We start from the raw sequence: 60,948 nt of genomic DNA on the forward strand, positions 1-60,948 counted from the left end.
TTTATATAATATAATAATTCTTCTTCAAAAAGTAACAATGATACGTCTACAGCAGGTTTAATAACATTTTGTTACAATACATTTAAATGTTTTATTTACTTTATGAAATTACGTTCTTGTTTGATGGTTGTTTCGTTCGGACCTAGGCGGAATGGTAGAGAGGAACTCTGCAGGAATGGTGTGTTTGATTCTGGAAGCTTCTGTTCGTCTGCACTCGACGAGGATATGTTTGATTGTTAATTGAACTTCACGCATGCTGTACACTTGGTCTAATTTTCTTTGATCTCATCATGTAGCCAGGTATAAAGTGATGTGTCTGCGACGGAACACTCTAAAGTGCAAGGATACTAAAGATATTCGTAGCAGTATAGCGCAGTAAAAATTTTTTCAAGGATAGAGGGTCAATACTCAATACATTGCATGTTTGATGTGTCAAACGTTGCTAAATATTACTTCACACTTGTGTTATCATTTGTGTTATCACTGCAATGCGATGTTTTCAACAATTTAACAGTTTTGCATTGCGAATTATCACAAAATCGTTATTATAGCTGATGATTTATCCATTTTATTTTATATATTAAATAATACAGTTAATAAATTATTTTTTACGGCCCTAGAGCCAATATAGAGAGTAATGGTTGTGCTATTATCGTAAAACCACTTAGTTCTATAATTCTATCTTTTTTTAATTACCTATCTAGTATTAGTTTATATAGTGGTGGGTGTTTAAAAGTTGACTAAATTAACTGAGGTTAAAATAGTCAACTTGAAATCTACACAATTTAAATGTAACACTGAACAATTTAGAGTACAATAATTGTACCTATAACGAAATCGAGATTTCAGACGGAGTGCGATTAAGTACCATAAACCTTGTATTTGGTATACAGGTGCGCGTTACCCCAGCACTTATTAGGTACCCTTAATCCGGGTCTGTTCGGTATTAATATAATAATATTACATTTCGGTGTAATCAATGCGAGTACGAGTAAATACGACCTAATAGCATCGTTTGTCACTCTACTCACATTGCAATCGCTTCGACAAAAATCCCGGACCCTTATAAACAATAATACGACTCGCCGCCGCCGGTTCGTCTACATACGATAAAAGATGAAAAAAAAAAATCGTTGATATAATAATTATAACAATATGTGCGTACCTAACATGTGATCTGCGCGTAACGGACACGCATAATATGACAATTATTAATGCCAATTTAACGCGTTGTTAGCGACATTGTTTAATTTTTTTTTTAAAGCTCGTGTAAAATAATAACGATTTGTCAATTCAATAAGCAAACAAGAGTGGAGAGAAACACGTGTCAAGATCACATGTGTGGTGGTGGTTCATCGTTTGACTTGTTCCTATACCGTATAATAATAATAATAACATATTGCACAAAAAACAATTTGCATTTATACGAAGTCATTACACACATATTTTTTATGCATCGGTGGTTAAATTCTGTGAAGCCGTGCAGTTCATACGCAAATTTAATAAGTCCATTTTTGTACGAAAATGATAAAAAACAAAACTGTTATTGAACAAAATAAGTTTTCAATGTCAATGTCTGCCATTATGACATAATAATATAATATAGGTAGGTACTTGTGCAGAGTAGTGATGTGTGTTTGTTTAATTCATAAAATATTAAACTTCCCATTTCAACGCAACTTACCGAAATTTGATTAATTTATAATTTACTGATCACTGCAGTTGTCGTGTGACTATAATATTATGTTACATTAGTGATTAGTAATTACTCAATACTCATATTAGTGTAATAAAAATAAAATAATTGCTTCTAATTATTTTGTCGTTATAAATGCATACATTTTGTAAATATCTTGAAAGTATAAACATGTTGGTACGTTGTGATTATTGCAAACGTGATAAAAATATATAAGACGTTTTTATCTAAATATTGCATTTGATACTATGTACGAGTATGTGAGTATGTCATAATATGGTATATTGTAAGCAAACTTTCTAAAATTCTAAAGATATTTAACCATAAAAAAAAAGTTCTTAACATAGTTAAGTACATTTGGTTCTTCATTAAATTGGTTGTACATATACAACTTAACTGTGTTCTGAAATGACACTTGAAAAACAATAAACAGAACTAGGTGAACCTAATTAATGTTTTATACATTTTTAAAATTAGTTAATTAATGAGAATCCTGGTATGATATAATACAAATAATATGATAAAATATATAGATAATTAAGTATAAATCTAATTAATCTAAACAATAATGTGTGCATGCACTGTTCTTTAAAATATTTTATTATTGGCAATAACTTTATTTTTTTTTATAATCATTCAATTTATTTGGATACTCATTAAATAATAGGCACCTATGTAGGTATAATATTATTTTTATTTTTATTGCGTACCATAATAGTAACTAAAAATATTTCATTTTGAGATATTATTGTTTTCACAACATAATTACATAAGTATTTTTTTTTAACACATAATATAGTGTATACATATAATTACACTTGGCCACTAATACTTATTAATCATGCTCGATATATTTAGCAATTTATTTATAAGTTCTAAACCCTGTAGAGTGTAGACCATCACGATATGGTGATGATTAATGTGTATTTTAATTTCGAAGGATTTTTTACAACTTTTAAAAGCAATAATTCAATTGGTGGAGGATAATTGGGTGGAAACTAATTAAAGTTTTTGCCATTAAAAAAAAACTAAATGCTTTTATGCTAACAAAATTAGCACCCAAAAGTAAAGTGAAAATGAAACTTATAAATTATAATAAGTTATCTTGTTATTTATTATGTACTTCACCTTTATTGTGCAATATAGTATAACGTTATAGACTGGTATAGTAACATTTAGTATTGTAACATAAAATATATAATATACTAACACGGCAATGCTTTGTTATTGCTAGGTTTTTGTGATTGTTCAACTCCTTTTGGATGTAACACGCTGTGGAAGCAATGTCTTTTTAAGTGTAAATGATATTATATTTTAATTTATAACCATGCCGGCCCGCCCGGCGTTGTCCGTGAGATTCGCTTGTGATTGTGCGAGAGCAGTATATAAGTATATAATTTGGTAGACAATCTACCTGCGTCCTATGGTAAGTGTACAATTTAACTCTTAAGTATCAAAAAATGCAAGAAATTGGTCCACCAAAACCGTGGTCTCGTCTCGATATATTCTGTACTAAAATACACAGATTTATCGCATTAATAATAATTATTATTAGGGGACGGAGTGACCGAGCGGATTAAGGCATCGGTTGCGACGCACACCGGCGCCGGTTCGAACCCGGCCGCGGGTGGCAATTTTCTTCGGGCAAGTCACGGTGTCCGTAGAGAAGTGCCACCATCCCCCTCCCGGGCATGACAGATACCAACGGGTGCCCACTAAAAAATCAAAAAACACACGTGTTTACCCACCTACAATTCCTCCCCTATAAACAAAAAATAAAACAGCTAATGGCCATATAGTTGCCGGGCTTCATGACCAATAAGAAAAAAAAATTATTATTAAAACCAATAGCAACTATTCATAAACAAAAATAATAATAATAATCTCTATTATATGCCTGTTTGAGAACTTCCCCGGGTTGGACCTCTTATTTACCTTTTTTTGCGACAAAATGTGGCCTATACCTTCTTCCCCAAAGTCTAATCTATCTCTGTACCAAATGTCATCGCAATCGGATGAACGGTTTAGGAATGCAAAAAGGACATAGATAGGTAGAAGCAATTTTTGTATCTGTATAATATAATATAAACGAGACCGTCCTGAGTCACTGATTCATAATAACGCAGAGCCGAACTGAATTGATTTGACGTTTTGAGGGTAGATTAATATTATAATTTCACCGTGCACAAAGAAAGGATTTTGCAAAATTAGGTCCATTTCAATGGCCCCCCCACTTTCGAAATTTGAACTTCTGACCACGCCAAACGTTTGTGCATCGTTTGTGCAGAAATGTGCACCAAGTCCAATCGTTTGGGCACAAAAACTGAAAGCTCTATCCCTAAAACAAAATTGGGGGGGGGGGCATTGAAACGAGACACCCTCTTTTTGGAAAATTGAAATTTTTAAGGTGCCAAACGTTTGTGCATCGTTTGTGCAGAGAAATGTGCACCAGGTCCCGACGTTTGTGCACAAAAACTCCCAGCGCTATCCAAAAAACAAAGTGAGGAGTATTGACACGAGGGTCCCCCTTTTTTGAAATTTTAAATATTTGTCATATTAATAAATGTTGTTTACGTACCTAATAAGTTTAATAGAATTTTACTATTGCCATGTAAACGTCTAGAAATAGTAGGGCAGTAGGTTCATAATATATTATATTTAAATATTGTATTATAATAATATGAATAATATAATAATATTATGTTATAAATATTCCTAGGTTATTTAAAAATTAAACACAGCGTTTCTAAAATACAAATACAAAAATCTTAATTTAAAATATCTAAAAACATAACTACCGCTTATAAATTATAACCACAGGTTAGCAATACTCACTTAAAAATAAAAAGTTATAAATTAATATAATAATTGCTTAAGTCGTATACAACCGAACGCAACTTAACCTAATAACTATTAGTTGTTACATCTTATAATACGTATTTTGGGTATAACATTTAATTTTACACTTTTAATTTAATTCTTAATTGAAAATGTATCCCTCATACAGTTTTTTACTGTTACTAAAATAAACATTATTATTTATATGTAATATTATACCCACTCAGCACTCAATATTTTTATAATTGGCAAAAAAACATACATTTGCACCAATAAACACATTATCTTTCTTGAATTACTGTTAGAAGCAGTCATAATAAAATATACAGCAAGTTTATAATTTAAGTTAATTTTTTTAAAAAATATTAAAAATATTATCGATTTCTTGTGTTAAATTAACAAAATTGTTTTAATACTATATTAATTAAACAAACAAATCTGAATTCTTTCAGTACACACTACCAGTGGTTGGCAACCGGCGGCCCGCTTTAAATTCTACGACAACGACATTTAATCGAATATTATATCAAAAAAATCATATTGTATAAAATATATAATTGAACGTTTCTATCAGTCATATTTTATAATGGTAGATATACCTTGACAGTTACCGATAAGATACCTAGAGTAGATACGACGAGTGTATTTGGATTATAATATTAATTTTCTATTCTGTTCAGTAAAGTAAAACGTTGCGTTTTTCAACTACTCGCCAATCCATTTAATATTGATTATGAAGATGTTGATGTTGAGCTTCAAATGGAAATAATAGATTTGCAGTCACAAGATATCTTAAAAGACTCATTCAAAGCATCTCCTTTACTTTTTTTCGTTGAACTTCCGGCATCATTTTCAAAAATTAAAAATATAGCTGTAAAATACTTCAGTATGTTTGGATCCAAACGTGTGTGAACAGGCCTTTTCTCATATGAAAAAAATTAAAAATCCATACCGTTCACTTTTAATTAATGACCATCTCCACCATGTACTTCGAGCCAGCACAAGAAATTTTAATGTGGAAATTTAAAAAATAATAAACAATATCCAACAACAAAAATCAAATTAAGCCTAAAGCAGTTGTAATTTCCATACTTTTATATTATAATTATTATATTATTAAAAACTGTAATTTTTATGCTCTATTATTTTAAAGTTTTAAACAGTTATTTTTTTCTTTTTACTTTCTTCAAAAGGTTGTCGACCACTGCACTATACTATATTAAGGCATTACTATCAAGCACATCATTAGAACTTTTTTTCAGGGTGTTCTGAGTGGTTCAGATACATTTTGTACATGAACAATGCCACAACAGACTGTTTTTTTCATAAGCTACAGTGATTACTTAGATAAATAATTTAATTTATTTTAACACAAAATATGTAGAGTAGCACTGCACGTACATGGTTTTAAATTTATATTCTAAGTAATAATTTAAAATTAACTCTGTGAATACCTAATTTATCCAAAAGGTATTATTTGTTGACTATAATAAACAAAAACTGTATGATTCCACATTACAAAGTACAATCTAAAATGCCCAGATTCTTAAACAAAAAAAAAATATTTAAAATATTTAGTTCATTAAAGATAAGAATTATTTAAGGGTACCCGATTGTCAATGTTTAAAAAAACTGGCTAGAGGTAAAATCATAAAAAAAAAATTGAAGGAGGGTGTTGGCGCCCGCAGGCAAATGCATTTTAGAAAACAAAAAAAAAAAATTGGAAAAAATTTTACAGAAGAAAAATACATTTCAAAGTTCAAACTAAAATCCCCAGAATATTAAACAGAAAAAACTGTTTAAAATATTTATTTCATTAAACAAGGAATATTCAAGAGATATAAATATGTCAATGTTTAAAAAATTTGGATAGAGGTTAAATCATAAAAAAAAATTGAAGGAGGGTGTTGGCGCCCGCAGGCAAATGCATTTTAGGAAACCAAAAAAAATGTTGAATAAATTTAACTGTATGATTCCACATTACAAAGTACAATCTAAAATGCCCAGATTCTTAAACAAAAAAAAGTATTTAAAATATTTAGTTCATTAAAGATAAGAATTATTCAAGGGTACCCGATTGTCAATGTTTAAAAAAACTGGCTAGAGGTATAATCATAAAAAAAAAATTGAAGGAGGGTGTTTGCGCCCACAGGCAAATGCATTTTAGAAAACAAAAAAAAAAAATTGGAAAAAATTTTACAGAAGAAAAATACATTTCAAAGTTCAAACTAAAATCCCCAGAATATTAAACAGAAAAAACTGTTTAAAATATTTATTTCATTAAACAAGGAATATTCAAGAGGTATAAAAATGTCAATGTTTAAAAAATTTGGCTAGAGGTTAAATCATAAAAAAAAATTGAAGGAGGGTGTTGGCACCCGCAGGCAAATGCATTTTAGGAAACCAAAAAAAAATGTTGAATAAATTTAACTGTATGATTCCACATTACAAAGTACAATCTAAAATGCCCAGATTCTTAAACAAAAAAAAGTATTTAAAATATTTAGTTCATTAAAGATAAGAATTATTCAAGGGTACCCGATTGTCAATGTTTAAAAAAACTGGCTAGAGGTAAAATCATAAAAAAAAAATTGAAGGAGGGTGTTGGCGCCCGCAGGCAAATGCATTTTAGAAAACAAAAAAAAAAAATTGGAAAAAATTTTACAGAAGAAAAATACATTTCAAAGTTAAAACTAAAATCCCCAGAATATTAAACAGAAAAAACTGTTTAAAATATTTATTTCATTAAACAAGGAATATTCAAGAGGTATAAATATGTCAATGTTTAAAAAATTTGGATAGAGATTAAATCATAAAAAAAAATTGAAGGAGGGTGTTGGCGCCCGCAGGAAAATGCATTTTAGGAAACCAAAAAAAAATGTTGAATAAATTTAACTGTATGATTCTACATTACAAAGTACAATCTAAAATGCCCAGATTCTTAAACAAAAAAAAAATATTTAAAATATTTAGTTCATTAAAGATAAGAATTATTCAAGGGTACCCGATTGTCAATGTTTAAAAAAACTGGCTAGAGGTAAAATCATAAAAAAAAAATTGAAGGAGGGTGTTGGCGCCCGCAGGCAAATGCATTTTAGAAAACAAAAAAAAAAAAAAATTGGAAAAAATTTTTCAGAAGAAAAATACATTTCAAAGTTCAAACTAAAATCCCCAGAATATTAAACAGAAAAAACTGTTTAAAATATTTATTTCATTAAACAAGGAATATTCAAGAGGTATAAATATGTCAATGTTTAAAAATTTGGCTAGAGGTTAAATCATAAAAAAAAATTGAAGGAGGGTGTTGGCACCCGCAGGCAAATGCATTTTAGGAAACCAAAAAAAAATGTTGAATAAATTTAACTGTATGATTCCACATTACAAAGTACAATCTAAAATGCCCAGATTCTTAAACAAAAAAAAGTATTTAAAATATTTAGTTCATTAAAGATAAGAATTATTCAAGGGTACCCGATTGTCAATGTTTAAAAAAACTGGCTAGAGGTATAATCATAAAAAAAAAATTGAAGGAGGGTGTTTGCGCCCACAGGCAAATGCATTTTAAAAAACAAAAAAAAAAAATTGGAAAAAATTTTACAGAAGAAAAATACATTTCAAAGTTCAAACTAAAATCCCCAGAATTTTAAACAGAAAAAACTGTTTAAAATATTTATTTCATTAAACAAGGAATATTCAAGAGGTATAAATATGTCAATGTTTAAAAAATTTGGCTAGAGGTTAAATCATAAAAAAAAATTGAAGGAGGGTGTTGGCACCCGCAGGCAAATGCATTTTAGGAAACCAAAAAAAAATGTTGAATAAATTTAACTGTATGATTCCACATTACAAAGTACAATCTAAAATGCCCAGATTCTTAAACAAAAAAAAGTATTTAAAATATTTAGTTCATTAAAGATAAGAATTATTCAAGGGTACCCGATTGTCAATGTTTAAAAAAACTGGCTAGAGGTAAAATCATAAAAAAAAAATTGAAGGAGGGTGTTGGCGCCCGCAGGCAAATGCATTTTAGAAAACAAAAAAAAAAAATTGGAAAAAATTTTACAGAAGAAAAATACATTTCAAAGTTAAAACTAAAATCCCCAGAATATTAAACAGAAAAAACTGTTTAAAATATTTATTTCATTAAACAAGGAATATTCAAGAGGTATAAATATGTCAATGTTTAAAAAATTTGGATAGAGATTAAATCATAAAAAAAAATTGAAGGAGGGTGTTGGCGCCCGCAGGAAAATGCATTTTAGGAAACCAAAAAAAAATGTTGAATAAATTTAACTGTATGATTCTACATTACAAAGTACAATCTAAAATGCCCAGATTCTTAAACAAAAAAAAGTATTTAAAATATTTAGTTCATTAAAGATAAGAATTATTCAAGGGTACCCGATTGTCAATGTTTAAAAAAACTGGCTAGAGGTAAAATCATAAAAAAAAAATTGAAGGAGGGTGTTGGCGCCCGCAGGCAAATGCATTTTAGAAAACAAAAAAAAAAAATTGGAAAAAATTTTACAGAAGAAAAATACATTTCAAAGTTAAAACTAAAATCCCCAGAATATTAAACAGAAAAAACTGTTTAAAATATTTATTTCATTAAACAAGGAATATTCATGAGGTATAAATATGTCAATGTTTAAAAAATTTGGATAGAGGTAAAATCATAAAAAAAAAATTGAAGGAGGGTGTTGGCGCCCGCAGGCAAATGCATTTTAGAAAACAAAAAAAAAAAATTGGAAAAAATTTTACAGAAGAAAAATACATTTCAAAGTTAAAACTAAAATCCCCAGAATATTAAACAGAAAAAACTGTTTAAAATATTTATTTCATTAAACAAGGAATATTCAAGAGGTATAAATATGTCAATGTTTAAAAAATTTGGATAGAGATTAAATCATAAAAAAAAATTGAAGGAGGGTGTTGGCGCCCGCAGGAAAATGCATTTTAGGAAACCAAAAAAAAATGTTGAATAAATTTAACTGTATGATTCTACATTACAAAGTACAATCTAAAATGCCCAGATTCTTAAACAAAAAAAAGTATTTAAAATATTTAGTTCATTAAAGATAAGAATTATTCAAGGGTACCCGATTGTCAATGTTTAAAAAAACTGGCTAGAGGTAAAATCATAAAAAAAAAATTGAAGGAGGGTGTTGGCGCCCGCAGGCAAATGCATTTTAGAAAACAAAAAAAAAAAATTGGAAAAAATTTTACAGAAGAAAAATACATTTCAAAGTTAAAACTAAAATCCCCAGAATATTAAACAGAAAAAACTGTTTAAAATATTTATTTCATTAAACAAGGAATATTCATGAGGTATAAATATGTCAATGTTTAAAAAATTTGGATAGAGATTAAATCATAAAAAAAAATTGAAGGAGGGTGTTGGCGCCCGCAGGAAAATGCATTTTAGGAAACCAAAAAAAAATGTTGAATAAATTTAACTGTATGATTCTACATTACAAAGTACAATCTAAAATGCCCAGATTCTTAAACAAAAAAAAAATATTTAAAATATTTAGTTCATTAAAGATAAGAATTATTCAAGGGTACCCGATTGTCAATGTTTAAAAAAACTGGCTAGAGGTAAAATCATAAAAAAAAAATTGAAGGAGGGTGTTGGCGCCTGCAGGCAAATGCATTTTAGAAAACAAAAAAAAAAAAAATTGGAAAAAATTTTTCAGAAGAAAAATACATTTCAAAGTTCAAACTAAAATCCCCAGAATATTAAACAGAAAAAACTGTTTAAAATATTTATTTCATTAAACAAGGAATATTCAAGAGGTATAAATATGTCAATGTTTAAAAATTTGGCTAGAGGTTAAATCATAAAAAAAAATTGAAGGAGGGTGTTGGCACCCGCAGGCAAATGCATTTTAGGAAACCAAAAAAAAATGTTGAATAAATTTAACTGTATGATTCCACATTACAAAGTACAATCTAAAATGCCCAGATTCTTAAACAAAAAAAAGTATTTAAAATATTTAGTTCATTAAAGATAAGAATTATTCAAGGGTACCCGATTGTCAATGTTTAAAAAAACTGGCTAGAGGTAAAATCATAAAAAAAAAATTGAAGGAGGGTGTTGGCGCCCGCAGGCAAATGCATTTTAGGAAACCAAAAAAAAATGTTGAATAAATTTAACTGTATGATTCCACATTACAAAGTACAATCTAAAATGCCCAGATTCTTAAACAAAAAAAAAAATATTTAAAATATTTAGTTCATTAAAGATAAGAATTATTCAAGGGTACCCGATTGTCAATGTTTAAAAAAACTGGCTAGAGGTAAAATCATAAAAAAAAAATTGAAGGAGGGTGTTGGCGCCCGCAGGCAAATGCATTTTAGAAAACAAAAAAAAAAAATTGGACAAAACTTTACAGAAGAAAAATACATTTCAAAGTTCAAACTAAAATCCCCAGAATATTAAACAGAAAAAACTGTTTAAAATATTTATTTCATTAAAAAAGGAATATTCAAGAGGTATAAATATGTCGATGTTTAAAAAATTTTGATAGAGGTTAAATCATAAAAAAAAATTGAAGGAGGGTGTTGGCGCCTGCAGGCAAATGCATTTTAGGAAACCAAAAAAAAATGTTGAATAAATTTAACTGTATGATTACACATTACAAAGTACAATCTATATTGCCCAGATTCTTAAACAAAAACAAGTATTTAAAATATTTAGTTCATTAAAGATAAGAATTATTCAAGGGTACCCGATTGTCAATGTTTAAAAAAACTGGCTAGAGGTAAAATCATAAAAAAAAAATTGAAGGAGGGTGTTGGCGCCCGCAGGCAAATGCATTTTAGAAAACAAAAAAAAAAAATTGGAAAAAATTTTACAGAAGAAAAATACATTTCAAAGTTAAAACTAAAATCCCCAGAATATTAAACAGAAAAAACTGTTTAAAATATTTATTTCATTAAACAAGGAATATTCAAGAGGTATAAATATGTCAATGTTTAAAAAATTTGGATAGAGATTAAATCATAAAAAAAAATTGAAGGAGGGTGTTGGCACCCGCAGGCAAATGCATTTTAGGAAACCAAAAAAAAATGTTGAATAAATTTAACTGTATGATTCCACATTACAAAGTACAATCTAAAATGCCCAGATTCTTAAACAAAAAAAAAATATTTAAAATATTTAGTTCATTAAAGATAAGAATTATTCAAGGGTACCCGATTGTCAATGTTTAAAAAAACTGGCTAGAGGTAAAATCATAAAAAAAAAATTGAAGGAGGGTGTTGGCGCCCGCAGGCAAATGCATTTTAGAAAACAAAAAAAAAAAATTGGACAAAACTTTACAGAAGAAAAATACATTTCAAAGTTCAAACTAAAATCCCCAGAATATTAAACAGAAAAAACTGTTTAAAATATTTATTTCATTAAAAAAGGAATATTCAAGAGGTATAAATATGTCAATGTTTAAAAAATTTTGATAGAGGTTAAATCATAAAAAAAAATTGAAGGAGGGTGTTGGCGCCTGCAGGCAAATGCATTTTAGGAAACCAAAAAAAAATGTTGAATAAATTTAACTGTATGATTACACATTACAAAGTACAATCTATATTGCCCAGATTCTTAAACAAAAACAAGTATTTAAAATATTTAGTTCATTAAAGATAAGAATTATTCAAGGGTACCCGATTGTCAATGTTTAAAAAAACTGGCTAGAGGTAAAATCATAAAAAAAAAATTGAAGGAGGGTGTTGGCACCCGCAGGCAAATGCATTTTAGAAAACAAAAAAAAAAAATTGGAAAAAATTTTACAGAAGAAAAATACATTTCAAAGTTCAAACTAAAATCCCCAGAATATTAAACAGAAAAAACTGTTTAAAATATTTATTTCATTAAACAAGGAATATTCAAGAGGTATAAATATGTCAATGTTTAAAAAATTTGGATAGAGGTTAAATCATAAAAAAAAATTGAAGGAGGGTGTTGGCGCCCGCAGGCAAATGCATTTTAGGAAACCAAAAAAAATGTTGAATAAATTTAACTGTATGATTCCACATTACAAAGTACAATCTAAAATGCCCAGATTCTTAAACAAAAAAAAGTATTTAAAATATTTAGTTCATTAAAGATAAGAATTATTCAAGGGTACCCGATTGTCAATGTTTAAAAAAACTGGCTAATGGTATAATCATAAAAAAAAAATTGAAGGAGGGTGTTTGCGCCCGCAGGCAAATGCATTTTAGAAAACAAAAAAAAAAAAATTGGAAAAAATTTTACAGAAGAAAAATACATTTCAAAGTTCAAACTAAAATCCCCAGAATATTAAACAGAAAAAACTGTTTAAAATATTTATTTCATTAAACAAGGAATATTCAAGAGGTATAAATATGTCAATGTTTAAAAAATTTGGCTAGAGGTTAAATCATAAAAAAAAATTGAAGGAGGGTGTTGGCACCCGCAGGGAAATGCATTTTAGGAAACCAAAAAAAAATGTTGAATAAATTTAACTGTATGATTCCACATTACAAAGTACAATCTAAAATGCCCAGATTCTTAAACAAAAAAAAAATATTTAAAATATTTAGTTCATTAAAGATAAGAATTATTCAAGGGTACCCGATAGTCAATGTTTAAAAAAACTGGCTAGAGGTATAATCATAAAAAAAAAATTGAAGGAGGGTGTTTGCGCCCGCAGGCAAATGCATTTTAGAAAACAAAAAAAAAAAATTGGAAAAAATTTTACAGAAGAAAAATACATTTCAAAGTTAAAACTAAAATCCCCAGAATATTAAACAGAAAAAACTGTTTAAAATATTTATTTCATTAAACAAGGAATATTCAAGAGGTATAAATATGTCAATGTTTAAAAAATTTGGCTAGAGGTTAAATCATAAAAAAAAATTGAAGGAGGGTGTTGGCAACCGCAGGCAAATGCATTTTAGGAAACCAAAAAAAAATGTTGAATAAATTTAACTGTTTGATTCCACATTACAAAGTACAATCTAAAATGCCCAGATTCTTAAACAAAAAAAAGTATTTAAAATATTTAGTTCATTAAAGATAAGAATTATTCAAGGGTACCCGATTGTCAATGTTTAAAAAAACTGGCTAGAGGTAAAATCATAAAAAAAAAATTGAAGGAGGGTGTTGGCGCCCGCAGGCAAATGCATTTTAGAAAACAAAAAAAAAAAATTGGAAAAAACTTTACAGAAGAAAAATACATTTCAAAGTTCAAACTAAAATCCCCAGAATATTAAACAGAAAAAACTGTTTAAAATATTTATTTCATTAAAAAAGGAATATTCAAGAGGTATAAATATGTCAATGTTTAAAAAATTTTGATAGAGGTTAAATCATAAAAAAAAATTGAAGGAGGGTGTTTGCGCCCGCAGGCAAATGCATTTTAGGAAACCAAAAAAAAATGTTGAATAAATTTAACTGTATGATTACACATTACAAAGTACAATCTAAAATGCCCAGATTCTTAAACAAAAAAAAGTATTTAAAATATTTAGTTCATTAAAGATAAGAATTATTCAAGGGTACCCGATTGTCAATGTTTAAAAAAACTGGCTAGAGGTATAATCATAAAAAAAAAATTGAAGGAGGGTGTTTGCGCCCGCAGGCAAATGCATTTTAGAAAAAAAAAAAAAAAATTGGAAAAAATTTTACAGAAGAAAAATACATTTCAAAGTTCAAACTAAAATCCCCAGAATATTAAACAGAAAAAACTGTTTAAAATATTTATTTCATTAAAAAAGGAATATTCAAGAGGTATAAATATGTCAATGTTTAAAAAATTTTGATAGAGGTTAAATCATAAAAAAAAATTGAAGGAGGGTGTTGGCGCCTGCAGGCAAATGCATTTTAGGAAACCAAAAAAAAATGTTGAATAAATTTAACTGTATGATTCTACATTACAAAGTACAATCTAAAATGCCCAGATTCTTAAACAAAAAAAAGTATTTAAAATATTTAGTTCATTAAAGATAAGAATTATTCAAGGGTACCCGATTGTCAATGTTTAAAAAAACTGGCTAGAGGTAAAATCATAAAAAAAAAATTGAAAGAGGGTGTTGGCGCCCGCAGGCAAATGCATTTTAGAAAACAAAAAAAAAAAATTGGAAAAAACTTTACAGAAGAAAAATACATTTCAAAGTTCAAACTAAAATCCCCAGAATATTAAACAGAAAAAACTGTTTAAAATATTTATTTCATTAAAAAAGGAATATTCAAGAGGTATAAATATGTCAATGTTTAAAAAATTTTGATAGAGGTTAAATCATAAAAAAAAATTGAAGGAGGGTGTTGGCGCCTGCAGGCAAATGCATTTTAGGAAACCAAAAAAAAAAGTTGAATAAATTTAACTGTATGATTCCACATTACAAAGTACAATCTATATTGCCCAGATTCTTAAACAAAAACAAGTATTTAAAATATTTAGTTCATTAAAGATAAGAATTATTCAAGGGTACCCGATTGTCAATGTTTAAAAAAACTGGCTAGAGGTAAAATCATAAAAAAAAAATTGAAGGAGGGTGTTGGCGCCCGCAGGCAAATGCATTTTAGAAAACAAAAAAAATAAATTGGAAAAAATTTTACAGAAGAAAAATACATTTCAAAGTTAAAACTAAAATCCCCAGAATATTAAACAGAAAAAACTGTTTAAAATATTTATTTCATTAAACAAGGAATATTCAAGAGGTATAAATATGTCAATGTTTAAAAAATTTGGATAGAGATTAAATCATAAAAAAAAATTGAAGGAGGGTGTTGGCGCCCGCAGGCAAATGCATTTTAGAAAACAAAAAAAAAAAATTGGAAAAATTTTTACAGAAGAAAAATACATTTCAAAGTTAAAACTAAAATCCCCAGAATATTAAACAGAAAAAACTGTTTAAAATATTTATTTCATTAAAAAAGGAATATTCAAGAGGTATAAATATGTCAATGTTTAAAAAATTTTGATAGAGGTTAAATCATAAAAAAAAATTGAAGGAGGGTGTTGGCGCCTGCAGGCAAATGCATTTTAGGAAACCAAAAAAAAATGTTGAATAAATTTAACTGTATGATTCCACATTACAAAGTACAATCTAAAATGCCCAGATTCTTAAACAAAAACAAGTATTTAAAATATTTAGTTCATTAAAGATAAGAATTATTCAAGGGTACCCGATTGTCAATGTTTAAAAAAACTGGCTAGAGGTAAAATCATAAAAAAAAAATTGAAGGAGGGTGTTGGCGCCCGCAGGCAAATGCATTTTAGAAAACAAAAAAAAAAATTGGAAAAAATTTTACAGAAGAAAAATACATTTCAAAGTTCAAACTAAAATCCCCAGAATATTAAACAGAAAAAACTGTTTAAAATAATTATTTCATTAAACAAGGAATATTCAAGAGGTATAAATATGTCAATGTTTAAAAAATTTGGCTAGAGGTTAAATCATAAAAAAAAATTGAAGGAGGGTGTTGCCACCCGCAGGCAAATGCATTTTACGAAACCAAAAAAAAATGTTGAATAAATTTAACTGTATGATTCCACATTACAAAGTACAATCTAAAATGCCCAGATTCTTAAACAAAAACAAGTATTTAAAATATTTAGTTCATTAAAGATAAGAATTATTCAAGGGTACCCGATTCTCAATGTTTAAATAAACTGGCTAGAGGTAAAATCATAAAAAAAAAATTGAAGAAGGGTGTTGGCACCCGCAGGCAAATGCATTTTAGGAAACCAAAAAAAATGTTGAATAAATTTAATTGTATGATTCCACATTACAAAGTACAATCTAAAATGCCCAGATTCTTAAACAAAAACAAGTATTTAAAATATTTAGTTCATTAAAGATAAGAATTATTCAAGGGTACCCGATTGTCAATGTTTAAAAAAACTGGCTAGAGGTAAAATCATAAAAAAAAAATTGAAGGAGGGTGTTTACGCCCGCAGGCAAATGCATTTTAGAAAACAAAAAAAAAAAATTGGAAAAAATTTTACAGAATAAAAATACATTTCAAAGTTCAAACTAAAATCCCAAGAATATTAAACAGAAAAAACTGTTTAAAATATTTATTTCATTAAACAAGGAATATTCAAGAAGTATAAATATGTCAATGTTTAAAAAATTTGGATAGAGATTAAATCATAAAAAAAAATTGAAGGAGGGTGTTGGCGCCCGCAGGCAAATGCATTTTAGGAAACCAAAAAAAAAATGTTGAATAAATTTAACTGTATGATTCCACATTACAAAGTACAATCTAAAATGCCCAGATTCTTAAACAAAAACAAGTATTTAAAATATTTAGTTCATTAAAGATAAGAATTATTCAAGGGTACCCAATTGTCAATGTTTAAAAAAACTGGCTAGAGATAAAATCATAAAAAAAAAATTGAAGGAGGGTGTTGGCGCCCACAGGCAAATGCATTTTAGGAAACAAAAAAAAAAAATTGGAAAAAATTTTACAGAAGAAAAATACATTTCAAAGTTCAAACTAAAATCCCAAGAATATTAAACAGAAAAAACTGTTTAAAATAATTATTTCATTAAACAAGGAATATTCAAGAGGTATAAATATGTCAATGTTTAAAAAATTTGGCTAGAGGTTAAATCATAAAAAAAAATTGAAGGAGGGTGTTGCCACCCGCAGGCAAATGCATTTTACGAAACCAAAAAAAAATGTTGAATAAATTTAACTGTATGATTCCACATTACAAAGTACAATCTAAAATGCCCAGATTCTTAAACAAAAACAAGTATTTAAAATATTTAGTTCATTAAAGATAAGAATTATTCAAGGGTACCCGATTCTCAATGTTTAAATAAACTGGCTAGAGGTAAAATCATAAAAAAAAAATTGAAGAAGGGTGTTGGCACCCGCAGGCAAATGCATTTTAGGAAACCAAAAAAAATGTTGAATAAATTTAATTGTATGATTCCACATTACAAAGTACAATCTAAAATGCCCAGATTCTTAAACAAAAACAAGTATTTAAAATATTTAGTTCATTAAAGATAAGAATTATTCAAGGGTACCCGATTGTCAATGTTTAAAAAAACTGGCTAGAGGTAAAATCATAAAAAAAAAATTGAAGGAGGGTGTTTACGCCCGCAGGCAAATGCATTTTAGAAAACAAAAAAAAAAAATTGGAAAAAACTTTACAGAAGAAAAATACATTTCAAAGTTCAAACTAAAATCCCCAGAATATTAAACAGAAAAAACTGTTTAAAATATTTATTTCATTAAACAAGGAATATTCAAGAGGTATAAATATGTCAATGTTTAAAAAATTTGGATAGAGGTTAAATCATAAAAAAAAATTGAAGGAGGGTGTTGGCGCCCGCAGGCAAATGCATTTTAGGAAACCAAAAAAAAATGTTGAATAAATTTAACTGTATGATTCCACATTACAAAGTACAATCTAAAATGCCCAGATTCTTAAACAAAAACAAGTATTTAAAATATTTAGTTCATTAAAGATAAGAATTATTCAAGGGTACCCGATTGTCAATGTTTAAAAAAACTGGCTAGAGGTAAAATCATAAAAAAAAAATTGAAGGAGGGTGTTGGCGCCCGCAGGCAAATGCATTTTAGAAAACAAAAAAAAAAAATTGGAAAAAATTTTACAGAATAAAAATACATTTCAAAGTTCAAACTAAAATCCCAAGAATATTAAACAGAAAAAACTGTTTAAAATATTTATTTCATTAAACAAGGAATATTCAAGAAGTATAAATATGTCAATGTTTAAAAAATTGGGATAGAGATTAAATCATAAAAAAAAATTGAAGGAGGGTGTTAGCGCCCGCAGGCAAATGCATTTTAGGAAACCAAAAAAAAATGTTGAATAAATTTAACTGTATGATTCCACATTACAAAGTACAATCTAAAATGCCCAGATTCTTAAACAAAAACAAGTATTTAAAATATTTAGTTCATTAAAGATAAGAATTATTCAAGGGTACCCGATTCTCAATGTTTAAATAAACTGGCTAGAGGTAAAATCATAAAAAAAAAATTGAAGAAGGGTGTTGGCACCCGCAGGCAAATGCATTTTAGGAAACCAAAAAAAATGTTGAATAAATTTAATTGTATGATTCCACATTACAAAGTACAATCTAAAATGCCCAGATTCTTAAACAAAAACAAGTATTTAAAATATTTAGTTCATTAAAGATAAGAATTATTCAAGGGTACCCGATTGTCAATGTTTAAAAAAACTGGCTAGAGGTAAAATCATAAAAAAAAAATTGAAGGAGGGTGTTTACGCCCGCAGGCAAATGCATTTTAGAAAACAAAAAAAAAAAATTGGAAAAAACTTTACAGAAGAAAAATACATTTCAAAGTTCAAACTAAAATCCCCAGAATATTAAACAGAAAAAACTGTTTAAAATATTTATTTCATTAAACAAGGAATATTCAAGAGGTATAAATATGTCAATGTTTAAAAAATTTGGATAGAGGTTAAATCATAAAAAAAAATTGAAGGAGGGTGTTGGCGCCCGCAGGCAAATGCATTTTAGGAAACCAAAAAAAAATGTTGAATAAATTTAACTGTATGATTCCACATTACAAAGTACAATCTAAAATGCCCAGATTCTTAAACAAAAACAAGTATTTAAAATATTTAGTTCATTAAAGATAAGAATTATTCAAGGGTACCCGATTGTCAATGTTTAAAAAAACTGGCTAGAGGTAAAATCATAAAAAAAAAATTGAAGGAGGGTGTTGGCGCCCGCAGGCAAATGCATTTTAGAAAACAAAAAAAAAAAATTGGAAAAAATTTTACAGAATAAAAATACATTTCAAAGTTCAAACTAAAATCCCAAGAATATTAAACAGAAAAAACTGTTTAAAATATTTATTTCATTAAACAAGGAATATTCAAGAAGTATAAATATGTCAATGTTTAAAAAATTGGGATAGAGATTAAATCATAAAAAAAAATTGAAGGAGGGTGTTAGCGCCCGCAGGCAAATGCATTTTAGGAAACCAAAAAAAAATGTTGAATAAATTTAACTGTATGATTCCACATTACAAAGTACAATCTAAAATGCCCAGATTCTTAAACAAAAACAAGTATTTAAAATATTTAGTTCATTAAAGATAAGAATTATTCAAGGGTACCCGATTCTCAATGTTTAAATAAACTGGCTAGAGGTAAAATCATAAAAAAAAAATTGAAGAAGGGTGTTGGCACCCGCAGGCAAATGCATTTTAGGAAACCAAAAAAAATGTTGAATAAATTTAATTGTATGATTCCACATTACAAAGTACAATCTAAAATGCCCAGATTCTTAAACAAAAACAAGTATTTAAAATATTTAGTTCATTAAAGATAAGAACTATTCAAGGGTACCCGATTGTCAATGTTTAAAAAAACTGGCTAGAGGTAAAATCATAAAAAAAAAATTGAAGGAGGGTGTTTACGCCCGCAGGCAAATGCATTTTAGAAAACAAAAAAAAAAAATTGGAAAAAACTTTACAGAAGAAAAATACATTTCAAAGTTCAAACTAAAATCCCCAGAATATTAAACAGAAAAAACTGTTTAAAATATTTATTTCATTAAACAAGGAATATTCAAGAGGTATAAATATGTCAATGTTTAAAAAATTTGGATAGAGGTTAAATCATAAAAAAAAATTGAAGGAGGGTGTTGGCGCCCGCAGGCAAATGCATTTTAGGAAACCAAAAAAAAATGTTGAATAAATTTAACTGTATGATTCCACATTACAAAGTACAATCTAAAATGCCCAGATTCTTAAACAAAAACAAGTATTTAAAATATTTAGTTCATTAAAGATAAGAATTATTCAAGGGTACCCGATTGTCAATGTTTAAAAATACTGGCTAGAGGTAAAATCATAAAAAAAAAATTGAAGGAGGGTGTTGGCGCCCGCAGGCAAATGCATTTTAGAAAACAAAAAAAAAAAATTGGAAAAAATTTTACAGAATAAAAATACATTTCAAAGTTCAAACTAAAATCCCAAGAATATTAAACAGAAAAAACTGTTTAAAATATTTATTTCATTAAACAAGGAATATTCAAGAAGTATAAATATGTCAATGTTTAAAAAATTGGGATAGAGATTAAATCATAAAAAAAAATTGAAGGAGGGTGTTAGCGCCCGCAGGCAAATGCATTTTAGGAAACCAAAAAAAAATGTTGAATAAATTTAACTGTATGATTCCACATTACAAAGTACAATCTAAAATGCCCAGATTCTTAAACAAAAAAAAAATATTTAAAATATTTAGTTCATTAAAGATAAGAATTATTCAAGGGTACCCGATTGTCAATGTTTAAAAAAACTGGCTAGAGGTATAATCATAAAAAAAAATTGAAGGAGGGTGTTTGCGCCCGCAGGCAAATTCATTTTAGAAAACAAAAAAAAAAATTGGAAAAAATTTTACAGAAGAAAAATACATTTCAAAGTTCAAACTAAAATCCCCAGAATATTAAACAGAAAAAACTGTTTAAAATATTTATTTCATTAAACAAGGAATATTCAAGAGGTATAAATATGTCAATGTTTAAAAAATTTGGCTAGAGGTTAAATCATAAAAAAAAATTGAAGGAGGGTGTTGGCACCCGCAGGCAAATGCATTTTACGAAACCAAAAAAAAATGTTGAATAAATTTAACTGTATGATTCCACATTACAAAGTACAATCTAAAATGCCCAGATTCTTAAACAAAAACAAGTATTTAAAATATTTAGTTCATTAAAGATAAGAATTATTCAAGGGTACCCGATTGTCAATGTTTAAAAAAACTGGCTAGAGGTAAAATCATAATAAAAAAATTGAAGAAGGGTGTTGGCACCCGCAGGCAAATGCATTTTAGGAAACCAAAAAAAAATGTTGAATAAATTTAATTGTATGATTCCACATTACAAAGTACAATCTAAAATGCCCAGATTCTTAAACAAAAACAAGTATTTAAAATATTTAGTTCATTAAAGATAAGAATTATTCAAGGGTACCCGATTGTCAATGTTTAAAAAAACTGGCTAGAGGTAAAATCATAAAAAAAAAATTGAAGGAGGGTGTTGGCGCCCGCAGGCAAATGCATTTTAGAAAACAAAAAAAAAAAATTGGAAAAAATTTTACAGAATAAAAATACATTTCAAAGTTCAAACTAAAATCCCAAGAATATTAAACAGAAAAAACTGTTTAAAATATTTATTTCATTAAACAAGGAATATTCAAGAAGTATAAATATGTCAATGTTTAAAAAATTTGGATAGAGATTAAATCATAAAAAAAAATTGAAGGAGGGTGTTGGCGCCCGCAGGCAAATGCATTTTAGAAAACAAAAAAAAAATGTTGAATAAATTTAACTGTATGATTCCACATTACAAAGTACAATCTAAAATGCCCAGATTCTTAAACAAAAAAAAAATATTTAAAATATTTAGTTCATTAAAGATAAGAATTATTCAAGGGTACCCGATTGTCAATGTTTAAAAAAACTGGCTAGAGGTAAAATCATAAAAAAAAAATTGAAGGAGGGTGTTGGCGCCCGCAGGCAAATGCATTTTAGAAAACAAAAAAAAAAAATTGGAAAAAACTTTACGGAAGAAAAATACATTTCAAAGTTCAAACTAAAATCCCCAGAATATTAAACAGAAAAAACTGTTTAAAATATTTATTTCATTAAAAATGGAATATTCAAGAGGTATAAATATGTCAATGTTTAAAAAATTTTGATAGAGGTTAAATCATAAAAAAAAATTGAAGGAGGGTGTTGGCGCCTGCAGGCAAATGCATTTTAGGAAACCAAAAAAAAATGTTGAATAAATTTAACTGTATGATTCCACATTACAAAGTACAATCTATATTGCCCAGATTCTTAAACAAAAACAAGTATTTAAAATATTTAGTTCATTAAAGATAAGAATTATTCAAGGGTACCCGATTGTCGATGTTTAAAAAAACTGGCTAGAGGTAAAATCATAAAAAAAAAATTGAAGGAGGGTGTTGGCGCCCGCAGGCAAATGCATTTTAGAAAACAAAAAAAAAAATTGGAAAAAATTTTACAGAAGAAAAATACATTTCAAAGTTAAAACTAAAATCCCCAGAATATTAAACAGAAAAAACTGTTTAAAATATTTATTTCATTAAACAAGGAATATTCAAGAGGTATAAATATGTCAATGTTTAAAAAATTTGGATAGAGATTAAATCATAAAAAAAAATTGAAGGAGGGTGTTGGCGCCCGCAGGCAAATGCATTTTAGAAAACAAAAAAAAAATGTTGAATAAATTTAACTGTATGATTCCACATTACAAAGTACAATCTAAAATGCCCAGATTCTTAAACAAAAAAAAAATATTTAAAATATTTAGTTCATTAAAGATAAGAATTATTCAAGGGTACCCGATTGTCAATGTTTAAAAAAACTGGCTAGAGGTATAATCATAAAAAAAAATTGAAGGAGGGTGTTTGCGCCCGCAGGCAAATTCATTTTAGAAAACAAAAAAAAAAATTGGAAAAAATTTTACAGAAGAAAAATACATTTCAAAGTTCAAACTAAAATCCCCAGAATATTAAACAGAAAAAAACTGTTTAAAATATTTATTTCATTAAACAAGGAATATTCAAGAGGTATAAATATGTCAATGTTTAAAAAATTTGGCTAGAGGTTAAATCATAAAAAAAAATTGAAGGAGGGTGTTGGCACCCGCAGGCAAATGCATTTTACGAAACCAAAAAAAAATGTTGAATAAATTTAACTGTATGATTCCACATTACAAAGTACAATCTAAAATGCCCAGATTCTTAAACAAAAACAAGTATTTAAAATATTTAGTTCATTAAAGATAAGAATTATTCAAGGGTACCCGATTGTCAATGTTTAAAAAAACTGGCTAGAGGTAAAATCATAATAAAAAAATTGAAGAAGGGTGTTGGCACCCGCAGGCAAATGCATTTTAGGAAACCAAAAAAAAATGTTGAATAAATTTAATTGTATGATTCCACATTACAAAGTACAATCTAAAATGCCCAGATTCTTAAACAAAAACAAGTATTTAAAATATTTAGTTCATTAAAGATAAGAATTATTCAAGGGTACCCGATTGTCAATGTTTAAAAAAACTGGCTAGAGGTAAAATCATAAAAAAAAAATTGAAGGAGGGTGTTGGCGCCCGCAGGCAAATGCATTTTAGAAAACAAAAAAAAAAAATTGGAAAAAATTTTACAGAATAAAAATACATTTCAAAGTTCAAACTAAAATCCCAAGAATATTAAACAGAAAAAACTGTTTAAAATATTTATTTCATTAAACAAGGAATATTCAAGAAGTATAAATATGTCAATGTTTAAAAAATTTGGATAGAGATTAAATCATAAAAAAAAATTGAAGGAGGGTGTTGGCGCCCGCAGGCAAATGCATTTTAGGAAACCAAAAAAAAATGTTGAATAAATTTAACTGTATGATTCCACATTACAAAGTACAATCTAAAATGCCCAGATTCTTAAACAAAAACAAGTATTTAAAATATTTAGTTCATTAAAGATAAGAATTATTCAAGGGTACCCAATTGTCAATGTTTAAAAAAACTGGCTAGAGATAAAATCATAAAAAAAAAATTGAAGGAGGGTGTTGGCGCCCACAGGCAAATGCATTTTAGGAAACAAAAAAAAAAAATTGGAAAAAATTTTACAGAAGAAAAATACATTTCAAAGTTCAAACTAAAATCCCAAGAATATTAAACAGAAAAAACTGTTTAAAATATTTATTTCATTAAACAAGGAATATTCAAGAGGTATAAATATGTCAATGTTTAAAAAATTTGGATAGAGATTAAATCATAAAAAAAAATTGAAGGAGGGTGTTGGCGCCTGCAGGCAAATGCATTTTAGGAAACCAAAAAAAAATGTTGAATAAATTTAACTGTATGATTCCACATTACAAAGTACAATCTAAAATGCCCAGATTCTTAAACAAATACAAGTATTTAAAATATTTAGTTCATTAAAGATAAGAATTATTCAAGGGTACCCGATTGTCAATGTTTAAAAAAACTGGCTAGAGGTAAAATCATAAAAAAAAAATTGAAGGAGGGTGTTGGCGCCCGCAGGCAAATGCATTTTAGGAAACCAAAAAAAAATGTTGAATAAATTTAACTGTATGATTCCACATTACAAAGTACAATCTAAAATGCCCAGATTCTTAAACAAAAACAAGTATTTAAAATATTTAGTTCATTAAAGATAAGAATTATTCAAGGGTACCCAATTGTCAATGTTTAAAAAAACTGGCTAGAGATAAAATCATAAAAAAAAAATTGAAGGAGGGTGTTGGCGCCCACAGGCGAATGCATTTTAGAAAACAAAAAAAAAAAATTGGAAAAAATTTTACAGAAGAAAAATACATTTCAAAGTTCAAACTAAAATCCCAAGAATATTAAACAGAAAAAACTGTTTAAAATATTTATTTCATTAAACAAGGAATATTCAAGAGGTATAAATATGTCAATGTTTAAAAAATTTGGATAGAGGTTAAATCATAAAAAAAAATTGAAGGAGGGTGTTGGCGCCCGCAGGCAAATGCATTTTAGGAAACAAAAAAAAAAGGTTGAATAAATTTAACTGTATGATTCCACATTACAAAATTCAAACTAAAATCCCCAGAATATTAAACAGAAAAAACTGTAAAGTATACCAAATAAAGTATACTTATATCGAGTATCGACTATCGACTATCAATATAAAGGAGCCTCAATTGCCTTCCCCTCCGGGATTAAGGTGTCAACAATCAAAGAATCAACTTGATAATCAAACACTTAAGTTCGGCAACTTGCAACTCAGGATCTTTTTATTCAAAGTGTCCTAATGAGTTATAAGAAGGTTAGTTAGGTAAACTTATGGTTAGTTGAAGCCAAAGAGTCAATAGGGCCTTTGCAATTCAATATCTTTTCCTACGTATTCGGCATTGTTAACATAACTATTCTACCTTTACACTTTTTCTTCCCCCGTCTCTCACAGCTATATACAGGTTCAGCCACTCTCATTCCACACCTCCATATGATCGGTATTCTGTCTATCCATCTCTTCTTCAGTCTTCTCGTCCATCATTCCTCCCGTAAATTAACTTCTATAGCCACTCTCACTATCTCTTATCATACAGTGACCGAACCACCTAAACCTATTCTCTCTTGTTTTCACTACAATATGTACACTACCCTACACTACCCTACACTACCCTTAATTAATTAATTTCTTATTCTATCCTCTTTTGTAACCTTACTTATTATTCTCATATCTCCTACTCTCACTCCACTTACCTACCCTAACCTTACATTTCTTTTTCATCTTTCCCTTTCCTACACCAAACATTCTGAAATCCTGTTGACCCATTTCCTTATCTTCGCCATATCACACACTTCCTAATTCCTATTCACTCAGTCTCAAGTTACCTACAAGTCATCGTACTTGATTATCGGTGAAAATATTTAAATATCATTGAGCGAATTCCCTACTCGAAATAATTGCTAAAAAAAATATCATACCTCACCAATTTTCTAATTTTGAACACGACTTTATTGATAGCCCGAATAGTGTTATACCAGTATAGTTACAATACAAATATTGAAAATTTTCGGGCAATACATCCCCTGATCAATTAACTATAATAAAAAAAAACTTACTGAGAAATAAGAAAATACATACCTCGTGACGGAATCAAAATCTGCTACGAAACTTAGTTTTCGAAATACTGAAACGTTCACACATTTCAATCTGCTTATGATATATTATTCCCAGTTTGAAAACGTTCACTGGCGAATACCATTTCTGAAATAACACGCATCTTATGCAGTAAAATGTTCTACAATATTCTAATGACCTATGCGTTACAGTCTACAGATATTATATAAACCTACCAATAAATACCTAATATTAATTTTTATTACACAGAGTTTGTATTTTTAAATGTTGTATTCAAGGATTTATTAGTTTTATTTTTATACCTAACAAAAATTAAATTTATTCACAAGTCAGTTATCAACTAGAACTCGACTACGATAGATCATTTAAATTTTCCAGAACAAGCCCCCAGTTATTGGTCGCATGCCAATTTTAACCATATACTAGACCACAAGTTTATAGACATTCTATAATGCATTCTGCTGCCGGTGGCCCTAGACACTGTTGGGGAAATTATATTTCTTTAGTAATTAAATTACGATACGAATTATAAGTTACGTAGGTACTTGTCCAATACTCGACTACCTACCAGAATTTAAATTAAAGAATGTGATATACCTAGGTAACATATCGATCGATTCTAAAACAGAAACTTAACCTAGGTACAAATAATATCACAATATCAAATAGTGAAATGTGAAAATTTGAAGAAAATTTCCTATAGGTATATCCCGTAAAACCCCCAAAATAAAACGTACGTTTGAGGTGTTCTCTTAAAACCCAAATATTTAATGCCCGTATCCCGTATGCATAGAAAATGTATGTTTCACATTTAACGAAAACTAAAACTATCGTGGTGGTACTGAATTACGAAGAACGTATAAAACAAAAATAATCGTCACCAAGTGATAGGTATAATCTGCTATGTACTTACAAATCATATTAAATAACATTAATCATTATGTATTTTCTTATTTTGTTAGGTCGGTATAAAAACCTACCTTCCTACTTGTAAAAGCATTACCTAATCATTGATTTAAAGTTTTAAAAATTATTCTGCTATAACAATAAATTAACAGTTGTAGGCAAAGTATTATAATTTAAGGTATTTTTCATAATATCCTAATTTTTGTACACCTATAACAACTGGATTTTAAAAACTACTCTACGTCTAGCGGGTATATAAGTTTGTCTGACAATAAATATTTACATTAGGTCTACCGCGTCAACAGAGTAGTAGGACAAAACTTACGTAATTATTTATTCTTCCGGCGAAACGCGTTCTCTTCGAGTATATAATATTGTCTAGTGTCAGAGCTGTGCGTCTCCGCCAAGCAAAATGCAGCGCGCGTCTTCATATCTCCGATCCAAAAGTTCAGTCTGGAAGTATTGAGATTAATGACATTTATAAAAATAGGCACCTAGCTTAATAACCAGAATGGAACGAAATATTATGTGAGTACGTATTGGAATCGCTGTTCGTCTCAAACGATTGTCATTTGCCATAGATTATTTATAATTATAACCTCACCGTCCCAATCATAGAAAATATATATATGGTCCTAACCGATGGATGATAGATATTTTTACATTATCTTCAAAAAAACATTTATTTGTTTCTACTAGACGCAAATGCGGTAAATTGAATTCAAATTTATAATATAGATAACGGTTTTTTTACTTGGTAACCATTTATTTATTACTTGGTTTATAAACAAATTCTAATTGATATAAAATAGTAATTATATAAAAATAGTTTTATTGATCCCAATGTTTAAAAATAATGTTTCAAATAAAATAATAAAAAAAAATTAAGAAATACCTATTAATTAATATGTATTACCTAAATAACAAAATAACTAAATAAATTCGTGTTTTTTTTTAAACATTTTCACGTCCCCTCCCCCCTCTTTACGAAATCGTGTAACTCCTCCTTAGAGTGGTGCGCCCCTTAGGTTAAGAGCCCTTGAAATAGTGCATGTTAAAAAATGCCATATCCTCCCCCCCGACCCTTGACAACATCATTTGACTCATTTAGCTACTTTATGAATTAAGAACGATACATTGAACGTACAAAACTGTACCTACCTACATAATAGTTATCAACCTATTAACCCATCAATAATATTATATTTTTTATTGTGTACACTAATCGATTGGTATATACAAAATAACGTTAAGTTATAAATAGGACGTGCATTTAAATGCATTAAAAATAAGAAAAATACGATTTAATGCACTTATATTACAAAGCTTAATAAAATGGCCAGAAAAATTAAAAGTCCAATTTAAACGAATATAAAATAGAATTTAGATAAGTGTATAGGTAGTGTATTCGTTATATTTTGAGTTTCATTATAACACATCAGTCGATCAGATGCTATTTAATATTTTAAAATAAAAAAATTCGACAGTAATTCCATATTGGCAAGTGTTGTTTTCTATAACTGAAAACTGAAGTTATAGTATCGAACATAATGGGTACGTAAAAAAATAGAAATATAAGAAAAAAAATTACCTTTATTTAATTGTATTTAATTTTTTTCTAATAAGTTTTTATAAAATTGACTTTATCCCATATAAATGTTCTAATTTCATTTTTCAATTCGTTGATAATATATGAAACGAATTCTTTGCTTGGAAAGCAATGTTTTAGAAAATTCAGAAAATGCAGTTTATATTTAAATATTATAAATAATAATTTCTGATGCATTGATGCGGAAGAGTGAGGGGGTGGACAATCAGCCGAACCGAAATCTAACATCTTAAGCACTTAATATAAACAATTTTTCACACACGCGTCATGGTATGAAAATAAAAAAATATTTATAACTCATATATTTTATACCAATTTTCTACCGAAAAAAATAAATTACTTTAATCTCAATATTATTTATGAGTTAACGATATCTTTGCTCAGAATCGTTTTTCGTTTGTTCGTTTTGTATTTTAATAATTTATACGTGGATATATTATTATTACTAATAATTATAGTAGTTGTGTTTGTTTTATTTCATTAATTCATTTAGTACTATACCAATAAATTATATATTAATTAATAATTTTTAAAACATTGTGTTCAAAAAAATAAAAAAAAATGTGATTTTAATTAGAGTCTTGTAATGTACCTACCTATATTTAAAAAATAAATAAATATGATAATAACTGTTGAAATTTTAGGGACATAATAGGTAACACATTCGTGTATGTAGTATTACACTATTTATATACCTATACGAGTATATGAGTAGGTATATTATTCATAAGTGCGCACACGTCAGGATAGGCAGTTGACCATTCCGTGAATATACTTTTATGTGTACATGGTTATACATCCCTAATCCCTATGATATAGAATATAGATATTAGGTGAACAATAGAAGTTAAGTATGTGACACTAAATTAGTAGTTACCTATAACTTATAACGTTGTATTTGGAAAAAAAATTACCAGTTATTAATTAAAATTGTATCTTATGACTATTATCAGTTATAAGTCATAACATATAGGTATTTCTATAAATTAAACCAAAATATTTATATATTTATATTAAGTACCCTGTATAGGTATGCACCTATTAATTATAATTATTCTACAAACAGGGACTGGAAAAACGACGACGGCGTTTATATCTCGCGTATTTTATACATTTCTAGTCCGGAACTAAAATATGCGCCTACAACACTTGGATAGCACATTTTTCGTGACATTAAATATTTGTTTTAAGTCTTAAAAGTAAATTTAAGCCCCAAAAGAATATAAAAACAAACTTACTTTAATTATCGACTAATTCGGCGGAATCCGTGACGTGTGTGAACTGCGACGCCCATGAGGAAACGCTCCAGAATACAGCCAGAACTTAGAATATTGTGATTTATGAAAAATAAAATTATACGAAACGCAGTAAGTTTTTTGCTCATATCTTCTTTGCTTATTGAACATTTAGAATTTTTAATCGACTGTGTCTTCTGCAACGACTTTGAGATTTGCCATAGATTAAATAAATAAATGATAGATACTAGGTACGTCAATATGATGAATCCACGGATATAATATAATGCAACTTTTTATATCAAAGAGTTCTGTGTTAAGGACCAATTTGTTCATTGCAATTTGATATGACAATAAACCAAAATAGTTTATAATTTTGAATTTGAATTATAATAATATGATATAGGTATTATTTACATTATTATTTTCGTTTATCAATTTAATTATTGATTAAGGTGGTGAATAGATATCAGAAGCACAAGAATATTTTTATAAGAGCATATTGTATTTTATGAATTATTAAATAAAAATGTGATTACTGGATTTTAGAGTTAACATAAAGCCATAAACGTATACAGTAAATTCATCAAATACTATAATACCAACTATATTTTTACAATGATGTGTGTTTTTTTTTTAAATATTTTTAATTATTTTTTCTTGTGGTCTGTGTAAACGATAAGTATTTGTAATAAAGATTCAATGTTCATATATAATATTATATTATAGGCACTCAGTATGTAATCATATGTTTATTTTTAGTTTAATTTAATTGTAGGTATTTAGTAAATAATAATAGGTATACGAAATTGTGTTTTCGAATAGTAATTTATTGTTTGTATTAATACCTACACCATAATAGGGAACTAAAATTTTGTAAATGATGTACAAATGTATTTTTGGTGTTTTAAGGCTGCTGTAAGATCAATTTATGAGAATCCTTGCATTAAATTGTTAGGATTATTTGATATGAATAATTATTTTATTACATATAGGTTTATTACATATTGGTAAGTCGATCAGAAACTATATTTACACAGAATGTTAATAGTAAAAAGCTATTAAAATATCTATTATTTGTATTTATTTGTTAATAATAATTAAGACTTAAATATTAGCAGTAATCTTGTTCCTTTCACAATATGTTTTTTAATTATTTTTAATTTAATTTACATTTATCCCAAAGTGATCTCTGAATAATCATTCAATGATGAATTTAATAGTTACATTCTCGGTTACATTAATTGGATTATAAATTAAAATAAACTACAGTTTCCAGCTTCTACTACAACATTATTTTATATTTTAGTTAATGTTTTTAATTTTTTAAACGCAGTCTGCACCTTGTGTTGGTGATTTTACACGTAATATAATAAAATTGATACTAGTGATGAGTAGGTGAGTACCTTATTGTTTAATCAAATTATTTACACGATTATTAACTAAAAAAATATCTATGAAGTATAAACATCCGCATTTACATTAACTATAAATTCATAATTGTATGAGCTATACATGTTACATATATTTTTCGAAAAAACTATTTAAAAAAACCTAGTTAACAGATTGTCCGTGGCAATAAATATTTAATTTAAGTCTAAAAAGTAAATGTAAAATAGTAGGTAATAATATGAAAACAAACTTACTCGTAAACATCTACTCTTCCGGTGAAACGCAGCTAGAGTGCCGCCATCGCCGAAGAAACAGCTATCTTCATCCATCTTCATCTAATGAGCTCCGATGAGCTGAAACTTGAAAGTATCGAAATATTTTATGAAAATAACCTGATCAAACGAAATTTGAGAGTTTGCGTTACAACTTATCCGGTTTAACGAACTGTCCGTTTATATTTGTGGCCTATTATTTTTTTGTTCACTGAAATCAAAATATACAATATATTATATTTATAATACAATAGTATTTGCTGAAATTATTAGAATTGTTAACCGTCGCCGACGAATTTCGACAATTGACGATTGCTATAGATATCATAAAATATATTATTTACTATGATAAATCCAAAGAACTTTTATATTATTATATAAGTACTCAGTAAACCTATACGGTATATTTATAAATCGTATGTTCTTTTACAGAAATCTTTGTGATCTGCAATGCACCTATTCTGGTTTTCTATTTCAATTATAGTTCGCATGCCAAATTTAACTATACAAACTGGTCCGCAAGTTTATAGACATTCTAATACATTCTCCCGCCAGTGCCAATAGACAAAGTGTTTGAGAAGTTATATTTTTTTGGTACCTAATTAATTTACAATATGAATTATTATAAGTTACCTATGTAGGTACTTGTCCAAAACTCGACTACCTGCAAATCATTGGTTTTTATGGTATAGCCTTACGAAGTTCACGATTTTCGGTGTTTTACGCACCCGTACGACGCTTAAAGTTTACCGAGCTTAAGTATTACCAATTAATTTTTTTTTTAATCTAGGTAAATCAACGTTTTAAAATTGATGATGCAAAAATATTCTGACACCCACCCATGGTGGTTTTACATAACAAGTCGAGGGATGTTTTTGATTTTAATTGTTCGAGCAAGCGTAGTGTGGTATACCGAGTACATATGAAAATACCAAAAATTTCAATTAGTTATAATACATATAACTTAAAAATAAGACTGACCACCAAGTTCTGACTTCCCTGTCGTTTTCAGTTAAAAACTAATGATTTCCGGCAATTATGTTTTGCAATATCGTTCTTAATTCGTTGTTACTTGTAATATATACATATGCCTATTTTAAAAATATTATTCGTGGGTAATTGAAACGTCTAAAATATATTATCATATACAAATAATAATAATCCAACTTAACTGGCTACGGTATTAATAATATTTAATAATATCAATATAAATATAGTATACAATATCCTAGGCTGACAAATCGTCTCCACTTAAAATCGTTTTTCGTATACTATGATATTATATCATTGAACTCAAATTTAACACTATCCATAACAGTCACCCACTTGTAACCTACTGTTCAGCAGAGTCACTTCCAATTTTATTTTTTAGATTCTGAGGGAAGCGGTGAATGTATTGATTTTACAATGATGTGTGTTTTTTTTTTTATTTTTTTTTTGTGTCTGTCATCACCTTTTAGGACAGTAAAAGTGCTTGAATTTTCTTTAACAGTAACTTTTCTGATAGGAAAGTGAATCTAGTTGGTACTATGGGGGGTCAAAAGTAAAATTAGTCAAAAGTAAAAATGTATGAAATGTTTAACTTTTATGGCTAAGGATTGAAAATTTAAAACAAGGCTCCACGTAAATAGGTTATATATAAATTACTTTATTCACAATCATATCATCAAATATACTTATTTCATAGGCTGACTGACCGTTTTCGCTCAGAATGGTTTTTCTTAAACAATGATATTATATCATTGAATTCAAATTTAACACCATCCATTACAGTGACCCACTTGTAACCTACTGTACAGCAGAGCGACATCCACTTATCCCCCTTTTGTTTTATTTTATTTTAGTAGTATTTAATATTCTCGTTGAAATATTTTACTGTTTTTAATTGTTTCTATTAATATTTATTAAATTAAAAACAAATAATCATTTATAACCTGGTTAAATGCAAAACAATTGTGTTCATAATTAATAAATACTTGTTAACATAATTTTATTATTTTAGATTTGGAATTATATTCAAACAAATTTCAAATTGGTGTTTTAACTATAAACGTACAAAAAATATTTTATAAGTTGTTATTGTATGGGTAGTATTGTATCATTGTATCTCTGCTCGAATTGGAGAATCAATAAAAAAGGGACTTATGGACTTGATAAAAATCAGCGTCATTTGAATTGATTAAATTCAACTTACTTCCCACGGACGTTACCGGATTCTGCGAAAAATGAGCTTTTTTGGTTTTCGTCAATACCCTTTTACGCCAAATTATAAAAAATGACATTCTCCTTTCCACCACTTAAATTATAGGCACACAAAAATTCACCGTCCTTCCCCCCCAACCATCAATCCTCAAACAAATAATTACTGCACTATACAATAGTATAGGAACGCAAGTAACGACTTATGACTACCTATTTATGCACGACTAAAATTAATACTTTTGAATAAGAGTCATACTTATTTACGTTAATTTATATGTTTTTAAATTACAATTAAATTATGTCCCATAGCTATTGGGTATGTGTAGTGTCGTAATAATAATAATAGTAATTAAACTTATTATTATTAGCATTGTTTAATTGTATAATATTATCTAACAACTTATAAGTTATAACAAGTAATTGCACAGTTTTGCGAAACATAAATTATAAATATTAAAAAATAAAAATAGAACCGGGCACCGCCGTTCCAGCGCAAAAATGTAGAAAGGGGTTGGCGATAGGCAATGTTTACGTTTATATGTCCGTCTTATTAATTCGTGCGTATACGCATATATTTATATATTTTAAGTGGGAGCAGCTGTAATGTCGTGTGTACATACTACATAATAATAATATAATGTCATATCATAATACGATAATATTTATTATTATTAATACGTATTTATTATTTTATTAACGATTGTTATTATTAATTTTCCGTGTACGGCGGCGACGAGGCGGCCAGCTAGTGTACGCGCGTGTACTTGGTTGGAGAAAAAAAAACAGGTGAAGGGTCCCTACTTTAGTGACTGAAAGAGAGGGAGAAAAAGGGTTTTCCGCGATACTGAGCACACGAGTGCACGCCAATATCGGACGCTAGCGTGTGTGCAATATATATATACGTGTAAAACGCGTCCTCTTCGAGTGCGGGGAGGACTAACTTTTTTTATTACAAAAATGGAGAGGGTGCCCTTTGATGTGATGTGATGTTGCACAGTATAAAAGGCCACGGCTCTCTCTCTCCGTTATATATTGAAGTTAATAGATTACACGCCGCCGACCCGGCGACGGTGTTTAAAAGTCGTAATAAAAATTCTTCGAGTAGGGCGGCCGCCGTTCGTGCTGCCGCCACCCTATATTTAATATCGTCGTCGTGTGACCCTCTTATATTCTCGTCATCCGCGACTATATAATGTTATGTATTATACGCGTCGTTTCTGCACTAGGGGGGTACCCTTTGAGGGCAGCCACCGCGTATGTACAGCCGTATTTATTTGAAATATTTATCGTTTTGTCATGTTATATGTATAGGCCGTATAGCTAAACCGTAGCTCATAATAATAATAATATAAAATAAGGTATTTAATATTTATGCATATTATAATATTATATTCCAATATATAACTGAAAGACTCGTCTCCTCCGGTATTCAAATACACCATGTGATGTACCCCTTATGATACCCTCGTAGACACAAATAGAGAAATGCGATTAGGAGGGCTTAGCTGCACTCCCTGACCCATTTTAAATTATATAGTCTTTAATACCTATTTATTCAAGTAATCAGATATAATTAAACTTACTGACATTAAGCGGATTGTGCCTATAATTCACACTACATAGAGGGGGCAAATAATATTTTAACTTTTAATTTAAATTAACAGTATGTATTCTTACATACATTTTGCTGTAGTTTTTAATTAATGTATATTATCTTATATATAAAAATCCCGTGTCACGTCTTAAATAAACTCCGAAACTACTGGACCGATCTTGATGAAATTTTTACAATGTGTGTACAAACTCAAAAGATAGGCTAATCTTAAAAGGGAGAGGATCAACCCCGGGAGGTGCTATAACGGGAATTTTGAGATTTCAGATGAAAATTTTTGTTTATAAATGGTTGCTGTGAGTGACGTCGTATAAAATGATACGTTCTAGAAATTTCAATCCAGAATTATAGTGAATCGTTAATTCGTTGCCACGAGGACAAACAAACCATTTATTATATACATCGACGATTTGTTATTGTACATATTATACATATTCAATAATATTCAATCTGTATTATTATTATGCGTCTATAAGCAATGATGGGTTAAGCTATATAATAATAATAATAATAATAATAATAATAATAATAATAATAAACAAACTATTTGCTTTACTTTTTAAATATAAATTATAATATAATATCTAACTATAAAAATGAAATGAAAATCTCTGTACAGGCTAAACTCTGGAACTACTTATCAGATCTTCTTGATTTTTTTTTTAAACGAAAGAGTATTTCACGGAGAAGGTTTATATGAAAGACAATTTTAGGAAAATCCACCGGAGTATAATAGTTTAATAGTCTGTGTATTTATATAGTTAGATAATGTCTGTATTATTAATTTATATATATATATATGTATAAATTAATGTTTGTGGGTAGATTAGACCTCTGGGAAGAAGATAGGTTAATTTACAAAGGGTTAAATTCGTTTTTTTTTGTTCATCGGATTTTAGTACGGTTAGGTTAGGATAGGATTTTGTATAAATTGCTTATAAATTAATCTACCGTAGGTAGAATTTAGTAAAAACGAAAAACTTGGTATAACTTTGATACTTTAAGAGTTAAATCATACACTTACGTACAAACAGCACGGGGTCCGCGATCTACCGCAGGTAGATTGCCTACTTGATAATGTACTGCTGCAAATCAGAATTTTTATTCGGGGCAACGGAAAAGTTAAGATAAATCTTGAACACCATACACCAAATATTAAATAATGAATTGAACAAAGTTTGAGTCATAATATAGAGTTGATACATTTATAACGGGCAAAAAAGTGCACGGGATCAGCTAGTACTATTATAGATTTGAACTAACTATATCCCCTATCACAGGCTAATAAGCTATGCTTATTGGGGAAGTGTAAACCAATATGTTTATTTTTCCTCGTAAAAAATAATGTATATATTGTTGTTATTGACAATAAAGATTATTAGTCTTCTTCTTATTATTATTATATTAATTTATAAATAGTATTATTTTACTATAGTGTCCTTATATCGGTTGTACGTGTGTAGGTTAACATATTTAAAAACAATATAATATGGATTATTCGTGGTTTATAAACGCATCGTAAACATTATATTATAGACGTGTATATCTATTCTATTTATCTATATATATAAAACTAACAAATCCCGTGCACTTTGTTGCCCGTAAAAAATGGCAACTCTTAAAAAAATTATGATTGTTAAACTCCTTTTGGGTGTAACTCGCTGCAATAAGGGCAACTCATCCACCTTGGTAGGCAATGTTCGAAAATTCGATTTGATGCAAGCACGGAAAAAAAAATTACTATACTATTATAGTTAAACAAATTATAGTAAATACAACTATTTAATAGGTAAAATTACTAAAATGATTTACTTATTATTACCTACTATATAAATATAGTTATTAGTTATGGTTAGGTTTACTATATTTTATAGTTAATGTAGTTTTTAATGTTTGAATTAACTAAAAAATATAGTTAAAATAGCATATTTCAGTTCGAATAACTATAATAACTTGACTATAATATTTTAGTAAATCTGATTAATCTTATAGCTATCCCTATTGCAATTATAATGTATAATCTATTCTACTATTTTTATAGTAAAAACTACGAACAACTGTTTTTTTTTCCGTGTATCTATGACACTATTATGTCATTATTAGAAACAGGCAAATCGCCTTTTGAAGTAGTAATTACATTTTGTATAACATTAAGATTATTAGAAATAGATAAATAAACATCAAAATGACCTCTATTATTTCCAGTTACTGGGAATGTATCAACACCAAATTTAGCTTAATGATTATTATTAAAATACATTTAAAATAAAAATGGGAAAATATTGCCAGCTGAAACCAATTCGTAATAACCATCGTAGACAGTAGGATTGACTATTTCACGAAATATTTTGACTCGTTTTGAGCTGTTTACGGACATTGTCAATTTTCAATTTTTTTAGTTTTTTTTTCTATAAATATCAATAAAATTTTATCTGTTGAGTAAAAAAGCGTGAATATTTTATATAAGGCTCCTGATATATCGTTCTAATAGCAGTTGAAAAATATTTAAAATACATAGGCACAATTTTTTTTTATAAGCATTTAAAGTTCAAATTTTGACAACATTTATCAAATTTATAATATTTACTAATTATTTTGTAGTTAAAAATGTATAAAATGTTTAACATTTATCATTTATCATTTATCTATGGCTAAGGATTGAAAATTTAAAACAAGGCTTCACGTAAATAGATTATATATAAATTACTTTATTCACAATAATATAATCAAATATACTTGGTAATATCATAGGCTGACTGACCGTTTTCGCTCAGAATCGTTTTCTTATACAATGATATTATATCATTGAATTCAAATTTAACACCATCCATTACAGTGACCCACTTGTAACCTACTGTACAGCAGAGCGACATCCACTTATCCACCTTTTTTTTTACATTGTTTCAAATGTTCAAGACATTACAAGACAACGTTTTTATTAAAAAATTATATTTTTAATCCTTATAATTTTTTTTGCTTTACTTTTTTGAATTACAAACTTACAGTTTTAATTTCATCCTCGAAAGCAGAATATTTTTCTGAGTATTTCGATTCATACAAATTGAGTTTAAGTATTTAAAGTATTTAAAGTATTTTATGTCTGGATGGACTGGATGAGTTGCATGTTGTATTATTGGACCAACATTTAGCGGGGTAAGTGGTATAACTGCGTACCACTCCACTCATCAAAACTTTAAATACTTATAACTTATAAACTTATCCTAAGTTCAATTTTTATGTATCGAAATACTTAGGAAAATATTCTGCTTTGGAATATAAAATTAAAACTGTGTTATAATTCAAAAATTAAAAAGGATAAAAAATATTAAATTTTTTTTTACTTTTTTAATGTTATTTTAACGACAGTAAAGCATCATGTGAAATTTTTTTTTCAAAAACATCTATATTTTTGATATAATAATGAGTGTTCAAAATCACCTGGTACTTAGCAATTTTAAATAGAGCTGCCGACGTAAAATGTGCACTCGAAATATTTACAAATTACAAGTGTCACCTTCCGAAGATAAGTCGTTAGGTGCTATATATAATAATATTATCTTAGTCAATAAAAAATAGGTATTTTACAGGGCACCCGCAGAGGAGGGCCAAGGGGGCTATTGCCCACTGGGAATTTTTTACTGCATGTACTTTGATATCAATATTATTATACCTATAATATTAGATTATAAGTAATTTTTATCTTGCCCCGGGTGGGATTTATCCTGCAGGCGCACTAGGGTATTTTAAATGGCTATACAGTATCAAACACTAGTCAGTAGGAAAAATTCAATTTTTAATCAATAAACATTTTTTTTTTAATATACTTCGGGTTTACATTATATTAAGATGTTGAACTGAAAATGACCAATGTCGCTCAACCATGAGCCATTGTGGTTTATGATTAAAACGTAAGATAAACTAACCTATATTATATGTATCGTACACACCTATATATAGGTGCTTATAATTAATTTAATTATATTGTATAGGCTTACAAATTATGAAGTGATAGACCAATAATTACTAATTAGTAATTAGGTAGTAAGTTCCTTTTTTAACCGAGGACCGAATTGGAACTGTTAATCGCATAATATTTACACTCAATTAGTATATCTATAAAGGGATATAAATGTATAATTTACGGTTAACTTTCACATTTTAATACGTTTTTGGTTTGTTTGTATAAGTTGGACAGTATTAAGTATAATATATAAGGTACCTAGGTAGTTTTCTATGAATTAGTGGTTTTAAATCCAAAAAGATTTATCAATCTTGATAAGTAGGCAGTAGGTAGGTATTGGTTTGACCAAAAAACATTCTATAGGTAGGTCGTAGGTACCTAATTTAACATTCTAGTATAAGTACACCTTACACCTAAACCATTGACACAACTAGGGGGGATTAGCCCCCCCCACCCCACAAATATCCCTTATTGATTTAAATATAAGCCCCCTATGGGTTATTTTAAATAAATAGTTTTGTTAGCCCCCCCAGAATTTTAACCCTAGTTGCGCCTATGACCTAAACATGTGAATTTCACTGAATTCGTTTAGTTTTCATCAAGGACCGAGGTTCGGATACAAATTCAATTAAGTATGAAACTATTCAAATGTTTCCAAAAATTACGTTTACCGTTATTTTATTACCGATAACAATATATTAAAATGTACCTATTTTTCTGTTTCCCATTGAATAATATTATGACTTATGAATGTTATTCAGGTTTTTCGTTCAGTGTTATGTATTTATATTAATTTTTGGCATTCTTACCTATATCATCTCAGTATCTCACTATTTAGTATTTATGCATTTTATATTTTCTTCAATTCTAAATTATAATTACAAATAGTCAATAGTCATTGTCTTCAAAATTTTAAACCACTCATTCATAAAGTTCATAGTTTATATTTTAATAATCTATACTTTATAGAAGGACTATAATCATGATGCAAATTGGTTTTAACTTATAAGTTACCTATAAGATTTTATCCACTATTCCACTCCAGAATTTCTAAATTATTATATTATTCACCTGGGGGCAAATTATTAATCTCACCAATTAAAAATCTAAAATTTATTTTTCACAAGTTATACTATTACCTGCATTATGTTTATATTATAGCATTATTTAATATTTTAACACATTACAATTAGGTTCATCTCCAGAACAAGCCTCCTCAAAATGAAAACCAAGTTATTATCATCTTAAAACGATATTCACAGTCACTGATAAAGTTATTTAAGCTTTTAGCTAAGTAAATCACCATTTAGTATAAATTTTTTTTTATAATAATTAGAACCATTACATTTTTTTTCTTATACCCATGTATATGAATATTATTTGGTTTTTAAATTTTGGAATTTTGTTAGTTTTAACTTTAGATGCGTATTAAAGAAAATGTATTGTGGATCTGTGTTTAACCTGACGAAGAGAAAAAATTATTTATCGACAATATTTAAAAATAAAAATTTTTAAAGCTCAAAAAGAGTCAATATTATTTAATTATCTTGTAAGGAAAATACTTGTATATTATATAAACATTTTGTTAGTTTTGACCCAACAAAGTACCAACTAAATTCACTTTCCTATAAAAATGATGCTGAAGTAGAAATTATAACCAATTTTAGTGTCTTAATAGGCGATTGCAAACATAGGTGTGACTAGACTTCATGGGCAGGGGCAGCCTAGCTAATAACCGGCGCTACCTTATGAGTGAACTGAAAAAAGCCCTATACACCCAAAGCCGTATTTTTTTAAGCCCCCCTCCACAATGAAATATTTACATGATTTAAAAAAAGTCTAAATTATCTATTTACAATAATAATCTACAGAAACTTCAGAAATAATATTCATCTACAGCCTTGGATTACACCACCTAGCTACAAATCAAAAATAATACAACAATAATATCAATAATATCTAGATGCGTAGGTACCGTATCGTCGTCGTCTGTCTCAAGTCTTTATAGTAGGTTTTTCCGATTTCGGAAGTCAGGAAATCAATCTTTGTAAATAAATGGTAATAATAACAAAACCCACAAAAAATCAAGTTTTTAAAAATAAATAAATGTTGTAACACTTCTGACTTAAAACTCGGTTGACCAGCACCTTTCGAAAATTGTAGGGCAGCCCAGGCACCCTAGGCTGCCACCGTAGACACGCCTATGATTGCAAACATAAAATAAAAATGAATTAATATAAAAGCACAAATCGTTGGAAAATAAATTCATTCATGTGTACGGGGGCCATCAACCTATTTCTACTGTATTATCAGAGGTTTTTGACTTTTTACACAATACCATTGATTATAAATAGTAGAATTTATTTATAAATGGTAACACTATTAATTAAATTATTAATTAGTTATTGGCTATTTTTAACGTTACCTGTGCTACGACACTCTAGAAAGTCATCTTTCTTATATTTGTACAATATATTTTTATACTTAGGATTACAATTACCCACCAATTTTAGGAGTACACCCACCCCTAAAATAGATGTGGCTGCCGCCACACCTAATAACCCTAATGGGTTTGGCACCACTGCCTGAGCCATACTTGAAACCCATGATATACGCCACCGCCAAGTTGTGCTTTTCTTGATTCGAAACAGAAAGTTGTTTTTACTTATTTATAAACAAGTACTGCCCCCACTGTTTACATAGAATGTCTGTCCTATTTGGCCATTTAGGGAAAATGTGCAAAAACACACTTAGGTAATATTTAAAAATAATAACAAATGCTTCATAAAGAAACCTAAATATACACCAAGAACCGGAAATTAAACAACTCCAAGACCACATTAAAATATTTACTGAAAGTTTCTTCAAGTCTATTCAAAGTCAAGAGGTTCAATGCACTATACTACCACTACAACACCGCCTAAGATGATGTTTTCATGACGAGCATAAGGAAGTAAGGCTAAATAAAAAATAAAACATAAAACATTATCATCAATTTATTGTATTATTTGCAATCAGATTTTTAATGCACTATGTATGTATACGAATATTAATATAGGTAGGTAGGATGTTGAAGTTGAGCAGTTTAATTATTGTGTATGGTGAAAAACACAATTGCTCATAAGTAAGCGACGAGTATTATTCTAAGAATCACATATTAAATATATAAATGTTTTAGTTTACTTATAACATTTAAATCTATATTAAATATTTACAAACATAATTTAGATGTAACACATTAACTTAATTGCTTAACCAGAATAAAAATAATAGCTATGAACAGTCTTACAGTATTAACAAATACATTATTTAAATGTTACAATTGTTATGCGGTTTTAAGCCTTTTTGTATGATTTAATACTGGAGGAGTACCATTGTTCATATTTTGTTCAATTCTTTTTTGCTTATCAATCATTTTATTATAAAGAAAAATCATCAAATTAGTATTTTCCGCGCACACAAATGATTTAACTAAATTACTTAACGTTTTAAATGTATGTGACATTTCTGCATCCTCAATCTTTAAAATGATTTCATTACTAGCATCAATAGTATACTTATGAACAGAATTACCTGTTAAAATCCACAATTGATTACCATATGCTGCCAAATCCAAAACATTGTTTTCAAATTGAATAGTTTTTAAATTTTTAATTCTCCATTTGTTTTCTTTTTTCTCTGATTTAATGAAATGTACTTCTTTAGAGTTGTATAATTGAATAGCGGCTAAATCTTCAATTTCAATAACACTTTGAATTGCAGTTTGCAGAGTCAGTTTATCAAGAAGATCACCATTATCGAAGTCCCATAAACGCAGTGTACTGTCACCAGAGCCAGATAGGATAAAATTGTTCAATAAACAAATTCCACTAACGTACGCCTCATGTCCCATCATGTAATGCACAATGTTTTTCCCATTTGGATAATGTGAGACACGTACTTTTTCATCGTTGTCGCACGTAACAATATACTTTTCATTATCACTGATACTTATGTCAAGGATCATAGACGAATGACCCAGGATACGGACAGGGAGTTCTTCAAATGCATAAACATCACCTTTTTTATCACCGACAATAATTACATTGGTTTTGGGTGTGAAAACTATGTTTGTTGCATGTTTTGCAAGTGTTTTGTTTTCAACCAACGTCCAGTCTGAGGTATTCCAGATGCTCAGAAGTTTACCTTTGTTTGGGTTGTACGCAAACAGTTTTCCGTCAGCTGAAAACGCTGCACATGCTTTTTGTAAGTCGCGGTTGTTGATTGGAATGTTTTTATAAGCTTCGCCTAAACTTTCTGTGAGATTTTTCACATTTCCACTGTCTAATGAATATACAAAACATTTATCAACATCTATTGACGACACCACAACCGAATTTTCACTAACAGCCATACAAAACGTCATATTATAAATATTATAAAATGTTTAAATTTTAATAAGCACAATTTAATATTATTATTCAATCACTAAGACACAGGTCACAATTTTTATTTTGAAGAATATTTACAATATTTAGTAGAAAATAAATATTCAAAATTTAAATAGGGAACTACTAATACAAAATGGGTATAATTTGGTATACATACCTAACCAAAAATAAAATAATTTTTAAAATCGTTTTGTTGGAATTAAATATCGATATTCAGTGTTGCCTTGTATGATCGATAAAAGTTTGCTTATAATTAACTTCAGCGTTCAGTTAAGAAATAATAATTATACTAAAATAATTATTGTTATTGAAATTGATTAATTAAACTTTGGTTTTCCCAAATTCCTAACACCATCGTTCAACAAACATTAAATTATTTATTAAAAGAAAATTATCGATAACGTCACTTTAAATCAGGGACTAAGATATAATTATATTGGATTGATCACAAAATCGGCATTGATAAGGACCATGCCCAATATTACACGTGTTCGATGCTATCTATTCTGTACCGCCAATATTATATATATCTGTGCCACAGAAAAACTGTTATTCTGTGATTGCACCTAGGAATCTAGGATAATATTATTATTTATTATTATAGATACATTTTGAACGATTATTTGAATATTTATTTTGTCGTCTATTATTGTAATGTAAGGTTGTTCGAGTGTCTAACGTCTTGTTTAAAACTGTAATTATTAAACTTGTAAATTGCAAATGTAGTGCTAAAAAGTGAACGACCACTAACTGCCAACGAGAAAAAATCAGGCTACTACAGACCAAGCAGTGTTAATGTCATCGTACCAAAGTTCGATTCGTTCGTAAATCCATCTCATAATGTCAGATTCGCCAAGGCCCAAAGGATTGAATACATCGAGTGTTGGGAAGTCCTCACCGGCCCGTGGTAATTGCGGCGTTCACTACTCTGTCGTTTAGTGTTCCATTTTATTATGTCTGAGAATTTGTTACAGAAGTTGATGTTCACGCCGGTCGGCCCGCACAAGGGCACAGCGGTAATTTGACTGGGAACCGTCGTATATTGAAAGACACCGCAGCAGATATCTTCAATCGTATGCAGCAATGGAAAATCCACCAAGACAGGGGATGTGTTGTGATATCGAATATATTCAATTTGCGAATGGAAACGTGAGTATAATTTTTATATTGAATATTCTGTAATTTATTATATTTTTGAAATAAAAATGTATTACATACCTACAAATGCCATAGGTTAAACATTAAATTTCCTGATCAGCTTGAAGGTTTAGTGAAGGAATTAAAAAAACTTTGTGAGCAAATGGTAAGTACAAAATAGGTACTTAGTCAATGTAAATAAAATTAATATTTTAATATCTGGTCTTTTTTTTAGTTTGATATTGTTGAAGGGCTCAAAATTAAACTAAGGAATCTTACAGCTGTATCGGTTTTAGAAAAAGGCAATTCGACACCACTTTTCATATCATGGACAACAGAACATTTTTGTATGATTACAAATAACAAAATGTTTATTTTAAACACATAATTAACATTAATATTTTTTCTACAGGTAAAGTAACTGAGAAAATATTAAGAGCTTATCAAAAAGAACAGAAACTACATCAAAGTCTTCTATTGAGAATAGCAGATAACACGGATCCTGATATTCTGTTATTTTATCTTTCATGTTGGACATATCAGCCGTATTTAGATCATAGCATAGAAAAAGAATTACATTGTATGATTAAAGAGACTAGACATGTATGAGTTAGTTTAACAATAAATTAAGCTAAAAATAAGTTAAGAGTTATAAAAAAAGATATGAATTTATATTAATAAAACTATATTCTAATTTAATAACAAAAGATTTTACAAGTCAAAAATACTTGGAGTACTCTCCTGAGCACATTTCCCTACAGATTGAATAAACTTAACAAAACCAGTATCTTTTGGTTTCTCCAAACCTCTTAATAAGCGGTTTTTCATAACAGCAACAAATTCTCGATTGCTTAATTGTCCATCAACTATAAATTAAAAATAAAAGTTAATAGCACGAATAGTTTTAAATTTTTATAAACACTAGCAATGTAAAATATTAACTTACGGTTTTCATCAAATATTGTGAAAATTACATTGATCAAGTGGTCATTTAAGTCAACATGAGCTACAGTGTTAGCTACATGTTTTAAAGTGGCTATAAAAAATAATAATAATAAATCACCAATTAGTATTTCTATAATAATTATTAATTATAAAAAGTGAAATAAACCTTGATCAATTGATGCTCCTGCAATATGATAAAAAGTAAGAGCTGTATCTACATCATTAATATTATTCAAAAAGTGAAAAAAATGTAAGTAGTCTTCTTCGCTGATGCCTCGAGTATTTTCTTTAAATCTGAAATCATTACAATTATTAATCATTCAATATGCTACATCAATTGTTTATTAAAATAATAAATCTATTATCTAACTAGTTTGATAGAATTTGGGATTAATTAATTTTAAATTTGAATACAATTTACAATATATCTCCATGAACCTTCTGTGTTTGGTACAATACATTGACACAACCTTATTTTATTTATTTTAGATGAATGAATAATAATTATTTTAGGTAGCATATGAAATAATTTACTTTATAAAAACTTACACTTTTTTCACTCGCTTAATTATGCGTGCTTTCTTTTTTGGTGCATATCCAGCATATGCTAAAAGTAAATCAGTAAATTCTACTTCTGTTATGGTTCCATCATCACTGGGGCCTTTTCGTTGAAACTAAATTTAATTGTTTAGTGTTAAATACATAATTTAAATGTTTTAAATTATAAATTACCTCTAAACCTAAAATTTCTGTTTGCAATTGTTGTTGAAAATCAAGGAATTTCTCTATAGTTAGTTTTTCATCAAGATTTTCACCAAAAAAATATGTTGTTAATGCTGAATTGACCCCCTATGATTTAAATACAAGTAAAATATGAGAAATGTAATTACAATTTTATAAGCTTTATTTACCTTAAAAGTATTTCCTGTATTTGCATGATCTCTATGACGACTTCCGATACTTGTCTGATGTCGGATTAGGGTAGCAACCTTTTCAAATTCTTCACAGTCTACATCACCATCACCATTTAAATCAAACATTCTGAATGCAATTTCAAAATGTCTTTTTGACGCTAAAATTATATTTAAAATAATACTATTATTAAATTATATTAAATAATAGTAACAATAAATCAATGAAATGTATTTTATTGATACACATACTTGACAGTACAGTTAATAAAAATATATAGTCTGAAAAAGTTATCAGACCAGAACTTCCAAGTTTGTAGAATATACTGTCTTCATTTAGTGCCAATTCTAATCTCATATGTGTATTCTAGAAAATCAGATAAATACTGTTGATAACAATTATTAAAGATCATTAAAACATTTTAACGATCTATACTACAAATCAAGGCTGGGCAAGTTAATGATTTTTTTTAACTCAGTTAAGTTAAAAGTTAATACACACTTTTTGTTAACTTTTTATTAAGTTAAAATAAAGTTAATTTGTTTATACAACGCTTACGTACTTAATTTTTTTCCAACCCAAAGCTAAATTATAGGATATAGTGTTTATACTTCATACAGTATTTCCATATAAGTTAGATTCGAATGAGATAAATTTTTAACTTCAAACAATTTACAATACATATTTTTTGACATAAAAACGAAATAGACTGAAATAGTGAAATATTATAAAATTAAAAACAAAATAAATTAACTTAACTTACTTCTTAAAATGAAAAATTAACTCGTTAATTTCACGTTAATTAAAAAAGAAATTTAGTAAGTTAACAATTAAGTTAATGAAGTAGCCAAAAGTAACTAGTTAAGTTAAAAAGTTAAAATAAAATTAATTTTTTAACTTTTTAACTCGTTAATGCCCTGCCTTGCTACAAATTGAAATGTTTAATTAATATTGTACTTTTGGGTCATATTTTTTATATTGATCAAGACCAAGTCCATCCGGTTGTTTGATTCCCGGTGTCATAGAACGTAGGAAGTCATCTGGTGTCATAAATACTTCATGAGTTTCTAGTCCATTAGAGTGCATATGTGTTACTTGTAAGGTAGCAAAATATCTAAAAACCTTGTCTGGCGTTGAAAAGTGACGAATCCTGTTCTCGTATTCTATAATCTGAAATAAAATTAATTAAATATTATTATTATTATTAATTGATTTGTCATTAAAACACTTAAGACCTTTCGATCTCGAAATCCAACTATTTGTTTAGGTTTTTTTTTTTTTTTGTCTATAGTTGCTTCTATGATTTCATCTTCTGGATTTTCATCAGTAGTATCAACATGGCTGTCAGCATCTACAGGAGGAAATACTACTTCAATAACTCTGAAAAATATGTAAAATCATTACTAAATATATTGTTCTTAACAGATCAATTAAATATAATATATAATGAATATTATCAATGTATATACATGAATAATATAGGTATAATTAATGGTAATATATTATTTGAATGGGAACAGCTTATATTTGTAAAAAATACAGCATATTTTTATATTAAGGGGTATGAATACCGATGGTATCCAAGGAGTTCAATATAGGCAATTTTCTTTAGTGTGAATGACTGTGTTTACAATAAATAGTGGAGTGCTCCCACACATGTCATCAAAGCAGCATTTTACACACTAATTATAAATGCAAATTTTAGTGAAATACTGAAACTTAGTTTTGTATTTCCAATAATATAGCTTACTGAGTGACAGTACAGTATGAACACCTATTATACAAATTGAAGATAGAAAGTTTATCTGGGCTTGTATAAGAGTTGATTTTCGATATTTTATATTCAATGTTCAATATTTAGCTTTAAAACTTGTGATATTATACTTTTTAAATTTAAGTTATTGAGTTTAGTAATTAAAATATTGAAAATTGACTTTTATATAGGCATAGGTTAACTTCTTTTCTACAATATTGATAAAGGTGTATTTGGTCTCAAACCACTCAATAAACCATATTATTGGAAATATAAAAATACAATTTCATAGAATTTTTCAATACTATTCATACCCCTTAAAATAATTCAAACACTAAATGAGCAAATATAAATTTACATACTTGTCCCAATTAATAAATTGATAAATTATAAGGCCTATAAAAGCCAAAAGGTAACATTTTTTTAAAGGATGTTCTGGAGGATCTCTCCTATGACCAAAGTTCTTATAAGTACGTCGATGATCAAATTTAGCAACAGGTAATACAGCTAACATGTTCAATGTTCCATGATTTTTTAATAAGATTTGTCTTGAATGTAACCCGTGACCCAAAATTGGGCGTAGTTTTGTAAGCCACATATCTGAAAAAAAATATTTTATTAAGTTAATTTTTAAACTTGTTTTAAGTAGTCTTTTTTCAGTAATGAAACCTATACTTTGGCTTGTGTCTCCTAATGACTATATTTTTACAAATTATACCTAAATATAAATTTAGATGATTTAAAAAATAAACTGTATCCTATAAGAAAGTATTTTTGATATTTTGTATGGGTGATAATATGCATTTATAAAATAGTTTTTAGGGTAGGTATCTCGTGTCTATAGTTTAATTTTGTTTTTTATGTATTACATATTAGTATTTAGACTATTTAATAATGGGTATACAATTTAAATGTATAATAGCAAATTAGTTTTATATTTTAATACCTTATCTTCTAATTCATAATTTCGTTAAAACTTGATTATGGAAAATAATATTAATATGAAAAAAAAATTGAAATAGCATACTGTTTTCTAAAAAAAATTGTTTAAATAAATGTGTGATAAGATAGTGGAATTTTCTGAATACTTTGAGATCATGAACGTGTTGATAGGCCAACTGAAATATCTAGGTTCAAGTGTTGATATAACACATTTATAAGGCTTTAGGCCTAATAATATATTTTTTGTAAATATCTAATCAATTTAATAAATTAGTTTCATAACATTGTTCGCTTAAAATATATTATCAATTATTGAATATTCTGTAACATAATTAACAACTAAAATAATATGTAAACAATTCATTTGGAATAAGCTTTATAATTCCTAAAATATCTTATTGATTGAAGATGAATAAAATAATACATAACACGTTATTAAATTAGTTTTCTGATGTTGATCTGATCTCTGATAAATAATATAACAGGCTTGACGATAACAAATAATTTTGAACAGAATTCAAGAACTAAAGGTTATCATTCATTATTGTTTTCCAATGTATTCATTTGAGCCATCTACGTAAGATATTACATCTTTCAAAGTAAATTTAATAGCCGATGCTGTGTCAAATGTCAATCAATATACAGTTGTACGGGGGAAATGTCATCATATTTTGTACAATCAGAGCACACAATTCCGCGAAAATTGTACTATCGACATCAGTATATTTTAGCTCATACACGAAGATTCTTAGATAATTGATCGGACTTTGGATTTTCGCCCACATATATAAACACTCATCGACAATTATTTAGATGGTCAGTATTTTGTCACTGTGTATCAGACCACATTATTACCTGATTATTTTCTAATTCGTGGACTCAACCGATTAGACGGATCATGGCATCGCACTGTCCATTGGATGTTGCGTTCCTCGATTCAATCCGGTCGAATGACAATATTAATTACCAAGTAATAATCACTGGCCCCAACTGGGTAATCGGCGGACAATTTATTTATTATTAAATATTAATTAATTATGATTCACGAACCGCGCAGAATGCAGATATAAAATTACACTGATAACAAACGGCTGACGTAAGGAAATACGACTGATAGCGTTTGTGACCTTTTTTTTGTTTTCTCCTTTTCTCGCGTACGATTATCGATTTTTAAAATCGGCACCTAAGAAGCCAGCTGCAGCTGCGCGAGGGCCCGCCTGAGCCGCACTTCTTTGCGCATGTCCGCTACAATCAGCACCCGTACACTCTTATCAGCTCGTTCGGCGTTTTGGCATAGTATCGGGCGCAACGAGTTGATGGTCGTAGCTGCTTATTCGTGTCGTGCGCGCGGAAAAAAAAACAACACACAGACGGAAGAAGAAAATTGATTTTTTCATCGCCGGCCTTGTACTTAACGAATACACCGCGGCTCACGACCACTTTAACAATACCCTACATGATACATGTTTACCGGAATGCGTAATTCAACATGGGGCTTCCGGCCGAAAATAGCTCACTGCCAAGAGGTAAGTACCTATATCCACCCAGTTCTTTAATTTATACCTAAAGTCTGCGTTCGGTAGACTGCAGAGGTGAAAGCTTGCATTTTATCCGTCCTCTATACATTGAAAAAGATTTTTCTCCTGATTATTGACCATTTGATTGCAATGTGTCTTTGGTTGTAGTAGGTACTCTTCATGGTTCTCTCAAATATTTGTAATATGTCTTATATTGTATTCAGCCCAAAATTTGGTTCAAGCTTGCAGGTATCCGCCATAAGCAACAGTATTCAATTTGAGTAGCATTCAAAAACCCAACTTTTTTGGTCACCTTAACCACTACAAATGTGAAAGTAAAATACCTATGTCTGTCTGCCACATTTATGCTTACAGAGCAATGTTACTGATTTCATCATTTTCAAAGTGTGTGTATATTTTTAAAATTAAATTGACAAGTTACTTGGTCAACAAGTTGTCAAAGGTAATAAAAAGGCTATGAAAAGAAAAATAGGGGTGTGTCCAAATATTCTAATAATTACTGAGCTGTTGGTAAATTATTATAATTTTGTTGTAATCTAATATTTTTTTTTACAGGCACACAATGGTTATCTAAAGAGAGCAACCACAGAACAACTATTGGAAGTCTTCAACAAAGTAATTTTTCCAGAGTAGATTAACTTATAGGATAAAACATAATATTAGACTTAAGAATTTATTTTATTTTTTAGTATGCTACTGTCGAGAAGCAAGGTGAGAAATACATCAACTCTGTAGATTTCTTAAAAAATTACATCGGCATATTGAATGAACCATCCAGTGACTTGGATTCTTTGCGACTGTTGAGTGGAATCGTTGATACAAACAAAGATGGGTTAGTAAATAAAATTAATTCTTCAAAAAAAAAAAATTATGTTTTACTAATTTTTTTTACTAATGTTATTAATTAGTCATGCATATTTGATATTATGCCTAGAATATTTCACATTTACAAATGGGTCTTAATTATATTATATTTTTATACTGTAACATTAACTTAAACAGTTGTTTGTTGTTACATATTAGTTTTCAGCGTTTGATTTTTATTTGTCATTAATAAAGTTGGTTTAGTATTATGCTTTGTCATTACACTTACTGATAAGTATTAAAATGTTTGTTTTAAAAATTATATCCATAACATATTCAATTATTTACTAATACAATATTAAATTACATATGAACATTAAACATATTCTATGATTATTTGGTCTATAAAATATTATCCAAGCATGATGTTAAGGTTATACACCATTTACTATAACATCATTAAATAAATTAGTTAAAGTAGTTGTCTTATCCAATATGTAAACCTAGTTCATATTTTATTATAGCTACTCAACACAATACAGTCAAATTTTAATAACTCAACCTCAAGGAGAATAAAAATGAATTGGCTTTATGTATTTTTCAATTTGTATACCCTTCAAAAACAACTTAAATCACTGTTTTAAGAGACAAAAAAAAATTTGAGTTATTGATATTTGACTGTATATACTCTGTTCAGTGAGAGAACTTGCCGATTTTGGGCAATCCTTACCTACACTTTGTCATAGTGGAACTGGTCTCGACAGCTAGGTGTTGAGCAGGGATGTGCAAAAGAACTGAAAAACATTGTGTCGTGGCATGTTCTCTTGCTGGACAGAGGATGGGTATTTCATGATTAAAATTAAAATTATTAGGTAATGTAAGTAATTTAGTTTTATTATATAAATTTAAATTATTTATTTACAGTATAATGAAATTAAAATTTTAAAATAAAAAAAAAATGTTTTGTGTTGTATAAAATTACAATTTATTCCTTAGACTCATTTCATTTGCGGAATTTCAAGCATTTGAAAGTTTACTGTCTGAACCAGATGCTTTATATAAAGTTGCATTTCACTTGTTTGATATAAATGGCAATGGAGAGATTTCCTATGGTACTAAAATATTAGTGTACAAATTTCTATGAATACCATAATAATTTTTTTTATTTCCAGATGAATTCGTATTAGTTATTAAAAAAACTGAACTGTACTTAAAAATACCTTTCAACTTGGATAGTCAATTTATGAAATTGTATTTTGGAGAGAAAAAAAATCGGCTTATTAACTACTCAGAATTCGCTCAATTTTTACATGTATAAAAATTTTTAAATTATATTTACGTTGGTAAGTAATAAAAATTAAATAAAAATTTTTGTTTTAGGATTTTCATGAAGAATGTGGAACTGAAATTTTTCGTATTTTTGATAAATCCGGTTCTGGTTTTATATCTGCCAATGATTTTCAAGAAATAATGCTTATGTCCAAAAGCCATTTATTAACTAGCGGTGTCCGAGATAACTTATTACCAGTAAATTAATTTAAAATCTATAAACTGTTTAATATAGTTTAACATATTAATTAATATTATTTTTTTAATTTGTAGGCTGCAGGAGGAGGTCAAGGAGTACATCGTGTTAGTTTTCCATATTTTATGGCTTTTATATCACTTTTAAACAATATGGAACTTGTCAAGCGTATTTATTTAAATGCCAGTAATGAAAATCGGAATCGAGAAGTTACTAAAGGTTTTTAACTTGGATTTTGTGTGATTCATAATTTTTATTAAAACAGTTATTGTTTCTTATAATGTATCATAATATTTTTGTTTTTCAGATGAATTTTTGTATTCTACTCAAGTTATGTCTCAAATTACTCCATTAGAAGTTGATATATTATTCACCCTATGCCATCTATTACATCAAAGAGCTGGGTAATTAAATTGTACTACATACTATTATGTAAGCATATTTAATAATCCTATATTTTTTTTAGCAAGATTATTTATAATGACCTACAATCAATAACACCAGAACAGTACTATAAAGAAATACATAATCGTAGAATAGCTGAAATCCATGCAGTATCTGTAAGTATAATTAAAAGGTTATTATTTCTAACCATTGTCTAAATTACTTTATAATTATTTCAGAGTCCATCTGATAGAGGAGTTTTTATTCAAGTATTGGAGAGCTTGTACCGATTCACCCTGGGCTCAATATCTGGAGGTAATATTATTTTGCTATATTCCACTATTCCAGTAACATGTTGACGGCATGTTTGGCACTGTATAAATGTAATGATGTATCCAATTTAAGTATGGGCACACAAACATATAGGTATGAGTGATACCAGCCGCTCCACAACGTTCTAAATCTTTTCGTTCACTATCATTTTTTATTTCTTTGTATACTTGATGAGCTATTCCGTATAATTCGCCTAAAAGTAACTAGTTAACTAGGTACTATAAGGTATTCAAACTATGTATAAGCCATTCTAATATTAACAGTATACCTTGACATATTAGTGGACCACCAGAGTCACCGTCACATAATCCTTTTCCTTGATCTTGTTGTAAGCAAATGATTTTTCTTCTCTCCCAATCTTGAAGACCTGGACATGCTTTAGCAGACATTGAAGAAAATACCTTAAGTTTGTGTAAGAGTGTATTTTGTCGGCCAGGTGGTGTATCAACTTCTCCCCAACCTATAGCTGTACATGGTATGTAATCATTTATTGGAAGCCCTTTATCTGATACATGAATGATATTAACAGCGATAGTCATAAGAAATGGTTTGACTCGAATGATAGCTAAGTCATCATTTGCAACTCGTTTTACCTTAATAATATACCAAACTATTTTATTATTGTTTCATATTTACATGAATAATTTTACTGACTCTATAATTTGGGTGTATGTGAACTTCTGTTCCGTGTCTGACTTGTGAATTATTTGTTCGTTCAATATAATTTACTATGCCAGCTACTACTTTGACATCGCTAGGTCTTATACCTAATATATAATTAATGGAAAAACAGTGAGCTGCCGTCAAAACCCATTCTTCTGATACAATCGCTCCGGAACATGACATAGTCTTATGGTATATGACTGTCATAAAAGGAAATTCAAATTTCTGTGCTACTTCTCCACCTGCCAAACAAGCTTGTTGTCTACTAAGTGGTTGATTACGATAACAAACTACAGAAACTATTAATAATATGTTACTAACAATCAAATGTTCAAAATTCATCTTGTTAAGTCAAAATTGAATAATATAAAATATATTTCAAAATACAAAGTTTGATTCATGTTATCTAATATTTAATAATAGACAATAAAACCATAACAACAATGTTTAATTAAAAACCAAAGAAGTGTACATGTTTTTATTTTAGCTATTGGTGCCACAGCAGTATATCCAATTGATTTGGTTAAAACTAGGATGCAAAATCAAAGAGCTGGTTCATTTATTGGTGAACTCATGTACAGAAATAGTTTTGACTGTTTTAAAAAAGTGAGATATAGTTTTTATAACCTTTTTTTTTTTTTAATATAAAATTAATGTTATGTAAAAATATATATTACATTATTACTTATGTTTTGTTAAAAATACTATACATTTTCAGGTAATAAGACATGAAGGAATTTTTGGACTTTATCGAGGTCTATTGCCTCAGCTGATAGGTGTTGCTCCTGAAAAAGCAGCAAAGCTCACAGTTAATGATTTAGTGCGAGATAAATTACGTCTAGAAAATGGAGATTTGGCTGTCTCTTCAGAAATTATTGCTGGTGCTTGTGTTAGTATATTTTTAACTATAGTAATTATTAATTTAAATTATATAGCATATTTTTATATCAATATTACTTTCAGGCAGGATTTTCACAAGTTATATTTACCAACCCGTTAGAAATAGTAAAAATTCGTTTACAAGTTGCTGGTGAAATAGCATCTACGAAAAAATTAAGTGCTATTACTGTAATTAAAGAATTAGGTTTCTTTGGTTTGTATAAGGTAATAAATTGTATTATAACTACAGTATGGAATTGGTAAAAATGTATTATAATACATTTTACTTTATTATTTAGGGAGCTAAAGCTTGTTTCCTACGAGACATACCTTTCAGCGCTATTTACTTTCCAGCATACAATCATGTAAAACAGGCTTTTGCTGATGAAAAAGGTTATAATCATCCATTAACACTGTTAGCTGCTGGTTGTATTGCTGGTGTTCCAGCTGCATCATTAGTGACACCAGCTGATGTTATAAAAACTCGGCTGCAAGTTGTGGCACGAAAAGGCCAAACTACTTATAATGGTTTGGTGGATTGTGCTATGAAAATTTACAATGAAGAAGGACCTAGGGCATTTTGGAAAGGAACAGGCGGTAATTATAATATTAAAGTTAAAATAACACATTTAAAGTTATATTTAAATCAAAATGTATATTTTGTTTAGCTCGTGTATTCCGCTCTTCACCACAATTTGGAGTGACACTTTTGTCTTATGAAATTCTACAAAGATTGTTTTATGTAGATTTTGGAGGATCGTAAGTAGTAAAAGATAAACAAATTAAACTACATGATATACTACATAAATGTATAAAAAATTTTTTTAATTTTAATTTTTAGCCGCCCATCTGGTTCAGAAAAATTAGTTTCTGTACAAGGTGCTGGTGATGGAATAACCCCTTCAAATCCAGATCATATTGGAGGTTATCATGCAGTGCTTCCGATATTAGAAGGAATAGAGTCTAAATTTGGTCTTGTATTTCCTAAAATTAAATCAGAAAAATAATCATATCATACAGGCTGTTACACATACATTCTGAACATTTAATAATGATTGTTATTTGTGATATTAATATTTTTATCTCCATACAATTTATTGTATTTCAATTCATCAACTCAAATACTCGATTATATATTTATACATGAAAACACATATACACGCATACACAAATTATGTAAATTATTCTTTTTTCCTTTTTACATTATCCTATTTTATTTTTTGTATGTCGAGTACGGATTAATACAATAATGCTCTTATTTATTGTACACCAATAAAATTATTTTTTTAAACCAATTCAAATTTCAATGTATTAATTCTAGAATTTATAAAAAAGAAAAGAGAGTACCTTATTAAATATTTAAATATAACATTATATTATATTTTAGTTATTAGTTTTTTTGGGGTATAAATTATAATCATTGATATATTTAATTTAATGTTTAAATGGCTTAATAGTCCTAAACACATCTATAGTTGACGTTTTGCCCTCTAAATATCTCTATGCATGAGCAACTAATATTAAATATTGGATTTTCATTTTCATTTTTATTCATATTATATTATTTTATAATTTATTGCATTTATTTTAAAACTGAAAGATCAATCGCTTATGATTATTACGGAATGAGGAAATAATGAGGTATGTACGATTTTCATGGTATATTGCAAATTCTGATGAAAATATCCTTACATTGCGATTACCAGTACCGGATCTACAAATTATGTAACCCGGGGCACAACATAATATTACCGCCTCTATGATTATGCTTTATGACGTTATGAGTTTAAAATTTTAAATTTGCGCCCCTCTATGATTAGAGCCCGGAGCATAGGCCCCGGTTCGCCCCTCCCCCCCCCTAGATCCGCTACTGGCGATTGCATTATCGCTGTGCTGTACTAGTTCTATTAGTTTCAGTTTTCACACCAGACCCGCACTGTGTACGTATTTATTTGATTTATTTCTTTTTTCATAAATTCAAACATGAATTGAAACTTTCGTTAAAAAGTTATGCGTTTAAGAAGTTAATAATTTCTGTACCTACGAGTTTTGTTCAATAAAAATTCGCGCTGTCGTTTTCGTCTTGCAGTGTTTTTTTTTCATATCCAAATTACAACAACACTAAACAATAAACCAAAACTATTTAGGTATAATCCGTCAGTGTCAAATGTATTAAATGCTATTATGTTTGACGATGTAATATTATTACGTGCTTATGCCGTTTCCCAATCTTAGGTTAAAAGGAGGCACCTTCTGTAATCTACATAGACTACAGATATATACTAATACTAATATACTATATATATATATATATACTAATAGTATATATCTGTAGCATAGACCTTATACTCTGAGTATAAGATCTATGGTAATCACTAATCTGTACGACTGTACGTAGGTACTACGTTGATACCTACGTCCTACATAATATAAACCTACCTAGAACTTCCTTATATAATATATTAAACAGTAGAGAGAAAACCCATTTTACGGATAACTGCGTCTAATTACAAGTGTCATCACCATAGTTGGTGATCGTAGAAAGGGGGGAGGGGTAAGCAAATACCCTTAAAATAATTCCTATGCCCCACAAACACATTTTTCGTAGACTGTTGTCTGTTATAGACTCTGCAGAAGGTTTTTGACTCGGGACGGACCAGTCTCATCCTGGAAATGTAAACATTCAACATTGTATTTTATCAAAAGTACCTATTTAATTTCTACCAAACAATACAGATCAAAACTAAAATTAAAATAAATCTTCGCCTACACTATTTTAGGTTGGTAACAATGAACAGAAAATTTAAAAACAATTTAAGAATAATGAATGATTGGGACAGAAGAATCATGAATATTATATTAGTATAATATTATAATATACAAGTACGTGAAGTACCTACATACAACGGTAATGAGGGACGACGAACCATCAGAATATTCAGAATGGTATAAAGTAGACGATTTTGAGTTATTTTTTTTACGATGTTTACGAAATTTTTTTTTTTTTTATTCATTTACGAAATTAAATCAGTTATATTTAGATTCTGAGCAGAGCAATGAATGTATTGATTAAATAATGTATGTCTTTTATTTTCGCCTTATTTTCATCGCCTTTTTACTCAAAACCAACTTTCATTAAAAAGTAGATTTTGTATTAGTAAATATGTTTTAGTAAAAAATAATTAACTGCAGAGACTTTAATTTTTCACCAAATATTTATGTTAACATTTTATAGACTATAATTTATCTATAATTTTCAAAATATTTTAGAGCTATTTTTAAACATTCACCATTTTTGAATTTTTAGTTTTTTTTTATTTATCCATGATTAAATATTTGTTTATGAGTAAAAGAGGTTTACAATTTAATACAAGGTTCCTCACAAATTGTTCTTACCACAAAAAAAAAAAACCAAAATACATTTTTTTTTTTTTTAGTTTATGCTACCCATATAAATATTGATAAATATTTGTGTCCTCGGTCGAAAATGTAAAACAAGATTCCTCATAAGTTCTACATATAGGTAGGCTATAGCGGTTTAATAAACTGAGTTTATCGAATATAGATAGGCACGATTTTTCTTGACAAAATTAATTATTTAAACATAAAATAGCGATTTTACTATTTTAGTTAGTTAATGTCCCTATTCCAAAAAAAACTATTCGTAGGAATAAGAAATTTTTCGGCATTACGTACACTATTTAGTATACACAATTCAATTTTCTAAAATCTAAATTAATTTTAAACTATATATACGATGAACCTATTAATATCATCGTCTTACCATTCAGCTGTACATCGGTATTAGCATTTGACTTGTAAGTTGAGATTGGCTAATAATATAATAATTATTATATCATTAGTATACATCAATATAATACATGATTTTTTTTTTCGACAACAATCTGTTCAAAGAAAACCTTCCGTATTACTAAAAATGACTTATATAAATATAAATAGGGTTATCATAATATAACAAAATATCCTTAGAAGTATAATGATAGGCTGACCGTCTCTACCCAGAATTAATTTTTGAATGCAATGATTAATCATTGAATTAAAATTGTAATTACATAATGATCTACTAAATGATGAGGAACAATGGAATTGGTGGCCGATATACATATACATATATACGTATACGATGACTATACATCAGAGTGACTTCCCCGAGTTCTTATACTTATAATCTTAATTGTATAATATATTACAATCATACATTCCCCATTAAAAAAAAAAAAAAACAGGTCCATGTCGATTGATGAATTTATATTGTGCAGTGGAAGTAGTAGAAGGCTACTGATTGATATTGAATTGTTACACTTCATGTTTACCCCAGCAGCATCCATATACAAATTTCAGTGGAAGCCGGTGAAGGGGTGAACTCAATATAATACATAATACATAATTTATATTGTTGTACAAACAATACTGTAAAACTGATTATTAGTATAGAATTCGGTATTAATTTTAGTTAGAATATATTACTATGGTAAATTTATTAATTAAAAAAAATAGTATAAGTTCTCAACCATATGGTTTATGTGTGTAATATAATATTTTATAGTATAATAATTTCAATAAATATTTGAATTTTAAATGTGTAAGATCTATAATATATTAAATCTTGGTATATCGCGTGTACATAATATATAGAATAATATTATAATGATATAATAGAAATTTTGCCTATATATTAAAATAATTTTACATTTTATTTTTTAGTCTTTGAGTAACTCTTAAGATATTAATACTTTACAATTTTATTAAAATAGTTTGAGTAAATAATAAATATTAAAACGAAATATATAAATAATTAAATTTTAGTAATATCAACAATTATATATTTTTTATGTTGTAGTGTTGTACTTAACTATAGTTTGTTTTATACTTAGTAGGTACTTAGTTTGTATAAAATTTATAAAACAAATAAAATTATAATATCTCTATGACGACTTACAAATTAGGATATTTTATTTACGAAATAACTAGGTAGGTATTAATGTCTAGAATTCACGTTACAAATGTAGATAGTCACTATATAGGTACCTACTATACTATAATATACGTGATTGTTCATGGGGAATAATAAGCGTTTTTTGGCGTGAATAATCGACATAACATTTTAAATGGCATTTAAACCATTAAGTAAACTTAAACGACTGAGTATTTTTTGTTACTAGGTGAAATAAAAATGTTTATTTAGACTCGTAGCCTGGTAGGAAATCATGTAAAACTTTTAGCAAATGGTTTTAGGGGATACTGTTATAGGAAAAGTCGGATTAAGACATTTTACGTCCCGGGACAGGTATTTTTTCGATTATTGATTAC

The 60,948-nt window shown here is 28.3% G+C and overlaps 5 protein-coding genes and 1 long non-coding RNA gene across 6 annotated transcripts; 2 read left to right on the top strand and 4 right to left on the bottom strand.

Moving 5' to 3' along the window:
• Positions 1-24,702: 24,702 nt before the first annotated feature.
• On the bottom strand, positions 24,703-31,796 carry LOC132939565 (uncharacterized). Its single transcript, XR_009663989.1, has 4 exons — positions 31,580-31,796; positions 29,937-30,020; positions 27,415-27,542; positions 24,703-26,309 (listed from the first exon to the last, which is right to left on the bottom strand). It is a non-coding gene; the product is annotated as an uncharacterized LOC132939565 (long non-coding RNA).
• Positions 31,797-42,350: 10,554 nt separating this feature from the next.
• LOC132938054 (tRNA (guanine-N(7)-)-methyltransferase non-catalytic subunit wdr4) lies at positions 42,351-44,206 on the bottom strand. The gene has a single exon (XM_061004722.1). It carries the CDS (start codon positions 43,775-43,777, stop codon positions 42,698-42,700), a length of 1,080 nt encoding a protein of 359 aa, XP_060860705.1. The 5' UTR covers positions 43,778-44,206; the 3' UTR covers positions 42,351-42,697.
• Positions 44,207-44,353: 147 nt separating this feature from the next.
• LOC132938055 (cyclin-dependent kinase 2-interacting protein-like) lies at positions 44,354-46,283 on the top strand. Its single transcript, XM_061004723.1, has 5 exons — positions 44,354-44,709; positions 44,777-44,951; positions 45,036-45,105; positions 45,175-45,286; positions 45,352-46,283. Exons 1-5 carry the CDS (start codon positions 44,643-44,645, stop codon positions 45,546-45,548), a joined length of 621 nt encoding a protein of 206 aa, XP_060860706.1. The 5' UTR covers positions 44,354-44,642; the 3' UTR covers positions 45,549-46,283.
• Positions 45,352-50,536, bottom strand: LOC132938052 (calcium uptake protein 1 homolog, mitochondrial). Its single transcript, XM_061004721.1, has 11 exons — positions 50,347-50,536; positions 48,912-49,149; positions 48,032-48,176; positions 47,754-47,966; positions 47,048-47,162; positions 46,796-46,956; positions 46,617-46,733; positions 46,434-46,558; positions 46,051-46,178; positions 45,886-45,975; positions 45,352-45,805 (listed from the first exon to the last, which is right to left on the bottom strand). Exons 2-11 carry the CDS (start codon positions 49,145-49,147, stop codon positions 45,651-45,653), a joined length of 1,485 nt encoding a protein of 494 aa, XP_060860704.1. The 5' UTR covers positions 49,148-49,149; positions 50,347-50,536; the 3' UTR covers positions 45,352-45,650.
• Positions 50,537-50,741: 205 nt separating this feature from the next.
• Positions 50,742-57,161, top strand: LOC132938051 (calcium-binding mitochondrial carrier protein Aralar1). Its single transcript, XM_061004720.1, has 16 exons — positions 50,742-51,017; positions 51,585-51,644; positions 51,719-51,861; positions 52,830-52,945; positions 53,006-53,145; positions 53,214-53,360; positions 53,436-53,577; positions 53,666-53,762; positions 53,825-53,918; positions 53,982-54,057; positions 55,226-55,344; positions 55,457-55,627; positions 55,702-55,842; positions 55,917-56,214; positions 56,286-56,376; positions 56,459-57,161. Exons 1-16 carry the CDS (start codon positions 50,955-50,957, stop codon positions 56,622-56,624), a joined length of 2,064 nt encoding a protein of 687 aa, XP_060860703.1. The 5' UTR covers positions 50,742-50,954; the 3' UTR covers positions 56,625-57,161.
• Positions 54,067-55,219, bottom strand: LOC132938056 (factor V activator RVV-V alpha-like). The gene is made up of 3 exons (XM_061004724.1): positions 54,730-55,219; positions 54,344-54,668; positions 54,067-54,268 (listed from the first exon to the last, which is right to left on the bottom strand). Exons 1-3 carry the CDS (start codon positions 55,078-55,080, stop codon positions 54,072-54,074), a joined length of 873 nt encoding a protein of 290 aa, XP_060860707.1. The 5' UTR covers positions 55,081-55,219; the 3' UTR covers positions 54,067-54,071.
• Positions 57,162-60,948: the final 3,787 nt, after the last annotated feature.

This window comes from Metopolophium dirhodum, chromosome 2, assembly GCF_019925205.1.
Source record: "Metopolophium dirhodum isolate CAU chromosome 2, ASM1992520v1, whole genome shotgun sequence".
In the NCBI taxonomy this organism is placed as follows: domain Eukaryota; kingdom Metazoa; phylum Arthropoda; class Insecta; order Hemiptera; family Aphididae; genus Metopolophium; species Metopolophium dirhodum.

Excerpts from the sequence above, each read along its gene's own strand:
- LOC132938051 (XM_061004720.1), top strand. The coding sequence starts at position 50,955 with ATGTTTACCGGAATGCGTAATTCAACATGGGGCTTCCGGCCGAAAATA. Across the intron at positions 51,018-51,584 it reads AAATAGCTCACTGCCAAGAG|GCACACAATGGTTATCTAAA; the intron begins GTAAGTACCTAT and ends TTTTTTTTACAG. Across the intron at positions 54,058-55,225 it reads CCTGGGCTCAATATCTGGAG|CTATTGGTGCCACAGCAGTA; the intron begins GTAATATTATTT and ends TTTTTATTTTAG.
- LOC132938056 (XM_061004724.1), bottom strand. The coding sequence starts at position 55,080 with ATGAATTTTGAACATTTGATTGTTAGTAACATATTATTAATAGTTTCT. Across the intron at positions 54,669-54,729 it reads ACATACACCCAAATTATAGA|GTAAAACGAGTTGCAAATGA; the intron begins GTCAGTAAAATT and ends TATATTATTAAG. Across the intron at positions 54,269-54,343 it reads TGGTCCACTAATATGTCAAG|GCGAATTATACGGAATAGCT; the intron begins GTATACTGTTAA and ends AGTTACTTTTAG.
- LOC132938054 (XM_061004722.1), bottom strand. The coding sequence starts at position 43,777 with ATGACGTTTTGTATGGCTGTTAGTGAAAATTCGGTTGTGGTGTCGTCA.
- LOC132938052 (XM_061004721.1), bottom strand. The coding sequence starts at position 49,147 with ATGTGGCTTACAAAACTACGCCCAATTTTGGGTCACGGGTTACATTCA. Across the intron at positions 48,177-48,911 it reads CAATTTATTAATTGGGACAA|AGTTATTGAAGTAGTATTTC; the intron begins GTATGTAAATTT and ends CATATTTTTCAG. Across the intron at positions 47,163-47,753 it reads ATAAAAAATATGACCCAAAA|AATACACATATGAGATTAGA; the intron begins GTACAATATTAA and ends CTGATTTTCTAG.
- LOC132938055 (XM_061004723.1), top strand. The coding sequence starts at position 44,643 with ATGTCAGATTCGCCAAGGCCCAAAGGATTGAATACATCGAGTGTTGGG. Across the intron at positions 44,710-44,776 it reads GAAGTCCTCACCGGCCCGTG|AAGTTGATGTTCACGCCGGT; the intron begins GTAATTGCGGCG and ends AATTTGTTACAG. Across the intron at positions 44,952-45,035 it reads TTCAATTTGCGAATGGAAAC|GTTAAACATTAAATTTCCTG; the intron begins GTGAGTATAATT and ends CAAATGCCATAG.